This window comes from Ictidomys tridecemlineatus, chromosome 1 (assembly GCF_052094955.1).
Source record: "Ictidomys tridecemlineatus isolate mIctTri1 chromosome 1, mIctTri1.hap1, whole genome shotgun sequence".
Lineage (NCBI taxonomy): Eukaryota > Metazoa > Chordata > Mammalia > Rodentia > Sciuridae > Ictidomys > Ictidomys tridecemlineatus.
Window position 1 is genome coordinate 127,540,023 of NC_135477.1, and position 72,089 is coordinate 127,612,111.

The 72,089-nt window shown below is 38.1% G+C and overlaps 2 protein-coding genes across 2 annotated transcripts; one reads left to right on the plus strand and one right to left on the minus strand.

The window, feature by feature from the left end:
- Window positions 1-16,875: 16,875 nt before the first annotated feature.
- Window positions 16,876-20,066, plus strand: Scgb3a2 (secretoglobin family 3A member 2). The gene is made up of 3 exons (XM_005324197.4): window positions 16,876-16,930; window positions 19,326-19,528; window positions 19,912-20,066. Exons 1-3 carry the CDS (start codon window positions 16,876-16,878, stop codon window positions 19,933-19,935), a joined length of 282 nt encoding a protein of 93 aa, XP_005324254.2. The 3' UTR covers window positions 19,936-20,066.
- Window positions 20,067-29,477: 9,411 nt separating this feature from the next.
- C1H5orf46 (chromosome 1 C5orf46 homolog) lies at window positions 29,478-43,247 on the minus strand. Its single transcript, XM_005324286.3, has 4 exons — window positions 43,175-43,247; window positions 38,628-38,778; window positions 33,432-33,488; window positions 29,478-30,078 (listed from the first exon to the last, which is right to left on the minus strand). The coding sequence occupies exons 1-3, from the start codon at window positions 43,245-43,247 to the stop codon at window positions 33,440-33,442; spliced, it is 273 nt and encodes a 90-aa protein (XP_005324343.3). The 3' UTR covers window positions 29,478-30,078; window positions 33,432-33,439.
- Window positions 43,248-72,089: the final 28,842 nt, after the last annotated feature.

A 72,089-nucleotide genomic window follows, 5' to 3' on the forward strand; every position in this document is an offset into this window, starting at 1 on the left:
ATCTAATGGACTGAGACCTCTGAAACTATGAGACCCAAATAAACTTTTCCTCCTCTGAAATTGTTCTTGTTTGTTCTTTTGTCACAGCAATGAAAAAGCTGACTAAAACAGAGATCATGTTTATATTCCCAATTTATTTATAATTTAGTGCTTCAAACTATTTGATAATTCCCAAGTTTCATACTAGCTATGCATGGGACCTAAGCTTATCTTACATGTGTGAAATCAAAGACTCAAAGAGGCTACTTTCATGCAGCTTACTGCACTAGGGAGTAACAGAGTTGGGTTTTCAACTAAGACCTTCCAAGGCTAAACCGTATCCTTTCCTCCCTCACTCTGATGTTATAGGGAAAAGGCCTTGAAAAGCTGAAGTCCTGAAGGAGCTGGGGTCCCTCCCAATGACCCTCCAAGCTCTCTTAATGGCAGATATTCATGTTGGATGCACTTAAGCACCAAATCTAAGCCACATTAATCTCAAATCCTTAGAAATTTTTGTTTCCTCAGTTTCCATGGGAAACCCTGTGGCTTCTGCTTCACATGGTTGGTATTGCTGTGAGTTTCTCTTCTGTTTCCCTGAGTCGATTTTTAAGTCTCTTAAAAAAGTGAGGCCAGTCTTCAATCCTCCTTAATGCCTCCATGATTTTGCATGGGCTGTCAAAGAATGCCTCCCTCTGTACCTTCCTATCAGAGAGTTCCTGGACAAACACATTCCAGCATGTTGAGCTGCTTCTTCCTCTGACTGCTCTAGCACTTCTTTAATTCCAGCAGTAGCTCCTAGGTTGGACACTACCATACTGTATACGGTACCATATGCTGTTATTGTGCTCATGACACCTGTCTCAGGAGTCACATCTTATTTTACTTCTACCGCTACGTCTTAGTCAAGAGGCTTATTATCTCTGAACTCTAGATTCCTCATCTTCAAAGTGGATAAATACATTAATAAATACTCAGAGGGTTGTTATGAAGACCCAAGGAGATAGTTTTATGAAATGTTTAGAAATATATCTGACACATAAAAATCACTCAACATGTTCATTATTTTTGTTGATCTTTTTATTATTACATCCTACCAAACATTCCATAAACATTTATTTATTTATTATAGTACTGGTAAAGGACCAAGGTTCAATGAGACAACACATGTGAGGATAAATTATAGAATCTGAAGGGTTATACAATCAGAGTGCTTCTTCCACTGGCACCAATTCCTTTTTATCTGCTCATTTATTTAGGTGGGGCCTTCTCTCTCTCTCTCTCTCTCTCTCTCTCTCTCTCTCATATATATATATATATATATTATATTATATTTTTAGTTGTAGTTGGACACAACACCTTTATTTTATTTATTTATTTTTATGTGGTACTGAGGATTGAACCCAGGGCCTTTTGCACATGCTAGGTGAGCATTCTACCACTGAATCACAATCCCAGGCCTGAGTCTTCTCTTTTTGTATAGTTCCTACTCAACTTTCCACACTGCAACTCCCTCCAGTGGTCACCCTATGTAACTGGTGAACTCTCTTATGCCTCTTTCAGTAATAGAGCCCCACATGCTCAGGTTGAGCCTGCAACCAAGAGCCCTCTGGGCTCAGAAGCAATCCCTTGTCCTCTGCTCCCTCTTTGCTGGGGCTCTGCTTCCCTCCTGAGGTTTTGTGCAGCCAAATCCTTCCTGGGAGTTTTTAGAAGCAAGGGATTCTGAAGGCATCTCTCTCTGTTGCCCGATTGGAGAAGGCTCCATGTTGAGGAACTAAATAATACAATTGAAAAGAAGAACTTGGGGACATGTGTTAAAGATAATCTAAAAACAAAAATTGCTTTCCAATGAGAGCTCAGGGCAACAACATTTCCTCATCAGGAACTTGAAGAATGTTGATCATGTTTGCAGATAACTGAAACTACAGGAAATTGAACTTTATCCTTGATGGAATTTATGTCTCCAATGTTTAAACAAACATTAAAAATTTAAAAGTACATAAGCCTAGTAAAACTTGAGGTTAATTAAAAAATCAAGAGCTAATATTTCTGAAATGCTTATTATAAGGCAGATTTACCCCTCCACTGTGCTGGATTTTGACATCAGAAGAGTGTGATGACAGAATTCAGAAAGACCACATAAGGAATGTCCAGTGGAGATGGAAGGGTTAGTTATTTAGTGACAGATAGGATTAGGACCCTTGTTGTTTGTAGATTAATTTTTACTCTGAACTGTGAGACAAGGTTGCAAAATGAGCTTAACTAATTGAAACATAGCTACAATATTGGTATAGATCCTTTTGAAAGTTAAACCCAGTTAATGAATATATTTTGACAGCCAGAAAGCATAACATCCATGTGTGAATTGTCATTTGGTTTAAGTACTTAAACATTTAAGGGTGTTATACATTCTATTCCATTGGTCTTCCCTTCTATTTTCATGCCAATACCACACTGGTTTTATTACTATAGCTCTAGTATAGTTTGAGATCAGGTATTATGATGCCTCTAACAACACTCTTCTTGTTCTGTATTGCTTTGGCTCTTCTGGGTCTTTTATTCCTCCTTATGAATTTTAGGACTGCCTTTTCTAGGCCTGTGAATAATGTCTTTGGTCTTTTGATGGGAATTGCATTGAGTCTGTATAGTGTTTGATCATATGGCCATTTTGACAATATTAATTCTGCCTATCCAAGAACATGGGAGGTCTTTGGAACTTGAAGTTCAATGGAATAGAGTAAAAGAGAAAGGCACAAACCCTCTTTGATACAATAATTTTATACTTAATAAATGTTCCAAAAACATGCTGGAGAAAAAATAGCCTTTTAAAATACATGGTGCTGGGAAAACTGGATATCTATATGTAGGAGAATGAAACTAGATGCCTTTCATTCACCGTGTGAAAAGGTCAATTTGAAGTGGCTCAGAGACCTAGAAATTAGACAAGAAACTTTGCAACTGCTAGAAGAAAACAAAGGGCTGGGGTTATGGCTCAGTGATAGAGCACTTGCCTCACACGTGTAAGTACTAGGTTCCATCCTCAGCACCACCTAAAAATAAATAAAGAGATTGTATCTATCTACAACTAAAAAAATATAAAACAAAACAACAACAATAAAACCTAGGCCAACACTTTAACATATTTGCACCGGCACTGTCTTCCTTAAAAAGACCCCTAAAACTCAGTAAATAAAACCATCAATAAATGGAATAGCATCAAATTAAAAAGCTTCCACACAGTAAAGAAAACAACTAAGATTGTGAAGAGAGAGCTTAAAAATCTTTGTCAACTACACCTCTAATAGAGGTTTAATATCCAGAACACATGGAGAACTAAGAGAACTCAATAGTGAAGAAACAAATAACCCAATCAATGGGCAAAATAACTAAACAGACATTTCTCAGAAGAAGAAATACAAATGGCTAGAAAATATGTGAAAAATATTCAACATCCTCAGCAATCAGGGAAATGCTAGTCAAAAATACATTAAGGTTTCATCTCACTCCGGTTAGATTGTCAGTTGTCAAAAATATGAAGAATAGTTAATTCTGATAAGAATTTTTGGGGAAAGGTACACTCACATATTGTCATTGGCATTGAAATTTAACATAACCACTTTGGAAAGCAGTATAGAGATTAGGAATGGAAACTTCATATGACTCAATCATCCCAATCCTTGGTGTTTATCCAAAAGGACTAAAATCAGCATGCTATAGTGATCCAGCTACATCAATATTTATAGCAATTCACATTAACCAAGTTGTGGAACTAGAACTGATGTCCATCAATAGGTGAATGGATAAAGAAAATGTGGTGTACATACATGATATAGTTTTACTCAGCCATAAAAAAGAATAAAATTATGGCATTCGCTGGTAAAAAGATGGAACTATGCTATTCAAACAAGTTAGACTCAGAAAGTCAAGGCTTGAATGTTTTCTTTCATATGCAGAAGCTAGAGAGAATTAAGGAAATAAAATATGAGGGGGAGCCCCATGAAAATAGAAGGGATATCAGCAGAGTAGTATATTTTGACATCAGGTATTAAGGGAATTGAGGAGGAGGAGGAGGAGGAGAAGGAATGGGAAAAGGGAAGCACAGTGTAATAAAATTGAGCAAATTATGCTATGTACTATATGAATATACCATTCCATTTTATATGCATCTATAAAGTACCAATTTAAAAAACAAAAATTAACATTGAAAGACCAGAAGAGCTCTACTCTTCTCTTCCTCTAGAAGGGAAACAGAAGGAGGGAGAAAAAAACGTAAAGAGGAAGTATTGGGAATTGAAATGGAGAAAATTATATTCCTTGAATATATGAATATGTCAAATGAACCCCACTATTACAATGCACAAATAAACACATTTTTAGAAAAGATGTAATGTCAGTGTTTGGAAAGGCCATCCTCATGGTATACTAGTGCAGAAGAGAAAACTGAGGCTTATTCATTGTATTGTGGGAAGCTAGGGGTCTCCCCTGTGCACAAAAAGTCACAACTGGATACCTCCTCAAAGATGAGACACTAACTTTGTGAAAAAACAAATGATGTTTTAAAATTGTAAGAGGGGCTGGGGTTATGGCTCAGAGGTAGGGTGCTTGCCTAGCATGCATGAGGCACTGGGTTCAATCCTCAGCACCACAAAAAAATAAAATAAAGGTATTGTGCCCACCTACAACTAAAAAATATTAAAAAATTGGAAGAGTGTGGATAATGAGATGTTGAAGGTAAAAGTAGGCTGTAAGTGCATGTAGACTGTAAGTGAACTTCAAGGATTGAATTTAAATATATTAATATAACTTATGAATTCAAATCTGGCACACTCCTATTGCAATAGCTCAGAACAACCTAGAGTACACAAAGTCTTTTGCATTGCAGCGTCACACATGGCCATAACCATACTCCCAAAGAGTCAAACATTTTTCTTTAATTGAACTCTGATACAAAAATCCAAGACATAATACTTTGGTGAATACTTAGATACCCATTGACTTTCCTTCTACTCTAACCATCAAAAATGGAGAAACTTTTAAGGAAGAGGTTTACAAGAGGGAGCAGTGTCAGTAGATGTTAGTCAGGTTTAGTAAAGATGTAGAGTGAAACCAACTTGGGGTCAAATAAATGGTGTTCAGCTGTTAGGCCAGTGCAAGGCTTGTCAGATGAATATCTGCCTGCTAATGCAGTTTTACTACTTTTTTGAGACTTTATTCTTTAGCCTAAGATTTAAACATGACTTTTGAGTTTTCAGAACTTGATTCTGGCAGCCAATTAAATGGACTATAAAAGCCTAATGAAACCTGGCTGCTGTTCATAGACTGCCGCAGTCCGGCTGCAGCAAAATAACCGGGGGTGGGGGGGGTGGGGGGGTGGGGGGGGTGGGGGGGTGGGGGGGTGGGGGGGGTGGGGGGGTGGGGGGGTGGGGGGTGGGGGGGTGGGGGGGGTGACAAGCAACTTGTGTACATTGATACAGCAGTAGTGGAAGCCGTTTATTGTAGGACAGGAGTGGTATTTATACATTCCACACAGCTTATCTTAATTAGCATAAACTAGATACATCAGTCAACCAATAAGGAATCTCCACACTTAATGGCTCGCTGGCGTTATTTCACAGACCACTCCCTCTGGCATTTTGCCAGGCGCCATCCAGACTTGTTTACAGACTCTAACATTCCCCCTTTTGTTTAATTTAAATAATGACCATAGAGGTTTTTACACAAACACCATAAATAATTGGCTACATGCAGAAGGGGAGTATACAAAATGCCTCAATACCAAGCCACTTGATGGCTCCATGCAAGAAGCCCTTGGAAAAATTATACCAGCAATGACACCGTTAGCAAACATACCAAGTTACAATTTGCTGTAAATTACAGTTTGTTGTCTCAGTCCAGGTAAAGCAGTGTCTCAATAGATTAACTCACAGTCCAGGTAAATCACAGTCCAGGTAAGTTCTGAAGGCAGCTAGCTTAAATCACAGTCCAGGTAAATTCTGCAGGCACCTAGCCTAATCTGTAGCAGCAGAAACAGCAACAGCTCCGAAGTCTCATCCGTTTCTCAGCCAAAGTTTCGTCCGGTTTTCAGCAACACTGGAAATTCTTCCACCCTCGTTTTCACCTGGGACAAGGTAGGAACTCCAGCAATGATGTTAAAGAAAATCCTGTAGTATTCCAGCAGGCACTAAGAAAACAAACCTCTGGAAAATTTAGTACATTATCTCAAGGTTTTTTTACATTTGAAATAAGCCTTCCCGCTCCCCAGGCGGGGGGGGGGGGGGGGTGGCGGGGAAGAGCCAGCTGCCTCTGCTTGGAAGGTCCTTGCTAATAGCCTTTTGCTGCAACTTTTTTCCTGATAATCCTTCTTCTTCTGAACTTTCTTTTTCTTTCTGACTAGAGTTCCTGGGCTCTTATCAACACATGCCCTAACTGCTCTTGGTTCCACTGGGGTGCCTTCTTCCCTTATCAATTTACTTCTCACCCCTTCCATATTTTCATCATAAAGACAATACAATACACTGAGACAAAACAAGACACAAACATACTGTATCAATCTTCTCCATCTTCTTAAAATGGTCATTCTTTTTCTTGCCCTATCTGTCTAGGCACGAGCAGATTTGCTCCCGTCCTATCTATGGACGGGCAGCTTTTTTTCGTCACTTACCCCCGAGTGTCCCACGGCTCCCCGTAATGGGCCACCATCTGCCGCAGTCCAGCTGCAGCAAAATAACCAGGGGGGGGGGCAGGGAGGTGACGAACAACTTGAGTACATTGATACAGCAGGAGTAGAAGCCGTTTATTGTAGCACAGGATCGGGAGTAGAAGCCGTTTATTGTAGCACAGGATCGGTATTTATACATTCCACACAGCTTATCTTAATTAACATAAACTAGATACAGCAGTCAACCAACAAGGAATCTCCACACTTAATGGCTCCCTGGCATTACTTCACAAACCACTCCCTCTGGTATTTTGCCAGGCACCATCCTGACTTGTTTACAGACTCTAACAATAGACTACTGTCTATTGACATCCCTGCTTGGTTCTGGGCTGGACAAGATCTACTGAAGCATGGCCTTGTATGGGGGTATTTGTTGAGAGCCACAGCCAAAGGGGCCCCAGCAAACTTCCAGCTACCAGCAAACTTCCAGCTGCCGGCTGATGATTGGCTCACAGCGGCCCCAGCAACATCTAGCTGATTGGCTCCTCCACGGAGCTGCTCATTGGGGAACTTCTTTGGCTCTGCCCACACGACCCAGCCAATTGGCCTCAAGAGCAGGAGGATTGTGGGAGGTGGTGAGGCTTGTGTGGGTGAGAGGCTTATGGAAGCCGGTGGTGACAGTTGGGCTCTGAGGGTTTTTTCCTGAGGAGCTGTTTTGTTTGGCGTTTGTAGTTCTAAAAATAAAATTAGTTTCTTTTGACAAGTGGCTCCTGAATTGTGCCCAGCCAGACTGCGGCATTTGGTGGCTTGATGGGGAGTGACTGAAGGTAAGTAAACTGCTCGCCCCTGAGGGCAGGGCAAGAGGATGGGTAGCCATTCTAAGTTTCCTCTTTTGTTTTGCTTCATTTTTGTTTTAAGTTGCCTGTCCCTGGAGATGAGTGAGACGGAAGAAAAACCGCTCACATCTGAGGAAAAACTATTTGCGTCTGAGGAACAGATAGGGAGAAAGGACGGATGCACACGTCAGGAGGATAGAAAGGCTATAATGAATTTTTGTTGTTCCATTTTTATTGGATTCTGTCTCGGTGTTGTTTGGTGTTATCTTGTTATTCTTTGGGGGTACTTTGGATCATCACTGGTAGGGTTGAGGGGAGAATAATAATGATTTTAGGGATTCTGATATGATTGGTGCCCCCTATTATTAGTGCTGCATTCTAAGTGCCAGGGCTTGTATTTTGTTCTGTCTTTCCTAAACACTTTCAACAATTGTTGATGATATCTTGAAGTTCTGTAGTTGGCACTCATGAATTGGGGAACATAGGGAGGACTGAAGGTTAGTGTGGCCTAGGCGCACCAGAATGTATGTCTGTTTCCTAAGGGGTCTGGCCTGACAGGATGATTGCGATGGTGCCCCATGGTACTACTAAATATTTAGGGGATGCTGTTAACATCTCTGAGGATTAGAGTCTTCAAGGTCTTCCAGATCCACCAGCCAAGGTGACTACTCTGTCCTCACTTTGCATGGCTCATCCCCCAATATCACAAAATTCTGAATACAAGTTTCTAATACATTTGAGATAGTGTTTCTCTTTGCTGACTTATCACCTCAGAGGTAAAACACAAAATTAGAAAACAGTCTGCCTTTACCATCTCCCCTCCTTTTAAAAAACTTTGAAATTCATTATTTTTCTCTAGCATAAGACCTGAAACACAGAAGATAACCACTCATCTATTGCTAGATTTTTGTCCTTTGTTTTGTTCTGTAGACAAACTGTAGTGCAATATCTGATCTGGTCACAAGAGGGAGCATTTGCACCACTTTTAACAGTGATTCTTGTAGAAGAAGTTTCACAAACCCTCATAGTTTCCCATAGTTTAGACTTCTTATTATACTCCAAAAGAAATAAAATGAAGCTGGAGCCATGTCGGGCTTAATCTAATCCCGGTTTTCAATCCTAAAGTTCCAGACAGCAGAACGTGTAACAATGTCACTCTAAAATATTGGTGAGGCATTGTGAATTATTTTAAGTATTCAAAATGAGATGCATTATATTTTAAATATTTTAGTTGGTGGTGAAGATTGAGTAACTTTGCTTTGGGTATAAATTATTATGGTTTCACTTATTTGATAGTCAAGACCTTAAAAAATCAAGACCCAAAAGGGAAACTAATTTGTGTGTCAACATTAATGAACTGGAGACTTGTTTGTTGGTAAAGTCCTAGAAATGGTAAGTAAGGAACTTTATTTACTTTAAAGTACTTCGTTGCAACATTGAGTGCTTTTTCTTGAATTAATTCTCAGACTTAGAAGGCCTTTGGAGTCACACCATGACACAATTTGGAAAGGGTAATGAAATGCCCATCCTCTCTCTACTACTTCACGAACATTTTCTGTAGTAAATCTGAAATTGCTAACTTTTGTTTGTGGGCTTCAATGTGGAATAACTAAATATACTCTGTTATCACTTCTGATCACATTTCAAAAACTTGTCAAATCCTGGTCTGTTCTTAATTTTATTGTGATTACTCTCCAAATATTTGAACATTATCTTAAGGGTTCCTTATTCATTTTATCTGCAAGCCAATGTTTCCAAGTTTATTAACTGTGTCTCATATGATCTTACAAAAACCTGGACACCCTTCTTGATATGGGTTTGTGTGGATTAAATGTGTCTGTCTACACACTCTTTGTAATTCCTCCCACTAAGGAGTGGAGTCTACTTCTTCTCCTCTCAGATCTGGGTTGGTCTTATGGCTTTATTTGAGTAATTGAATGTGGCAGATGACGTGCTGTGTGTCACGAGGCTAAGCTTTAGGGGATCCACAGTTTGAATTTTAATATCTTGGAATGTAATTTCTTATAATTCATGGGCTACCGAGGCTCCTTGCAGACAGCTCCGGCCAAGTGTCTGCCAAAGCCAACTACAGATGCCAGTGTTTTGATTTTCCAGTTTTTTTGGTACCCCAGTTAGCATCAATCAATAAAGCAGTTGAGGCATATAGTCATTTTAAAGAATCAGGAGAAATAATAAGCTGTTCTTGTTTCAAGCCTTTAAATTTTAGAGGATTTCAAAATTCAGCATTTAGAGAGGTCCAGTTTGCAAATAGTTTAGAAGTGTTGGGTTCATTTCAAAGTAGGATGCATTGACTATAATTAATGTGTAAAATGAGATTTCTGAAATTTTAATGCTAGATTCACATAATTACAGTAGAGTTTTACAAGTGTTGTGTGTGTGTGTGTGTGTGTGTGCATGTATGAGATTGAATTTTTAGATTTTTAAAAAAATTTAAAAAAAAATTTTTTTTAAATCTAAAATTTAAAAATGCACATTATTTACACAGAATGATTGGTTTCATTGTTACATATTTGTTTTCTCAATTAATTAATTAATTAATTTAGGTATTTATGACAGGAGAATGCATTTTGATTCACTGTTCAAAAATTGCAGCACAACTTTTCATTTCTCTGGTTGTACATAATGTGTCAACACACCATATGTACAGTCATACATATGTAGTAATGATTTCCATCTCATTCCACCATCTTTCCTGCCACCATGCACCCTTCCCAGCCCTCCCTCCCCTTTGCCCCATCAAAGCTCCTCCATTTTTCCCATGCCCCCACCCCCCGCCATTATGGATCAGCATCCACTTAAAAGAGAGAACATTTGGCCTTTGTTTTGGGAGGATTGGCTTACTTCACTTAGCATGATATTCTCTAAATCCATCCATTTACCTGCAAATGCCATAATTTTATTATCTTTTAATAGGGAGTAATATTCCATTGTGCATATATATCACATTTTCTTTATCCATTTATCTATTGAAGGGCATCTAGGTTGGTTCCACAGTTTAACTATTGTGAATTGAGCTGATATAAACATTGATGTGGCTGTATCACTATAGTATGCTGATTTTAAGTCCATTGGGTATAGACCAAGGAGTGGAATAGCTAGATCAAATGGTGGTTCCATTCCAAGTTCTTCAAGGAATCTCCATAATGCTGTCTAGATTGGTAGCACCAATTTGCAGTCCCACCAGCAATGCAGGAGTGTGCCTTTCCCCCAATATTCTCATCAACATTTGTTAATACATTTTCTTATTTGTTCATAAAAAACATAATTTGATCAATTCCCTCCCTAAAACCTCCTGTACCCTTTTTTTCTCCCTCTCTCTCTGATTACCTTCCACTACCTATCTGGTCTCCCTTAACTCTGTGTTTTTATAACCTGTGGTATTTGAAATGATTGTGAGACTGGAATTGTATTTTTTTTATGTTGCCTTTAAAAGAAAGACTATAAAAATTAGGTTTGTGTTCCTCAGTTTTATGTTCTGGCAATCAAGAAATAAATCCTGACATTTTCTAGACGTGATGGAATGACAATCATGATTTTATTAGTATAATAACCATAAAATGAGGTTTTTGTACATATCTCATGTCAATTAAACCACACAATAGTAGGCATTAAGGATCCTTTAGTACACACTAACCTACTTGTGATTGATAGCTCAGTAATCTGCAATTTATTCTCCAATTATTCTGGAGGAAAATGCTCTTTGTACTATGAATTTTTCTGTAAGTCTGAAATTGTTTCAAATTAAAAGCCTCATACAAAATGATTTGTGCACTGGATATAGTGATTATCCATTCTCTCCTTCAATTCTGTGTGTAAGCCAAAGAAATATAAAATCATTTTTTAAAAAGTTAGAAATTAAACTTCCCCAAAATCAGTCAAAATTGAATAACTGAAAAGTAGTGTTCATGAACTTGCTGGTGATGGTAGCTGCTGAGGTTGAGGTTATGGTTGGGAAACTAGAAGTGGACACAGAGAAGGGGGTAATAACAACAACATCTGATGTGCTGAGAGTCTGTTCTGAGGTACTAATTTTTGTAAGCATCTGTGGATGTGAACTCACTTCCTCATGGCTGAAATAGTTGTATAAAATAGGAGTATAAAATATCCTGACTGTAAAATAGTTGGTGAAACTAAGACCCAGAGAGGTAGAGGAACTTCTCCAGTGGATGACCCAGCCACACATTCAGACAGGCTGGCTCCAGGACCTCTGCCCTCAACCCATGGACTAAGAACAGGCCCTCAAGGCTTGAAGAGCAGCCTTAGTGCTGGCCAGCTTAGGGAAGCTAAGAGAGATGAGCAAATGTCAGGATTGCCAGAAACCCAGAGCCAACCTTGACCCTGTTCCTGGTGTCAAAAACAACAACAATAAAAAAAAAAAATCATAGTGAGTGTAAACATTTAGAAAGGGGAAGTGATTTATGGCCAAGGCAGTAATTGAGGTCCTATAACTTGGCAAAGTGCACATGAACTTTTGATGTTCTTTGAGTGGCACCTGTATGATGAATGTGCAGTTTGTTGTTGAGGGGCGTAGAGCTCACACATCCAAGAAAGACTGGGCCAAGGCCAAAGCTTGTTTCTAAAGATAAATTTTATGATTCTCTCCTCCCTCTTAGATAGGCTTATATTGGGGCCATTTTAGACCATTACAATAGCAGCAAATAGAAGGGAAAAGAGAATAAAGGCTTCTTTGACAATTCCAGTGTGACTGACCAAAGACTGTCTCCTTTTCAGCCAGAAGAAAAGTGTCAGATGAACTCTCAGGCCCATTCTTTTCTCTTTCCTGTCCAGTGTCTTATATATGTATTCAGTTGGCATTTTTATAAATGTTATTTTCTTCAGAGAGAGATAAAAAATGACACATTGACTTGGTTCTAACACTTTTCTTTGATATATTTAAAGGAGGCAATAGTAAGGCCCATTTGTGTTACTGCTATAATCCCAGAATCAACTGAGCTGGGAAAACCAGAGATTCCCAGTAAGTACTTGTTGACCAGTTAGGTGAATTTCCATTCTGATTATAGATTTAATTTCTACAAAGGTTGCATGTGGAAAGCACATCCAAATTAATTGGAAAACACTGACATTCGTTTCCTTTGGTTCCCATTTGTCTTCAATGAATTAATTATTTAACAAGTGCTTGTTGGAAATGCATCTCAATTAATTAGAGGTAGTAAGTTCGAATCAGAAAAGAAAGAAGTCAAATTCTGGCTGCAATATTTATTACCTATGTGACTTTTACAATGAACTCAGGGCTTCCAGGATCAGGTTTCTCATTATTAAAATGGGATGAAAATTCTTATCATCAGAGGTTTTGTAAGACTAAAGTAATAACATACACAATGTGTAGCACCTGGCTCTGAGGAATGATTCCTAACAATATGGTCAATGGTGTGGAGCTGTGTTAGGATCCAGACAAGCCCCTCAAGATGTTTGCAAATCAATGCTTGGAAAGAAGATGCTGACGTGGATAATTATGCTGCAAAGAAAGGCTTAGCAATATTGCAACCAAGACACACACCAAAAGATTAGATGGCTGTTTTTAAAATATACATTGTATAATGATTCTTGCCAACAGATCAGGAGACGGCAGCCATTGTAAAGATGTTCAACACAGGCACCAATCCTCACACAGTGAGCACACCACACCACAGGGAGGGTTCAGCCAGGAGGCAGAGAGATTGGAGAAGATGTGGGCAGGAGTCCTGATGGTGGTTTCCAAGAGAAGGAACAGAGGAGATAGGGTAAGGAGGTTAAAGACTGATGATTTTGAAAAATTTCAGTGGGCTTTGAGTTCTAGGGTCACCTCTGTTAATTCCTCTTCTTGGGGTGAGTAAAGCAGAGAGGAATAGAGGCCGAGAGTACTATAGAGCATAGTAACGGTTCTGGGGCTGGGCTCTGGGCTGGTTGGTTTGTACATGAAAGGCACACTCATGGGTGGGTTGTTGCCATCTTTAGGAATTTTTATTTAATCACTTGGTGTGATTTTGACTTTCTAGCTGGAATCTGAACTGATTCGGCACCATAAAATATTATAAAGCTTTCAATTAAGTAGATCTTTCAGTTTTTAAATATGGACCTCTAAGTGTCAAATGAAGTATCTTTGAGGAGCAAGGCCAAGACCCATCCAGAAGAAATACAGCATCACACACAGAGAAAGTTTCTCCCTTCTAACCTCTGAAAACTTTGGTACTTTCTGGCTAGAAATTACCCTGGGAGGGGCATTCTCCTCAGGGCCAGCAAGGATCCAAGAGGTCTAAGTATAAAAAATATGGAGCAAAAAGACATGATTCAGGTAATGGTCTGGAACATAGGAGACGCAGAAGTGGCCAAGTCCAAGTCTTCTCAGGTCCAAAGGTGCTCAACCCACAGGTCCTACCACTGCACCGTAACACCTACCACGGGTTATTCAGTGTGCTTGTTTACTTGCTTATTGTCTGTTTATGTCATTAAATTACCAGCTCCAAGAAGGCAGCAAATTTGCATGTCCGATATGGTGCTCTAGTTCTAACTCCTGGCATAGTGTTCGGCACACACAGACATTCAGTCAGTACACATTTGTTGAATAACTGAGTACCAACAACAGTGCTGGATGGATGTTTGTGTGATCTGAGGGTGTCCATACTCACCTTTGTTCACACATGTGTAAGTGTGTGGATACCTGTGGGTATTTTGAGTGTGTGTGCATTTTGAGTGAAGTAACCACCAGCAGTCTATTTGCATAGAGGTCTATGGAGCCTCCTGGGAAAGAACTCGCCCTCCAGGAGCAACAGAGAAACTTGAGACCGTGTAAACTGCTCAGAGGTCAGAAGGGAGAAGCAATTCTCTGTGTGTAATGCTGTATTTCTCTTGGTCCTTCTCCTCATGGATTCACAATTTAGCACTCATGAGACAGAAATCTATGTTCAAAAACTGAAAGATCTACTTTAATTGAAAGTGGTATTATATTTTGTGATGCTGAATCAGTTCGGAGTCCAGCCAGAAAGTCAAAACCATTCCAAGTAACCAAAGAGAAAGAAGATAATATGGAAGAGAATTTACAGGGTGTTAAGAGTACAGTTAAAGTGACCAAAGGGGAGAGAAGTTGGCCCCAAGAAATGTGGAAAGATTCTACTGCTTCCAGACCAGTATAGCATTTAACTCCTGCTCCTCTTGCAGGAGGAGGGCACCCAGGAGCTGGGGTTCTGCAGTAGAAACTGAATAATTGTAGTCTGCTGTCTGCTGGCATAGAGGAAACACAGAGGAAGGTGCTGGAGGCTTGGAGAAAGTGCAGTAATTCCCCAGGATGTTTCCTGAGTGACAGAGAGAGAGAGAGAGAGAGAGAGAGAGAGAGAGAGAGAGAGAGAGAGAGAGAGAGAGAGAGAGAGAGATACACCTGGCCTTTCCCTTTCTCTTTGCCTCCAATCTTCTACCAGTCGACCAGTGCCTTCCACCAGCTGAAGTTCATTCCAGCAGGGAAGCTGGGAATTACAATTTGGAAAATGCTGCTTTCTTTTCCTTTCCTTTCCTCCCTCCCTCCTATCCTTTCTTCCTTCCTTTGTTCTATTTATTTCCTCTTTTGATAAGGTCATGCTAAGTTTGCCTAAGCTGGTCTCAAATTTGTGAGCTCAAGTGATCCTTCTACCTCAGACTCAAAGGTGCTGGCATTAGTCATTCACCATCGGGCCCAGTAGGAAAACTCCACTTTCTGTGATACAGAGGAGGGTAGGGAAGTCCAGGGGGAAAGCGAATGAGCAGATGGCAGCCCTGACAAGGGCAGTGCTGGTTTAGTGTACCAGAGTCAGGGATGGCATCAAGTTTTCTACCATTTCACCACATGACCTGGGCCTTTGGAGAGCTGGCACATCTACCTCACTGACATAGCTGGGATAGGCCAGAGAGAGCAGTATCTGGCAGAGAAAATCAGTGGGTATTTCAGGATTGAGTATGCATCACAGTAATCCATGGTCTCTTTCATGCAATGTATAAAGCATCATAAAGTTAAATAAATGGCAGTTTCAATTTATAACTCATAGGAATTAATAACAGGTGACATTAAACATTAACCTTGGTTTGGTGCAGCTACATGCTCATCTGTATAATTTTATTAAATCCTAATAATAATATATGCCCTCAGATGGGGGTAAGTTAGATTCCAACTTCTAAGCTTATACATTAAGAGACTAACACTATAGTGTGCCTCCTCAAAATTTTCTGGGTTCCTCTCTATTTTGGGGGATGGCTGGAGCCAACAGGGCCACTTAGCCAAGGGGTTCTGAACTGGTGCTTGGGACCACCTGAGCTCTGTTTTCTGTTTTTTCCTTTAACATATCGTCTTCCCCTCTTCCTTGTGTTTAAGCTCAACAAGATTCCCAAAGAAGTACATGTGCTTACTTACAGATGAAGTCATCCTGGGATCCCATGCAGTACCTAGTTCCAGAGGTCAGAAGGGAGAAGCAATTCTCTGTGTGTAATTAGGAAACAGACTACTCCCACAGCCACTGGTGTAAATATGTCTGTGTACACACACACACACACACACACACACACACACACACACACATGTATGATTGCATAGGATTAGACTGCCTGAATGCTCCCAAAATGCATATCTTGGGTGACTCATATAATTTGTTTAGGCAGGGTCTAGCCCAAACCCATTTTTTTCCAGGTTCGTACATCTCAGATTTTAAATGTCTAATCCAGTGTGATACAAATGACAAAAACAGAGTCCTAGGTTTGCAAAAAGGCAGTTTGATTTTTAGATCCCAAGCCTATTGTTCTGTGTGAGCACATTGAGAAGAAACACCCTGAAGATTCCCCAGCTAATCAGAGGATACTAGAAAGATCAGGGATCTGGTGATGTTGGTATAGTAGATGTGTGATGTGGATGAACTGATGAATTCCAGAGAAACAACAAAAATGTCATTAAGCTGACTTTGTAATGGGGCCAAGGTGGCCTCCTGATTGCTTCCACAGCAAGGAAGCAGGTAATGGGATTCTCTAAACTTTAAATGCCTAGAAAAAATGGAGGAATATGTAGAGATCTGGAAGAAAACACTTCTTTCACGTTCTTCCTGTAGAAGGAGCCTCAGGGTTCTTTGCTTTCCATTATGACCTCTGCACAAGGGCTCTCGAAAGAGGTACTTGAGTACTTTCATTTAGGGCTTTGTTTCTCGTGGGAACAGGAGGGAGAGGGGAAACCATGCAATTTGTTTAGTGAGGAAACATGACCTTCCTGCTCTTCTTTGGTGGAGTGGGTCAAATGGCAGTGACTGAAATTCAGGTCTTCAGTGGATGCATAAATACATGTGTGTGCAAAAGCAGGCATCCCACTGTGTATGGAAAGGAAAATCACTCTTGATTAGTGGAATTCTGAACTCCAGGAGATCATCATAGATAGCTGCCATGAAGCTGGTAACCATCTTTCTGCTGGTGACCATCAGCCTTTGTAGTTACCCTGGTAAGTAGTCTGGAACATAGGATATGTCTGTACTAATCTGTTAATTAGAACACAACTAGTAAGCCTGGATCACTGAGAGTGGAATGTGGTGGAAGGAGTTTTAGAATCACAGAAAATGGTCATGTTGGAAGATTTCACAGTTCCTCCATCATTCAAGCTCTAACCCAATATAGGCATTACCCCTAGTGCATCCTGCATAGGAAATTAGCCAACTCCCACTGAGCACCAACATAGCACTTTTCACCATGGAACACTAGTCACCATTAGTTTTCCTTAATATTGAGTCAATATCTTAATATTGAATCAACTTTTTTTTCCCTATCTGCTTTTAAAACTATGTGAAATCATTCTTGCTGTCATCTTAATTAGCTATTTGCAAGGATGGCTCTCCTGAACAGCTTCATTTATCTGCTCACCCATTCAACACATATTTATTGAGGGACAACAAAATTTTGGCACTGAATAAGCACTGGAAGACTCAAGCATGAACTAGACATGAAGATTATTCTAAAGGTTCTGATAGTCTGGCAGGGTATACAGACCTTTTACAGAAGTTACAAAAATACTGCACTACTGTGAATGCTAAATGAGAGAGATGGATGGAGGTGGGTGTACTGAGAAGTGAATATTTTAGTTTCCAAGTATGGGTACAAAATCTGACTTCCTGGAGGACAATAGGAACTGATCCATTCATTCTGGAAGGAATCATTTTTACTCTCAGGAAGATATATGTAGGTGTATCAGAAAAGGCTTCATGATGGTCAATTTTTATTGAGAGAATAGAAAGCTTTGAAGATGTTCCCCTGGGAAGATGTAAACACATACAGAAAAATAATTCACCAAAATGTCTAAAATAAGAAGTGTGATGATTAATCATGAGATACCAGGGGCGGTGTCCACTTATGCTGGCAATTTTATTGAATTTTTAGAGGAATTTATTACTTTACCAGTTTCAAATATTTTGTTGTTCTTTCATGTCCAAGGGCAAATATTATGGGCAAGTGTAGCATCAGAAAGGGGAATGGGGGAAATAAATAGCTCTCATTGGGGAGAATTTGGGAAGGAAAATATATGATAGAAGATGAAGGCAGAGTGTATGCACAGCCTCCCTTTTTATAATTTTAATGAAGAAATAAATTTAGCCAGCAGGAAGATGCATATTCTTATTTGTATGCTCATGCACATGAGTACATTTATAAATGTGCATATTTTTGTAAAAAAATATACATGGTGCTTATTTTTACGGTCTCTATTCTTTTCCTCTCATTCATCTTCTTTGCAAAAGTTGTCTTCCTAAAGTCAAAGATGTAGAGTGCAGTCATCCCAGGTGAAAGTCTTGATAGTCCTTTGTTGTTATTTAAAAAAATCTGACTTCACTCAAGTTTTGCAGTCCCGCTCCTTTATCTTCCACCGCAGCCCACTGGAGTTCTGCACCCCAGCCTCTCTGGGCAGAAGGCTCACCATTCTGTGTGTGGACTTTCATCTTACCATCTCAGTGCATTTGTTGACCTTGTTCCTAAAATACCTCTCCTTTTCTTTACCTTGTTGTCCTCAAGACATGGCTCTAACACTTCTTCTGATAAGTTTTCTGCAACATTCTTCCACATTAGAATTATTCCCTTGCTTTATGTTTCCAGAGCATTGTCCATAGTGTTAGCATACCACATGCCACCTTATGGCATGCATAGATCCTGATGCTCCATTAGACTGTGTTAGCTTTCTGAGTGGATCATCTCTGTCCTATTTGTTGATGTGTCTGCCCCAGCTGTTATGTTGTAGCATTGAGTTGAATTGGGTGGAAGAACTTTTGGGGCTGTGATTTGCTCCTCTTTTCCTTGAGTGGAGATTCATTATGCCATCTCCTCTTTGGCCTGAAACCTGTGAACTATGGACACAGCCACGTACAGAAATACCTTGCTGTCCACTTACGGACCAGTATCTACTGAGTGCTTGCTGCATTCCAAGGTCAGGTCTAGGCCTGGGATATAGTAATAAACAAAACATTAGTTCTTGTTCTCATGGAGCCTACATTCTAATAAAGATTCTATAAAGCCTATACAAATGACAAATAAAGATTTAATAGTTCAAGTAACAATTAGAAAAAGCAAAGGAGGATGGTAGGTGGTGCTGTTTTAGATAAAGTGGCCATTCCAGGCTTCTCTGAGGAGGTAACATTTGAAAAGAATCCAAATAGCATGAAGAAGAAAGACTTGCATTTATCAGGGGAAAGAATATTCTGAGGAAATGGAACAGCAAGCATAGAGATCCAGAGAGACTTTTCCCTGGGAAATCAAGATGAGTGTCTCTGAGACGAGCTATTGATGGGCGGATGGAAGCAGTGAGGTCATAGCTGGGGGCTGATGTGCCTGCTTCACCTGTTTCTTTTGCTCTGCAGCTGCTGCCTTTCTCATCAACAGTGTGCCCCTTCCTGTTGACAAAGTGTTACCTTTGCCTCTGGACAATGTTCTTTCCTTCATGGATCCATTAAAGATGCTTCTGAAAACTCTGGGCATTTCTGTGGAGCACCTTGTAGAAGGGCTGAGGAAGTGTGTGAATGAACTGGGACCGGAAGCTTCTGAAGCTGTGAAGAAACTGCTGGTAACTGCAACTAGGGGGGCAGCTGCACTTGCCATGGGGAGGGCTTGGGCTCTCTCAATGCCCACCCCACCCTGTTCTCAACTGTAGATGTGCACTTCTCCCTTACTGATTATATTTGTGAAATTTGTATTTCCTGGAATCTCAAGGAAGGTGTAATTTCTACAAGTATAGATAGGGTTTTTGAGTGGCAGAGAACTGTTTTCCAGTTGTGGAGTCATTGTTCACCCCCTCTGGGATTTGGAATGGGATGTAACCACGCTGAGCCTTTGTTTCCACATCAGAAAAATGGTGGCCAAACGGGAGAGTGAATGTGGCAATTTTTATAAATGGGCTAATTACATGTAAGCTGCTCTTATTTTTATTGTTGTTCTTCTGCCTTTCAGGAGGCCCTATCTCACTTGGTGTGATATCAGGATAAAGAGAGAGAAGATAGAAGTGGAAGGAGTTTGGCGTGCCCATCCTCCCTAGATGAAACACATTCTACCCTGTTAAAAGCTAAATGTCCTAATGTGTAGTGACTGTTGAAAAGAATGAATAAAGCAATGAATAGATTTTCAGTTTGTCCTACTTTTATTTTGGGTACCTAGCTGGTAATTTCCCCCTTATACCACAGACTGTAGGCAGTCTATTTTTACACAGCCCTCCATGATCTAGCTCTTGCTCACATGTGCCATCAATAATCCTTTCTCTATATGTGTTCCCAGCTCTAGCCACCCTGAATTCAGAGCTAAGTTCATTTTTTACTAAAACCCTTCAATCTTAATGAAAACTAAAGTTTCTTTCTACCTAAAGTATTTGCCGCTTTCTGCCTTCAGACCTTGGTCTGTGCCAATCTTGGGACCGTTTGCCCTCAGATCCATCCCATGTCCTTGTGTTGGGGAAGTAAGGGGTTATGTTGTCCATCACTGTAAGTTGTGTTTCTTATGCTCACAGGTAAGCTGATTGATGATTTACATCTTTGTAGTAGTATAAAGGTAATACATATTTAGTAGAAACAATACTTTGATTTTTTATTTTTAATCATTTCCTGGGCTAGTGATAACGTGGAACGAAACTCTTTAGAGGCACGGAGCTGTGGGAGAAAACCACTGTCCCCAGTCACACAATCACAAGTTAAATAACCAACATTCAGTGTACTGGGCATTTCTGTGGAGACTGGGAAGTCTAGTGGGGAATGAGAAACCACTGTGTGACCCCCTCTGCCTTTCTTCTGGGGAAGTGTCTAGAAGTGGCTACACCCTTTCTGACTCCAGGTTCTGATGGATAGCTCTGCAGTGGGTCTAACTTTTGCCAGGTAGCTCCACCTTTGAGCTCTGGTTACACTGCATCTTTTCTTTCTCACTTTCTCCAACCAGGGTTGGTAGTGGCTTCCTGTAGTTGTCCATTTCTGGCTACTTCACATTCACCTAGTTGATTCTTTAGATCTTCTAACATTTATTCAATCAACTCTTTGCAATACATTCCTTTTGTTCTAAGTACTTACAATAATTCTGTTTTGTGGTTGGATCCTGACCAATACAACATTAGATCCTATCTTCTCTGTGAATGTTATCTTGATTTCCTGACATTTCTTGACCCCTATTTATTTAAGTTAAGATAACAGATATTCATCAACTTATAAAGAATGCATCTTGATAAACCCATCATAAATTGAAAATGCCCTATGTTAAAAATTCACTTAATGTACACAACCTACCCAACACCATAGCTTAGCAACCTAGTACACTGAATGTTGGTTATGGTTATTTAACTTGTGATTGTGTGACTGGGGACAGTGGTTTTCTCCCACAGCTCCGTGCCTCTAAAGAGTTTCGTTTCACGTTATCACTAGCCCAGGAAATGATTAAAAATAAAAAATCAAAGTATTGTTTCTACTAAATATTATTACCTTTATATTATTACAAAGGTGTAAATCATCAAAACCTAGCAAGGGTCTGTTGTACCTTTGTTTATTTTCTCATTCTTTCTGCATCTATAATCATATATTTATTAGGTTGCCCAGAAGTAATGATTCCTAAGCCCAAATCTCAATGGCATATCTTCATACTTTAGTTTTTCCTCATACTGTATGGTCATCATTGGTTAGCTATAACTTTGCTCCATGGTGTCTGAACTCTGTAACTAAAACTCATAGAATAATTTTATCTCTAGAGTTTCTGATTATCCTGGTCACAGGGAAACAGAACTTGGGGAAATGGAGGCTTAAACTCTTAGAGCTTCTTCTTGGAAGTGATGTACATCACTCCCGGTGCTGCTTTCATGGACCAAAGCAAGTCATATGGCCATATATGCCTGATTTAGGAAGTGGATGTATGATTCTCCTAAAGGAATTAAACATATAAAATATGCATTATGTGCTTTGCCACATTAATTGACCCCTTCAAAGTAATTGTCACCTGAGATGACTCCATTCTACTTAGGGTTTTCTGTTCTGGTGAATTATGTGTCATCCTTTCTCCCACATCAACTTTTCTTCTGTTTTACTATGACTTTTCAATTTCTTTAAATGTCCCTTATCCTGACTTCCCCTGAATGTTTTTGCCTCCAAAGATTCTAAACTTTACTATTTTTTCTTTTTATTTTATATTTAACCTTTGTTGGGAGATCTTCCATGGGTGCCAATATAATCTCCATGTTAAAAACTCCAGAATCTATAGCTAGTCTACATCTCCGTTTGGAGGAGGAGAGATTTACTTACCTATGAGACAACCCTAAGGGATGCCCTTTTTAATCTTTAATTCAAGATATCTTTACGTAAACTCATTGTCTTTCTTTCAAAATATGCTTCAATGTTTAGTTTCCTTTCTCAATTTATATAGCACAATCATTCTCAAGGTTTCCTGATAAACCTGGGAATTACCCTAAGTAATTTCTCCTAAGAACCTTCCCTTCTAATTGGTAAATAAACTGCTAATTATGAACCATTTTCACATCTATTTTATACATCTTTCATTATCACTACTATGATTGCTCCTCTTAAACCCTTGTCACAGCTCACTGGACCACTGTATTAATCTTCCAATGATCTCTGTGTTCCCAAAGAGTCCCTTCCAAACTAGGATCTTCATAGCACCAGAAGTGTTTTCCTTAGACATAAGAATCATCCTTCAAATTCTTCAGTAGTTTTTCAATGTTGATTGAGAAGGAAAAATCAGAAACTCTTTAATCAACAGACATAGTCATAACTGAGATTTAGACGCACTTGCATATTTATTTTCACATTTTTTTTGCTATACCAGTGGTTAGTTTTATATTTTTATCAAGAAGTTGTTTCCCAACTAGATAATAGTAATGACGACAGTTATATAATTTAATGCCTATTTATGTATAAAATAAATTTAAAAAGTAAAAGACTGAATTTTGATTGCAGCATTTCTGCTAATCATTGAGCTCATAGTGATAAACGGTGGACATAATCCATATTCCCACAGATTTTACTATGTATCATCTCAGCCAAATAAAATTCTGGATTGAAGGTACTGAATGGGTGAATATACTCACAATGAGAAGAACTTGGATTCTTCAAAGAATTAAAGCCTCATCGTTGGCTGAAGTCCTGTGAGCAGGAGCAGAGGGACATGAGCTGAGGTAGGACAGGTAGGGAGGTGAAACCATGTACTGGATGTCACGGTCATGGATCCTGATTTTATCCTAGGAGCCCAGGAAAGCTGTGAGCAGTTTTGATCCCCATCTCCCTGAATGTAACTACCAGGCATCTTCTTGCATGAGTCAGCCTTCTAGGAGTCATTGTTAATAATTCCCTCTCTCTGACATGTCATACCTAACTCACCACCATATCTCACCAAGCTGGCCTTCTGAGTCTCTTGATTCCTCCTGCATCACACCATTGCCCTGACACCCCTTCATCCAAGTCTCTCTCATCTCTTGCAGGAACTTCCAAGTCAGCTCTCTGCTTTACCCTGGTCTCTTTAGTCTGATTGGCACAGCAGGCAAATCCTCTGTTCAAAATGCAACAATGATCATGTTCATTCTATTGCTTAGCACACGTTGGTGACTTTCCACTATTCCTGGGTTTAAGAATAAAATCCTAAACATGACCTCTGATGTCCTGTAAGATTCATTTTCCTCCCTGACTCTCATTTGTCCTTGCTTACCTCCCAGCTATCTTGTCCCCCTTTCATTGTTAGAGCACAGGATATCTGGCATAATACTTTTGTAAATGCCACTCAACTATAAATGCCTCATCTTCTTCATTTTCTTCTTCTGAACTTTTCCCTATTTATTCTTCTTGTCATTTTCCCCCCAAATCTCAAGTATCTCCTATCCAAGTGAGATACATTTGTAATAGGTTCTAAGAGAGCCTTCTTTTTTTCATTCTGAACATCTCTCAAAACATAATTACATGTTTATGTATAATTATTTGATTATTATTTTTGTCTCCCACTTTTTCACTTTACTAGAACAATAAGCTTAGTTCCCATGTATATTTTTGTCTCCCTATCTACTTTTTCCATGTCTGACCACCACTATGGCTGATCATAACATTCCATACCTACTTAAAACCAAGCAAAGGGTGGAGTTTTAACTTTAAAAACTACACAGGCATTTTGGACAACACATTCTTGGCAATGGAACCTGGACAACATCTATTAAACATAGTAGGGAAAATTCTCACTTTGCATTATAAAAAGGATGGCCAGATATCAATTGCAAAAAAACGAGTGCAACTTTTTTTAATTTTAATTTGTTATGTATGACAGCAGAAATCATTACAATTCATATTACACATACAGAGCACATTTTTTCATATCTCTGTACACAAAGTAGAATCACACCATTCATATCTTCATACATGTCATGTATGGTCATGATGGCCATTCCATTTGACCAAATGCCAAATATTTTCTCTAATTTAAGGATGCTGATTCATAATGGGGGATGGATGAGGGGGAAATGGGAGGATTGGATGAACTCTAGATAAGACTGCAATTTTTAACAAACCATTTAAACTATTTTCTTAAAGAGATTTTTCTCCAGTGTCACAGATCTTGAATTAGTCATCTGGAATCAGAGTTCCTGGTCAGTTATCTGAAAGCAATTCTTCTCATAATTGATGAACTCGGCTTCCACTTTGGGAAGAACCTTGGTGTTGGTGGTTTTGAGTCTTTTCCATTCTGTTTTGATTTTTATGCAGTTTTGGCTGGAGTATCTTGTATAGAATTCTTCACTGGAGCATGTTCTCAGGTTCCTTATTATCAAAATCATCATCTTCCTCATTACCATTTTTTTTTTTACTTTTGAACACACAATATCTTTATTCACTTATTTTTATGTGATGCTGAGGATCAAACCCAGTGCCTCACACATGCAAGGCAATTGCTTTATCACTGAGACCCAGCCCCAGCCCCTCGTCACCATCTTTATCAGCAGCAAGTTTTCCTTTTTTTCTGGGGAATCCTGCTACCACTTCCAGAGGCAGATGACTTTCCAGATACACTTAAGGGTTTTACATCCACCTCCTCTTCATCTTCTGATCTGCATCTCCTCCATAGCTACTAATTGCTATCCATTAAAATGCACAGGCCTGAACTACATGTCAACCTTGAGATCACATTTCAAAGCTTCCAAAGGAAACTATTGTCTGTGCAGACAGTTTCAAAATTGCCATTGTTTCTTTAATTGGACTGCCTTCATAATTCATTACCTCTGCTTAATGGTGTATAAATTGTTCTTTGCACCAACCCCTAAACTGACTGCTCTTAGTGATAGCTGATGCTCATTTTCATCATTATTCACCTTAAAGTGATAATGTTTGTGGGCCTTTAGCTCACACTTAAACAAATTTGTTTGTGAACTCCAAAAAGGCAGAATACAGTACCTAGCAAAATATAAGGGATATGTTAATATTAAGTATTTTGCAGATTAATGACTAATATAACCTAACATACACTATTTGAATGAACCATCTTCTAGATACTTTGGGAGCTTCCTTTATTTAAGGAAAGGATAGAAGACTGCATTATCCTTAATTTAGATTTCTAGAGCTACATTCCTAACCCATATTGGTAAGCAGATTGCATGGACATTATGAAAAGCCAGAGGTATCCCTGACCTCTCTCCCACTTTGCCTAGAGCTTGAGGTGGATCTGTGATATATTTAGCTTTCTTAAGGTCCTCGGGACCCACATAAGCCAAGGAGACACGTGATATTGTCAAGTGTGAGACAGAGTTGAATTCGGGGTAAGAGACAACACAGTAAGTACTTTAAAATCAGTCTTGTAATTCTAGAAAATGCAGGCTATGATGTCAGAAAGCAAATCAGTTAGTTGTTAACTGTGGATAGAGCAGGGGTTGGTGAGAGGTAGGGATGGACCTCAAGTGGCAAGAGAAATTATTTTTTGTGTTGGGTGGTACTGGGGGTTGAATTTATGTGGCTCAAACACTGAGCCATGTCCCCCAGCCCTTCCTTTTATTTTATTTAGAAAAAGGATCTCACTAAGTTGCTTAGTGCCTCAGTGTTGCTAAGGCTGGTTTTGAACTCCTGATCCTCCTGTCTCAGCATCCTGAGCTGTGCGGATTACCGCATGTGCTACCACTCCCGGCGGCAAGAGAACTTTTGAGGGAATTAATATGTCCATTACCTTGATTGTGAATGGTTTTGTGAGTATATACACATGTCAAAATTCTTAAAATGTATACTTTAAATATATTCAGTTTATTATACCTACCTTTTGTTTTTAATAAAGTTATAATATTACTAATATACTATGACATATAGCTCTAATCCACATTTCCAAGAATTTTTCACAATATTTATGAACATTTTAAAATATGCCCTTTAATCTAGCAATTAAATTTTGAAACTTTTATAAAGTAATAAGAGTGTCAGTGTGTGAGTTTACATGTGGTAAGGATGCTTGTTGCAGTATCCTTTGAAGAGCCGAAAAATAAAAATAATTATGAATTTTCATTAATAGGGAAATGATGAGATCTTAGATTATAGACTATGAGGTAGCTTTTTACCTAAAATGAACACCAGGAGATATTATTAAATATGAAAGGCAAGCTGCAGAGTAAATGACACACTCAATTCCTCTGTACATGTGGGTGTATGTTTGAAAAAATAGTGAGGAGGTTTGAAGGTAGTGTGTTAGACTGGGAGAATGCTAACTTTAAAATCTATCCATGTATTGTCCATGATCTTCATTTTCCCTCCCATTCGATAAGCATATAGGACTTTAATAATTTTTGAAGAGAAATTTTGAAAACTTTATTAGCACATGTTAGAAAGCAGTTCCTCTCCTCTGTAAAACAAATCCAAAAATGTCAAAAAGGAAATTATGCTCCAGGATTGAAAAGTAGTGAACTTAAAACCAAGTGCTTTAGAGTCACACAACCTTGTGTTCAAGTTCAGTGTCCACCATTAGTGAAGCTGGGCGACTTCAGGCAGATTCCTTAAACTTCCATGTTCTTAACTCTTGTTTCGAAAGTGAATTACAATATATAACCCTCTCCCTTGGTGTTGGATTAAATGAGATAACCTTTATGAAGGAAGAAGTGCAAGAAGTGTTCCAGTGATATCCACTCTTCCACATGGTAGGTAGGTTTCCAGGATTGTGGGGACATTGTTGAATGCCCAGCATTGCCATAGTCTGAGCTTTTACATGAATTGCCCTTCTTCCTCCTTCTCCTTGTCTCCAAATCCTTTGTTATCTATCACGTCATGGCTCTAATATTATCTCTAAAAAGTCTTCCCAGATCTGCCAAGCTAACGTGAGTGGCTTTTTGACCTGGTTCTCATCGTGCTATGTCTGTTCCTCTGAGGTACCATATCATGCCTAGTGTCTCACATTGTCTGCATGAAAATTCTGAGCTGCTTGAATTCAAAACCATGGGATATTCAATTTTGCACCTCTGCAACCCTGACATTGATGTCAGGAGGAATAGACAAGGCTGGGGGGATAGGGTAACAGGACACTGGGTATCTTCCTGGGCAGGACACCACAAATAGCATCCATAGATATTTGCTGAAAAACTTAAAAAAGGGCTACTTTTAAATGAGGACCTATGTAACTGGGGTCCATGCCTCTCAAGGAGGAAAAATGCTTGATGGATATTTTGATTGGACTAAAGGCTGCATGAAGAGTTTGTGGGCACCGAATGCCTTAGCCAGGGTTGGGCAGGGGGCTGACTTCCTTAAACTTATTTATCTATATAAACCTCTCGGCAATAGCTACTCTTGCATAAACCTTTCTCTTTGGAAGCTCTGTTTTGTTTCTATTACTCTAATAAATCCTGTTACTTTGTGCTTACCCTTGTGTCCATTACTTTATTTTTCAAATTAATAAGACAAAGAACCCAACCCCATGTTCTGTGCTACAATATTATGTAGGCATTCTATAATTTTCATTACTTCACTTAATGCAGAATATTAAAAAATATTTATTGGAAAGCTACTCCCGGGTAGGCACTGTTCTCATTATTCATTATTGTGCCAGGAATGCCAAGTAAAAGAGTTAAAATTCTTGTTTTCTGTGCCTCATATTCAAGCAATGTAGACAGAAAAAGGAACAAAATAAATCAAATTTTAACACTGTGTTGAAAGATAAAGCCTTCACCAAGAAGGTAATATTTGAGAAAAGACTTACAGAAGTGAGGCGGAAAGCTATAAACAGTTTTCTGGAAAGGAATATTTTAAGTACAGGGAAGAGTTAATTCAAAGCCCTATGGAAAAAAACATGCTTGGGACTTTTAATGATCAGGATCCCAATGTGTCTGGTGTGGAGGGAGTAAAGGAATTGGTAGTAGGAGAAGGGATGGAAAATGGGTAGTCAAGTAGGATCTTGTCAGCACTGTAAGGTAATTTAAAAAAAAACAACAACAACAACTCTTGCTAAGATGAGATGGAAAACAAAAGAAGGAGTTGATACAATTTGAGTTTTATTTAAATAGAATTACTCTTTCTGCTTAGTATTTTCATAGAAAGCACAGTGAAAATTCCCCCACGTACATGGTGGCCATGGTGGGGACTTTGGAAGTGAGGACAGATAGGAATGATGTGAATTGTGTCTTCTGAGCATCACAGGAAATTGCTGTGTTGGGAGTTGGATAAACCTGGTTGGAGTTCTCACTCAGCTTCTCTGAGCTCTGGTTGTCTTAGGTATGGTACCAGTTAGCCTCGCTGAGCATCAGCCTCTTCACTTGTCATATGAGGAAAACCATGCCTAGTAGCTCATTCAGTCTCATTGCAATTATGAGATTTTGATAGGATTGGTATTTCATTAAAAAAACTATGCAGATGGAAGGTTCTTGATGTATAAAACAGGTGGTGTACCTGCTAGCTGTAGACATGGATCTTATTGGAGGGTGGAAAAGAAGGCAATGGAGGATAGGAAGAGGAAACATACATGTTAAAGCAATTGGGAAGCCTTCGAAATCTCTGAGGTCACTGGGTATCAGAGAGCTATTTCTTAGTAGATCACTAAATCCAGTTACTGATTTGTAACCTGGTGCTTCCCTCACCAACCTGAAAGAGTGACATCAAAAGGCAAAACTGGCAGGAAATAAAGGCAGAGACTTTCTTGTAGAGTGCATTTCTCACACAAAGCTGTACATTGATGAATGTAGTTGTAGCATGTCCAATTTATTATCCAGGTACACATTTGTAAATCAAGATCTTAAAACAGATTTTGGAACCACATTTGTTGGGGAATAGCAGCCCATATGTCAGATGCTGAATATAATAGACATCTGAGGTAATTTGATTGTTATGACATTTGAAATTGGCGAAATTCCTAAAAAATGCAATGTGTGGGTTATTTGAATTTATTGTTAAATGTAACAAAAATTTTTCAATATTTAGTATGCAATTATTCTTGTTTTACCCATCATTGTTATTAAAGGTTCATTGTGCTACATGCAAACCTACTGTGGCCAAGTGAAAACAGAAAGGCAAACTAAAGATTTATTGAAAATACAATTGAGTTGCTTTCAGAATTAAATGACAAACAGGTCATTTTTTTGTTTACTGGCACAGGAAAGTGGGCTCAAATATTTTTGGAAGACTTTCCAAATTAGAAGTGTAAAACTTTAAAAACTTCATATATTTTCAGGCTTTAAGAGCTTATTATTTGAAGTGAGTTTCAACTCCTCTTTCTGTCACTTCCTGCCTCTATGACCTTGAACTTGCTAATTTATTTGGGTTTTAGTTTTCTCACTGCAACCCATTCTTTGATTATACTGGCTAATGAAGTATGGAATATAAATATACATTTCCCATATTATGTACATACATATATTCCATATTTTTTGCATCACTAAAAACTTTAAACATGTCCAGGAAATATTATTTCAATAAATAAAATTCTTCCCTGTGAGCTAAGGTATGTGACTCCAAAGGGGACACATTTATTCTGATTTTTCTAGAAGCGAAAATGTGAAATCAAAGTGTTCAGATTTTAATGTTTGGTTGAAACTCGGGCCTGAATCCTGGGAACTTGCTGGAAGCTGCCTTGGAGGACTTATGAAGCAGAACTGGAAAAGCAGGATTTGGCTGCCCTTAGATTGTCCAGGAGCCAGATAGGTGTGTCCTTAGAAACACAAACCAGAGAGAGAGGAAAACAATTACCACCGAGAGAGGATTGAAGACTTAAAAATAACGAAGAACTTCATTAATTATTTTTGCATCTGCAGTTTAAAACATGAGAGGATTTAAAATGAAATAAAATAGAATATGTATATAAGAAAAAAAACAGGCAACAACAACAACAAAAAACAAAAAACAAACAAACAAACAAAAAACAATTCAGGCTTTGTAAGGAAAGAGCCAGGAACAAGGATGAAGAGAGAATGGAAACATAAGGACAAGTTGACCCATGAGTTTCAGTGTGTTTCTGGACAGATTGGAGATGGAAAAGAAATGGACCAAGTCGTGTAAATCTAATAATAAGAAAAGAGAAAGTAGATCTTAGGGGAAACAAATTTTTTTCTTTCTCTGAATTACAAAATAAGAATTTCCGTAAGACTACACAGAGGGGATATGAAGAAATTTTGTACCCAAGGGCATCTTGGCTCATCAAATACATCGGAATTTTCTGTTCAATTTACTTATACCTGGGTCCTTCCCTAGGAATTTCTGACTTGATAAGCCTAATCGTGAGATCTTGAATGTCCACAGGAAATATTTCTTGTGTATTTTAAATGTGTATAGAAATTAAGAGTTCATAAAGCACTTTGCCATCTATTACTCCTTTTGATAATCTTAATAATCTAGTGAGGGTCATTACATTTTTTATGTCTTTAAGTCTTTGGAAGGACTTAAAATGAGTTAGAAATCATTCCAATGTGGTAGAACAAAAGTTAAGAGGGTCCCAGATTAATCAGGTGTCTGATGTTTATTTTTCTAGATACTGTACCTCTCTCTACTTAGCACTAGAGATGATGCCCAGAATCATGCACAATTCACCTTCTTTTAAAGTCTTTCTCTTGCTCGCCCCTTCCTCCAGGTGTTCCCTCTAACCAGTTGTTTTTTCTGCAAGGAATTTCTGAGGCCCTTTCATAGATAAGGTCATTTTCCTTGCAGCTATAGGAATGTGGTGGTAAATGATCGCCCACACTATGGCTTCTCAGCAACTGGTTAATATTATTCATTTTGGTAGGCATGGATTAAACAACCATTAAATGAATGGGTAAATAAGGATAGATACATGTTGCTATGAGAAACACTGAGCATTTACCTATCTTAATTTAGGAAATACATAGAATATGTGTAAAATTTTCTAAACAGAAAAAACAGGTATTGTTTTGAATTTTTTATCCTAGATTGATGACTTCTTTTTGATTAGATAAAACAACTGTTATGCAAATGCAACTTTTATAACTACCTATTAAAAGCACAAATCATGGGCATTTAAAGAGATATTCCTGACCAAACCACACAAGAACAATTGAATCTCACTTTAGAAGCTTCCTTTCCTCTAGCCCCAATTTTGTACACCTCCATAGTGAACCATTCCTCTCTGGTCATTAGAGCATCTAGAGTTACTTTAGGAATCTAGTCAAAGCTTTTTCTGTGTAGTTAAAAATTCTGGCACTAAGATCTGGGACAGTTAAATTCCTCACATTTTCAAAATTCCAATGTAGGAAAATGAGACTTGAAGAGGTGAAGTGACCTGGTCATGGTCATTTAACTGTTTAGTGGTCCCATTAGAGTTTGAACTTGGATCATCTTGATGTCGCTGCTCTTTCTATTCTTCCACATTGCCTTTACCGCAGGATTGCCTCATATCTGAACCTCTGGGATTTAGGGTGTGGGTGCTAATGGTTACAGGTGTACACCAGCAGCCCTAATGAAGGCAAAGTGTTGGGACAGCTGCAACAAAATGAGGCCTCTTCCCTGAGAGGATAAGGATGTAAATATAAATGAGTGTTGTTAGAAACTTAGCTGGCTTGGGGTGAGAGTCAGGAGCATGTGGGTTGAGCACGTCTCAATGCCAATGCCAAAGCCCCATTTTAGGAGCTTTGAGGGAAGGGTAGGCTAAGTTTCAGAGTAATATGATAGTAGCAATCTGAGCTTACACTAATCACACCCAAATTATGAAATGGAGCTGGGAAAGGAAAGGAACATTCTTAGGCTTGATAACAAATAGAAGTTGGGAAAGACAGTACTTATTGGAGATGCTTATAAGGCAGCTCAACTTACCAAAAGAGTAGTGTTTTATTTCAATGTACGTTTAAACTCCAAAGCCTGTGTAAGATCACATAGTCTAATAATTATTCTCTACTACCTCCCCCCATACTACCTATTGTTCTTCTCTGTTCTCCAGAAGCTCTGTGACTTAGAGTCCACAAATTCTGGAATCAGGCTACATGAGTCCAAACCTGCCCTTCTCCCTTATTAACATGACCATGTTGACAAATTTTCCTAAGCCTTGATTTTCTTATATGTGAAACTCAAGAATAGTGATACCTATTTTCATATGGACTATGAGTTAAATTATGTACTGTGTATCTAGCATTTAATGTCTAAAAGATAGTAATTACTCAGTGCATGCCAGCAACTGATATTACTTTTCTAGATCTAACATTTTTTGTTTAACGATTTCAATGTCCATACCCAGGAGAGAACAGAGTAAGGGAAAATCAGGTTTTTCTGAGTTCTCAAATCACATTGTTTAACGTTTCGTAGAATAGAGAGGCCACTCCTTTCTCCTTGAATTAACCTCAGCGAATTTCACCCTTCTCATGATTGACTAACTGCATAATGATGTAGATTCTTACATTTGTAGTGTGTACTATCTCCTCATTTCACAGCTGGGCTCATATAAAGCAAAAGCTACAATTTGGATCTGAAATAACCCCAAAAGCCCATGTGTTAAAGGCTTGGTTCTCAGATGGGTGCTATTTGGAGGTGTTGGAGTCTTTTAGACATGGGGCCTAGAGGGTGGGATTCTGGGACCCCAGTTTATTCCACTTTTGCTTTCTGACTATAAGCTCAGTGGTCGGTCCTATACAACACATGCTTCTACCATGATGTGCTGCTTTGCCACAGGCCCGAAGCAATGCAGCCCACCAAAGGCAAATTGAAATGTCCAGAACTGGGAGCCCAAATTAACCTTTATCTTTGTCAATTGATCATCTCAGGAGTTTGTTATGGGACAGAATTGTATCAGGAACCAGGTCTCTTAACAATTAATGATTATTTATCTTATTCAACAAGTTTGCCTCCTCCCTAAGAAATCCTTGAGTTATCAACACCAACTTAATGCATATCCATTTATAATTAGTTTTAAAAAATAAACCATAGGGACAAATAGAGAACAAAACAATTATTTTGTTTGTAGTTATGCATGGGTATCCCCAGTCATTAAATGAAATTAGTCAATCCCTTTTTATCTTTGTCTAATATACTCTTATTTTAGTTGTAAATTATAAATTAAATCACCTGAGAGTTCACTTTGGTGGCTGTTCTCCTGGGTTTTCACCAACTTCAAAGAATCCACTAAAAGGAAAAATAGAGAAAAATACAATACTGAGTTATGACTTAGACTTAATGCTAGAATCATCACTACACTGTCTTATAATGATTGAGTTACAGTTTTTTCCTCAAGATTTTTCTGAGAGAAGAAAATATGAATAAAGATTTCCATAACAATTTGTAGTCAACAAGCAATTTATGCATAATCATCTCTTTGAACTTGCCAAAACATATTAGTTAGGTGTCATTTCACATAGGAAGGCATATCCATAAAGGCAGGTATTTTGGTGTATTTATTCAGAATTCTATCTCCAGCACCTAGAACAATGCCTGGCACATAACTAAATTAATAAATATTTGTTGAATGAATTCTTATTTTATCTTTTTACATGTGAAAAAAATCCGTGAAGCTCAAAAAGTTCAAACTATGTTTTCAAATCACATGGCTGATAGATTGCAAAGCAAAGTTTAAAATGTACATCATCAGAGTCATTACTAATGCCAGAAATCCTCTACTTCTCAAAGACTGGGTACCTGTGTAGCTTCTGAGAAGGTAAAAGATGACTAAAATGTGGTTTGTGAAGAGCTTGCAGTCTAGTGGAGGAAACCGACACACTCAGATGCAAGTAATTTAAAATAATGTGAGAAAATGCAGCCATAAAGATCCTTTCAGTGCATTTTGGGGATCTTAGAATGTGAAAAACTAAGTTTTGTAATTGTAGGGTCTTCTGACTTCTTCTGAGACCTTGTTTTTGAATTGGACTTTAGAAAATGATGGAAACATAGTAGTGTTGGGGCTTGGGGGCAACACATTGCTGGAAGAAGAAAAATAGCATGTGTAAAGACACTGGAGTTTACACCAACATCATCTGCTCTGAAAACACAAATCATCTGTTGCTGGGCTGTTGGGTGTGTGGTTGCAGGGGTGAGAGATGTGACTGAAAATAGACACATCAGGGAAAGGATTTTACCATCAGCCTAATGTATTACTTCTTTTTGAAAGCAGCAGAAATTCAAGGAAAGTTTCAAACATGGCAGAAATGTGGCCAAATTTGCATTTTTTATAAAAAGCTCTGGTGGTAGGTAGAGGATAGATTGGAGTGAAGAGTGACCAAAAAATGGTAAAACTAACAGAAATCTGATGAAAAGAACTCACGAAAGAGACCATGGCAGAATCAAGGGAGCCTGGCTTTGAGAGAGAAGCCAGGTTTATGTTTACAGGTGTTGGTGGAAAAACTAGGTGGAGTTTTATAGCAAGAAATTGGTCATTTCAGTCTGGAGCGAAGAAAACTAAATATAATAGAATTGTGAATTAGAAACTCCTTAGTTACAGGGAAATTCCCAGTGTGCAAGCTGCAAAGTGAAAAATTAGGACCATTTGGAGCCTCGAGGAGCTTAAATTTAAGGTGAGGGTGTGTGACAAAAGTCAAACAAAGAGTGATAAGAAATGGCTTGAGATAGGGAGAGAATGAGAAATCATGTCATGGAATCCCCAGGGGATATATTCACAAAAATCTAAGGCTCTTCAAAGAATAAGGGGAGTTAGGATTAGGTACATTGCTGAGAAGGATGATGCGTGGGAGGCAGCCTGCATAGATCCCAGGTAGTGCAGAGGCAAGCAGGGGAGACACCTGGACTGTCCTGAGTCTCAAAATCATGCAGCTCACATTTATTATGTGCCTGATACCCTACTCGGGCATCAGATATGTTGGAGTAAACAAAGCAAAATTCCCATTTTTATGGAACTTCACACTACCTCTTGTTCTCTGTTTTGAATCAAATCTCACTCAATCCTTCAAAGGCCTAATTATATCTCATGTCTGCCATAAACACTTCCCTCATCACATTGGTTTCTTTTTCTGGAAATGGCCTGTGATATGTAACAGATATTTATCTTGCTAGGCATGTGTAGGTGTCATTGCCTTGAGCAATGCCACTTATCATAAGGACTGAAAATTCATTTAGGAAAAGGGATTTACAGTGCAGATTTTTTACAGTTTAGGTGTTTCATTCACAACTCCTGTTTCTTCTTTGCACATATTAAGTATAGCGACATTATTTGACATCATTTGATGGCATCTTCCCATCCACCATCCCCATTATATTTGTAGCCTTCCTTGCACAGGGAGTCCTGCGTATGTCTTAGGTCCTCACCGCCGTCAACTAGATTTGTGTTTTGAGCTAGTGTTGTGTTTTGAGCAAAGATCCTTCATATTTTCCAAATCAAGTTGGTAAATGGGTTTTAGGTCTGATCTCTAAGATCTCTTTCCTTAATTAGCTAATTAATCAATTGATAGCTATTAATTAAATGTCTGACATCATAGTGAACTAGACAGATCTACCTGATTTCTACTTTCATTTAGCTACACAGTTAAAAATAAATCAATTATTTCTGAAGAGACTAAAGTTCTAAGGGCATGATGACGAGGTAAAGTGTTAGAGACTAACAGAGAATATGAATGTAAGGGGAGGGAATTAACAGGAGGGTCATAGGATACTTTTCTGAGGTGGTGACTTTTAGATGAGCTCTAGGATCAGCTACCATGAAAAGGAAAGAGCATTTCAGATAGAAGAGAGTAAGAGGGCAGAGAACGTATCATGATTTTAAGTTTCAGCAACAGAAAGAATGCCGTTTGATCAGAATATATCAAGGGAAAGAGAAAGTATAGAAAATGAAGTGGAATTCCTGAGCCTGGACTGGACAGAAACTCCTTAATGGATCAGTAAACTTTCAGGCTAAACACAATGAAAAATGTGCCATTTTATATCCAGAAAAAATCTAAGGGAAGAAATAAAAAGAAGTATCATTGTTCAACTTCCTGTTTTGATAATGTAATAATATTAACTCAATTGCAGTTGAATCTGTACTTTGCATGCAATGAATGATGCTCATTGTTTTCTTATTACTTTCCTTCTAGTTTACATTAACAACCATGGGAAGGCAACAATTGCAAAAGCAATGACAATAGGATTTGTAACAATAAAAACAACAATAAATGTTGGCAAGGATGTGGGGGGGGAAGGTACTCTCATATGTTGCTGGTGGGAATGCAATTTGGTGCAACCGTTATGGAAAGCAGTATCGAGATTCCACAGAAAACTTGGAATGGAACCACCATTTTACTCAACTATCCCTCCCTCAGTGTATACCCAAAGGACTTAAAATCAGTATATTACAGTGATACAGTCACGTCAATGTTTATAGCAGCTCAATTCACAATAGCTAAACTATGGAACCAACCTAAGTGCCCTTCAATAGATGAATGGATATTAAAAATGTGGATGAATGGATATTAAAAATAGATGAATGGATATTAAAAATCCACACACAATGGAATATTAGCCTTAAAGAATAATGAAATTATGGAATTTTCTGGTAAATTGATAGAGCTAAAGAATATCAAGCTAAGTGAAATAAGCCAAACCAAAAGAAAAAAGAAAAAAAACAAAAGCCTAATATTTTCTCTGATATGTGGATGATAATTCACAATGGTGGGGTGGGGGGTATTAGGGAAGAATAGACTTAATTTAGATTAGGTAGAAGGAAGTAAAGGGAAGAGAGGGTGTCTGGGGGAAGGATAGTAGAATGAATCAGACATTATTATCCTCTGTACATATATAACTATATGACCAGTGGGATTCTACATCATATACAACCAGAAGAATGAGAAATTATACTCCATCTGTATTTGTTGTATCAAAGTGTATTCTACTGTCATGCATAACTAATTAGAAAAAAGAAAAAAATACCTGTGAGTTTTAGCAATTTCTGGAGCAGGATCATATGCAAAATGCTGTCCAGTCAAATATATTGATTTAAGCAGATCAGAGATTACAAAATTGCCCACAAGGTGGTTCTTTGTTTGTATTTGCTGTTGGTTATCTTTGAGAATATAATAAAATCCATTAACCTTTTCTCCAGGTAAATGCAAGGATTTGCATATACATAAAATATGAATAAAAATGTAAAGGCTATGTGGAACTTTAAGGCACAACAGTGCATACCAGAGCATCTGGTGGCGCCTGGCTTCCATCTCAGTATCCTGTGGAAAGCTCGTCAAAGAAGCAAGGGAGATGCCTTCAGGTAGATGCAAGATGGAATAAAGGAACCTCAGTTTTTTTTAAAAAAAATAAATTATCTGATAGATCCTGAAGCAGGTGGGTAATAGATCAAAGTTTGTCAAACTCTGTTCAGGGGTCTATGCTGGAGAGAATCAGAAGAGGCTGAGAGGAGGAGATGGAAACCACCTGGAAGTTGGTCTTGGATAGCTGAAATTGGGGGCATTAGCTTGAGGAGAATGAAGAGTGAGGTGAAGTAATGGTGTAAAATCAGAGCTATGTAGGTGGAAGGGAGCTGTATTGGGAGCTAGGCACAGGAACCAGGAAGCAGGCTGAGAACATTGGGAAGACAGTGGGAGGTGTGACTGTTCACTAAGGCCATCCAGCATGACAAAAACACCCCACATGGGGAGCTTCTCCAGATGCTCTCTGAGAGGTTATCAGCTGCCTCTCTTGGCTCTCTTAAGCTACTCAAGTTAGCAAATAAACATAGGAACTCTCATCGTCCACCACTAATGAGCCTACCACCACCCCTTGCCTTCACCCCATTCACAGCATTAGTGGGTCACTCAACTTTACAGATGAACCAAGGAAGGCACTCAGAGAGGGAGAGGCTTGTCCACCACCACCTGGTACAACAGTCAGGACCAGACCTTGGCCTTCTGTCCCCTGGTTCAGTGCTCTCTTTCCTTCTATCTGGTCTTGAAAGTAAAACAAATATCTTGTGGAATCACTTCATGGGAATGAATTTACCCCAAAAGGGTTAAGGGCAATTCATTGAGATGCCAAATACATCTTAAAGTAGAGCAAGGTTTTTCGATGGAAAACAATTTATTGGCTTGTGACTTAAACTTTGTTTTTTATTCATTTCAATGCAAGCTTTTAAAATTTATTTTATTGTTTTTTTTTTAAATTTTTTTGAGATGGGTTCTCTCTAAGTTGCTGAGGGCCTTGCTAAATTGCTGAGGCTGATTTTAAACTTGTGATCCTCCTGCCTCAGTCTCCAGAGCTGCTGGGATTACAGGTGTGTGCTACCATACCTGGCTGCAATGGGGTCTCAATATACAGAGAACTGGACCAAGCAAGGCTGATATCAATGCTTACGTTCCCCGGGCCATCATGGAACGGAGGATGAACTCGAATGCATTCTCAATGATCTCTGTGCCCAATTGGTTCAGAAATTTGGGGAAATCTGGCTCTGGATTCTTGCCTGAATCCTCTGGCTTGCTCTCAGAGTTTTCTTCTGCTTTGTCATCTGAAAAACAGAACAGAATATCAGAGGTGATTCAGAGCAACAAGAAAGGAAAGTCTCTTTGCCATGTAGGGGATCCTAAGAGCCCTTTGTGCCTCTCTCAGTAATTTTGTTGAACTTTTCATTCCTGCTTAGTTGATGTCTTCACAAGCACCATCTCATCTATTCCTAAAAGCAAATAAACAGACACACATGAATACTGAGATAGACAATGGCTCCCTTTTGTAGATGAGAAAACAGAGGCTCACAGAAATTAAGTGCCTTTCCTAGAGTTAAGCAGTTAGCAGGAGCAGTGCCCAGGTTGAAACACAGAATGTCTGGCTTTCCATATATCCCCCACGCCTATGGTAGGAATAACAATGATGAAGGTGGAGTACCAATGGGTAGCACTCCATGACCCCGACCTTGTACCAGAGGTGGGTGATGGACCATCTCATATTATCATATTATCATCACAACAACTCTGTGAGGTAGGAAAAATTTATTATCCCAATTTAAAGATAAGGAAATGGAACTAGAGAGAGGTATAGAAACCTATTAAAAGTCAGACCTAGTAAGAGGCAGAAATATAATTCAAGCCCATGTTTGGCTGGCATTAAAAGTCTAGATTTTAAAGCACTCTGTAATGAATTGTACAATCTTCTTTTATAAGAGTGAAAGTAGTATAATAATAGTGACAAATTCTATCACTTGTATTGTTGTATATAATGGTTTTGTAAGTGTTGCATGATTTTGTCCATGGTCAATCTTGTGAGGTGTGTATTTTTCCTCTTGGGGCTGTAAAACCAAAAAGATTGGGGATTCACAGAAGACCTCACAAAGATTAAAAGAAGTTGAGACTGCAATGGTAGTCCACTTGCCCTGAGTCCTTTACTTAAGTTCCCTTTAGAGGGAGGGCCAAAGACCCAGAGAGTGGGGCTGGTGTTATGCAGGTTCCTTGGGATCTTTGGGCTTTGCTTAGTGGTTTTTACTTTCAGACAAGAAGGGATGGAAGAGTGACAATAGCTACAATATGTACAATGAGCCTAGGAACAGAATAAAGTAGGACTTTTGTATTTTAATTTTATTATAGCTTGACAAGTGCTGTGACCAGACATGGCACATAAATATATATGGTGTGTAGTTCAATTTAAATTTCTGATAAACCACAACCATTTTTTATTATGAGAATGATTGATGCAATATTCAGTACATATTTGTATTAAATATTATCTATCACTTATCTAAAATTAAAATATAACTGTATCTTGCATTTTTTATGGAAACCCAACCACAAGTTTTGAATCATAAAGCCCCACCTTCTAGATAATGTATCCATCCCCATGACTTCAGATGGAAAGACATGTAACTAACTTTTTGTTACCATCCTTGCATCCATATTATATCCTAAAATATAAACTACTATTAAAAACTTATTGGCATTCAATTCTGCAAACTAAAATTGATAAACTTAATTGTCATGCTCTCATTTATCCAGTTGTTGTTTCTTTCATTCAAAAGAATCCTTATGGGCACAGCTTTTATCCAAGAATTATGATTAAAAAAAAAAAGGACAAATACAGACATTACATGACCCTTACATAAAGTGCAGGGTGCTCACAGTGCCCAGAGTTTATTTGTTTTCCTCAAGAGAAAAAGGGGCCAGACCTCCTTGTGTGGATGCCTATTCTATAGGTTCTGGGTTGGGGCTTTCTTCACTTGCTCTATCTTCAGTCTGCTCAGGGATAGCATTGCAGTTTGACAGAACAGAACACAGCTGCTCAGGGAAATAAAATAAAATTACTCATCTAGAAAGTGGTTGAGCTGGGGTTTGAACCTGAATGTTTTATCTCCACAGAGAATATTATTCACATGATAAATTTCTCTCTCCATGAAATTTCTTTTCTGAAAACATTGTCAGGTGCAAAGTAGTAATTCCTTCTGTGAAAGTTGAGTTTTTTCTATGTTTCTATCTATTTGCATAATAATTTAATTTTATTGACTTTTTATTTTAATATTTCACTAAATACTAGCTTTTCAATATGTAAGAAACCTGGGATTGGAGTGTATAAAGATGGAAATCTTAGCCTCAGTCTGTGAACCACACACATATTGAGAAATTAGAATGTGGTTCATTACATGGGTTAGAGTCCTATAGCTTGAGGTTTTTTTTCCTGTCTTCAATAAAACATTAGACATGTGGCTTTGCACACAAGCCTCAAATATTATCTCTCAATTTCCTTCTTGTGCTATTGTCAGGATTGAAAATATTTTATAGATCTTTCATCTATCTATCTGTCCATTCATCCATCTGTAACATTTACCACAGTACCGGGTCCATGATAACCTCACATAAATGTTTGCTGCATTATTATTTCTATTATTAATAATGTAACAACATGATTTGTAACTCATTTTCTCCTCTAATACTTGAGGAGATTGTGAAAATTTAAAATATGTCATCAAAATATCAACAGATTGTTATTTCCTAAAAATGAATCATCAAATCATACAAAATAGTTAATTTACATTAACTACCTGGTTGAATTTCTTAGTCAAGGTGATTATAAAGACCTGAACAAATATAGTATTGCTGATGTTTGTATATTTTGTATGGTTTTCTTTTTTCTTTACATTTGTAATTTTTATTGACATTTAAAAAAAAAGGACAGTGGGATGCATTACAATTCTTATTACACATATACAGCACAGTTTTTTATATCTCTGGTTGCATATAAAGTATGTTGACACCAATTCATGTCTTCATACATTTACTTTGGATGATGATGTCTATCACATTCCACCATCCTTGCTAATCCCTTGCCCCCTCCCTCTCCCTCCCACCCCTCCTCCCTATCTAAAATTAATCTAATACTCCCATGTTCCCCCTCCCTACCCTACTATGAGTCAGCCCCCTTATATCAGAGAAAACATTCAGCATTTGTTTTTTTGGGATTGGCTAACTTCACTTAGCATTATCTTCTCCAACGCCATCCATTTACCTTCGAAGTGATTATAAAAGCATGTTCATTTGGCTGGGCATGTTGGCATGTGCCAGGAAATCCAGCCACTCAGGAAGTTGAGGCAAGAAGATCATGAATTTAAACCAGTGTGGACAACTTAAGGAGAAGAGAGCTATTGGGCTGGGGATGTACCTCTGAGACAGAACACCCCTGGGCTCAGTTCAATCCCCAATAACACACACACACACACACACACACACACACACACACACACACATACACACAGCATGCCCATTCTATCTGGTAAAATTGATAATTGTCTCATTTTATAGATGAGGAAACCAAGGCTCAAACCAATGAACTGGTTTACCCATAGTTTCAGAGTTCATACGAAATAGAACCTGGATTTTTTCACTATGATATGAATATCACCTTTCACCATGTTGATTACTTTTGGTGTTGAAGGAACTGTAATGTCTCTATGTCCCCCTCTAGAGTCATTCTGTCCTAGCATCTGCCTGTGTGTGATGCTGATGAACAGTGAGGGGCCTGGAGGTGTGAATGCTGCTGACTTGCATTCAGAGGACTCTATTGCTAATCATTTGTACTATCTGTGTTTTCTAGCCATTTGTGAATTGAGTGAAGTCAGGAACTCACAGTCTTCTGCAAACAAAATAATTAGCTATTGAGAATGCTGCATAATGCCTTGTTTGGGTCAGATATGAAAGAAGTAGGTGCTATTTAGTTATAATGAAAAGAATCTAGACACCCAGGTGTCATTATCAGATACCACTTACACTTGTGTCTATGCTCAAGTAATTTTCCCTCTGCAAACTCAGTTTATTATCCTGTAAGATGGAAAATGATAAAACCATGCATATTTACTTCACAGACATATTATGAGGCTCTTTTAAGATTATATTTGATAACAATAACAGTTAATATTTATTGAGTACTTGTTATGAACAAATACTATTCCAATTTTTTCCTGTATTTAATTTTCATAATAACTTTATGGGAAAATTAACTATCAATGTTTCCTGGCATGTATGATGCCAAGAGATATTAAATAGCATGTTAAAGTCAGGTTAGTGGTGGACCCAGCTAAGAAGTCTTATTCCAGAGTGTATATTCTTCACCATCAAAAATTATTTGTTATTATCATTAGGAAAACATACCCCAGGTCTCAAGGAACTTATAATACAATAGTGTCACTATATGATATGACACACAAGAAAATATCATTCCAAATTTCATATATTCATTGAAGATAGAGGCTTTAGTTGACACTGACTTTAATAAAAATCCTTTATTTGTTAGAAAATGTGCCTCTTGTCTCCCAGACCTGTGTTCTCAAGTGCCCAAAACCCTCCCTATCTATATTCTGAATCAGTGCCAACTTCCGCCCATCCTTCTAACTGCTGCACAGTTCATGGGCTGTGAACAGAAACACTTACCTGCAGCGTGGCAGGTCAGGATTAAGACAAGGATTCCCAGAAAAATTGTCAGCCGAAGGACTGAGACAGCCATTCTTGTAATACTGGGGATTGATGCAGATAAATTGCTCAGATGCACCTGAAGCTTTGCTTCATTTATAGGGCACATAAGTGACATATCTACTCTGGAATCTAGGTTGCTCAAGATGTCCGCACAGCTTGCTCTGGGATCTGTGCTAATGAGCCCTGCCCTATTTTTCAAAACCAATTAATATATATATTTTTTTCAAATAGGGAAAGAAAAACTCTCTTGATTTTTCTCAGGTGTATCTATAAAGTGCACGAGAGTACAGCTTCTGAGGGAGTTTCCATGGCCAGCATGGATGCTCAGATGCATATCAGGCAGAATCACTAGTGTTGAGGAGCAAGTGACAAGATTGGCAAGGTCTTTTTCTACACCCTCTGTGTGCTGGGCTCTCCCCATGCTCTGACCCAATCCCCCTTCCATACATGGGCATGCCCTGCAGCACCCCAGAACCCTTCCTTTGCCTCTGCTCTTCTTCCTGTGATACCTTCCTCATCATCTCCCTTGGAGCTTTTCTATTTATTCCGCTGTCTTAGGTTCAGATTCTGTCTTTTCTATGAAACCTTCATGGTAACCATTCCGCCCTAGATCAGAAAAAGCTGCATTCTCCATCACCTGCTCTTTGAAACCCTGGACCCATTCTTTGAACTGTTTTATTAGCTCTCCTCTCATTCAGCCTCTTGATCCATTCCCTTATCTACCTACAAATACAAGTTATCAATAAAATAAATATATAGATATATGTTTAAGGCACATATTATGATATTTTAGAGTATGTATAATGGTTAATGGCTAAATCAAAAATATTCATTATCTCACACACTTTCCTTTTATGTATGGTGAGAACACTACTCTCAGCCATTTTCATATATACAATTCATTGTTATTAAATATATTCACCATATTATATAATGGATCTCTAGAATTTATTCCTCCTAATGGGTATTTTATATGCTTTGACACATGTCTTTCTAATTTCCCTTCCCAGCCTCTGGTAACTGTCATTCTACTCTCTGCTTTTATGGTTTTACCTTTTTTAGATTTCATAAAGAAGTAAGATGATATTTGATTTTCTAACTCTGCCTTATTTCACTTAACATAATATTCTCCAACTTCACCCATGCTGTTATAAATGACAAGCTTGCCTTTCTTTTTAAAGCAAAATAGTATTCCCTCATATATATAGACCATAAAAAAATATGGTCTTCATCCATTCCTCTGTAATGGAATTTAGGTTGCTTCTTATCCTGTGGATCTCTTAGGGGCAAAGTGTTATATTTCTGAATCCTCAAGGAGTCTAGTGATTAGCACTGGTTTTAGCTTTGACTGTACTTGCTCACAGCTTCTCTGGATCTTCCAAGCAGAGATAAATGATACTGTGACTTGCAGGATATATATCCATTTAAATGTCTCCCCCTGTAGGCTGTAGACTTCTTGTGTGAACATTTTTAAAAAAAGCAGATTGAGAATTGAGTTCAATCTTTCTTTTGCACTGCAGGTTCCCACTGAAGTGGTCCCTTTATCTATTACAATGGTCCTCTTTAAATTAAGTCTGCCTTACGATCTTTCAAATAGGAACAAAAAGAAAACATAGTCAACTGAATTAAATTCATTGGCATTTGGTGGAACTCAATATTAGGTTTGAGATGCTGCTATGTCTCCCAGAGGTAAAATGCCCTTCTTTCTGGATGTAAATACTCCAGAAGGTAAAGTGTGGCTTTGGTCTAGATAAAACTGGGCATCCTGAGGAATGCCTTAAGTTTAGTTGGTAAGGACAAGGAGTTGGAGATATTAAAACTTACAGACTGACCAAAATCAAGCTGTGCAGTGCCAGATGGCCATTTAGAAATGGAGATATTAACTGGGGTATGGGAAACTGAGATTTGTCCAGGTTTCAGAGTCAGGGTTAGGGAGAGACCCATTCCCGCCCACTTTATAAGGTACTGCCTTGACAGCAATCAGCAGCTCTGCTTGCACCTTGAGTGGAACGACCTTCCCAGGCCTCTCCAACCAGGCCCCTCAAGAGGACTCTGGCCAGACTCTCCTATACAAAAGCCTGTGATCTAGAAATAGTACCACCTTAGGAAACTTCCAGAAAGTTATATTTGTGCCGTCAGGTACACTCTTTATGATCGAGCACTGCACTTGTCCAGTGGACTAGTGGAGGAATGAAGTTCAAGTGCCCATGTTGTGAATTCTGACTGTGGCTGTTTGTTTGGGAAAGGGTAGTGCCCGAAGGCATTTCTCTAATAAACCACAAGAGCACAGTACAAGGAAGCAAAAGCTCCAGATATTGCAACGTAGGATAGGATTCTGCTGGCCTCCCAGGGAGGTCACCTGGGCAGGGCCTGCAAAGTTCAAGGCCGATGCTGTTGGTGTTCTGGAATCAAGAAAATAGTACTGTCCTGAGGCTCAGGGTCAGTGATTCCCTGCCTACCAGTACCATGACCTCCTCCCATGGCCCTGTAGTGCCGCCCAGGATCCATCCTCCCTTCTCTGCTTGTATGTTCATTTCTAGTTTCTTCTCCTGGCTTGTTCCTCTCAGCTTCAGGTTTCACCATATATTTTTGGTGAAAATTTCTTGTGACTTATATCCTTATAACAAGGATAAAATGTTTGGATTAACATCGTTTACAAACTAGATCATTTCTTCTTAGACCTTAAATATTTTTATTTGATGATTTAATGGGTCCCTCTCCAAGAGATGTTAAAATCCAGTAGCGAAAAGTTCTGGCCTATTTTGTTCACTGAGAGAGGTTTGATTTCTAACATAGTGCCTTGTATATAGAAGCTATCTAACAATCCTGTATTGAAAAAAATAATTAAATAATATTTTGAGGAAAGAAGCCTGGACTTCCATAATTGCTCTGCTGGTTAGCATGTGTGTGACTGCCAAATGACATACCACTCTGAGCATCAGTTTCTTCATCTGTAAACTTGAGACATAATGCAATTTCCTGCCTATTTATTTGTACTATTTTAAGGATATATGTGATAACATATATCAAACATATGTTTGATAAGCTGTAAAGAACCTTTCATCTGGGCCATATTAATAACAGTTAAGGAGCATAAACAAATGGATTTGACTTTAGGTAGAGGAGAAAGAGGTTATGAAAGAGGGTTTTACCTGGGCTGGGGCTCTAGCTCAGTGGCAGAGCACTTGCCTAGCTCTTGTGAGGCACTGAGTTCAATCTTTAGCACCACATATAAATAAATAAAATAAAGGTATGTTGTCCATCTACAATTACAAAAAAAAAATTAAAAAGAGAAGATTTAACCCAAGCTAGGCAAAGAAACCTGGGAATCTTCATTCAAAACACTACTGTAACTTTTTTAAAGAAGGTATGCAAATGAAAAGAATAAGGTATCCTTTAATTCCCAAGGATATTTTCATGCTTAATTGAAAATCATCAGATTTTTTTCTTAGGCTAAGAAAGAATTGTGTTTGGGTAGCAATCTCATGGGAAGATTTTAATGAATGTTAAGAACATGGGTTTCGGTTCAGACAGAATTGCATTTGATTTTCAGATTTTCCACTGCCAAACTGTGGTGATGCTTTGGCTTAAGATTGCCTAGTTTCTCTGAACCTTGGATCCAATGTCTATAAAGTAGGAATAATGAATAATGATATCTCTTGGGGTTGTTATATGGATTGAATGAGGAAATCTGTGGAAGCAGTTAGCAGAGAACCTGGCACATATTAAGGGAAAAATGAATAATAGTCTTGTTATTCTATTCTATTTCGTTGTATTCTACTTTGAGCTGTTCCAGAGAGGGTAATGACACTTAACCATGCAAACAGCATTAATTAGCTAATATTAATAATGAGCTGCCTACGCTGGTCAGGTGTCAACTGCATACAACATATTAATAAAACTGATAGGAGGCTGCCAACATTACCCTCATTTTATGTAATAAAATTCAAGCCTGGATTCATGAGCCAGAGCAAGGAATCAGAGGTAAGAACATGGGACTCCAGAGTTCCTGCTCGTAACTATTACACTCTGTTGCCCTGGTACATGTAGAGTGGTAGCTACTAACAAAAACCTGGGTCAAGCAAGGAGCACTGCAGCTATCAGCCTGTTTGTCCACAGATTCATCTATATCAGTTATTTTTCTCATTGGCCTCTGAATTTCCTATTGGCCTCTGAATGAAGGTCTCATTCACTTCATTTACCTATGTTTCAGTGCAATTTGTTATATCAAACATGTAGGGTACACCATGCTTTCCTAATTCTTGGCAGAAAGCAAACTGGATTTGGGTTGCAGGACAAAATCATGATGTCTAATTAGATTGGAATTTCAGATAAATAATGAGAGATATTTTATTACATCGAAAATGTTTCATAGGATATAGTTATACAAAAATGATTTGGTTTTGAGTAGATATTTCTGTTTTCTTTAGCTGAAATTTTAATTTAACCATGCATCCTATATTTTTATTTGTTGAATTGGGCAACTTTACCTGGAGAAGCCTTCACAGCTGTTTTCTTACGTGATACATCATATCAACTGAAGTAGAGGACTGAGGGGAGACAAAACATGATTAGTGCAAGGCATATGAGAACCTCAAATCATATGTAGAAACTGCAAGTTATTAAAGGGCTCAGTTCCTCTTTTCTTAACCTTTATTTAATTTATTTATTTTTATGTGGTGCTGAGGATCAAACCCAGAGCCTCGCACATGCTAGGCGAGTGCTCTACCACTGAGCCACAACTCCAACCCCTCAGTTCCTCTTTAATATGACACCTGGAATATATTTGTCCCATGTGTGCCTCATAAAGAAATTAAAAGCCTCTCCCTTATTCTTAGTTCACTCCAGATGAAGTTTCAAACCAGTTCTGGAAGGGATACATATGGGTTCAGGGCAGGGCTCCCATTCCCACGGTGTCTACCTGCTGAGGACTAGTCACACTGCCACTTTAAAACTTGTCTATATGTGGCTTATAACTTAGCTAATCATGTCACAGATCCATTTATTAATTATTTATTCAACAAATGTGATTTGAGTTCGTATGACTTGCCAGGTGCTGTTTTAGACATTGGGAACAAGAAAATGCAAAACTCCAGTCCTTGCCCTCACCTTTGTTATGGGGGTGAACCTGTAGCCATGTAATTGCAATTTAAATAAAAGAAATGCTAATGAAGTTGTGAACAGGTTCTGATGGAGACTAGCAGGGAGTGGTTGACATGACCTGGGGACTTGGGGTCATTTGTTTGGGCCTTGATTGGTAATCATGTAGGTGTTCACTATGCTGGCAAGGTGTAGAGACGACACTTCAGGTAGGAAGGATGACAAATGCTTCCACCAATAAACAAGGTATGGAATAGCATAGCATGCTTCCAAGAATGAGATCTCAGATGCTTCATAGTTCATATGAAGTGGAATAAAGTGAATTAAATAAGGTTTGTTTTGATTAATGTCCGAATCAGTAAGTGATAAGGACTGGGAGAGGGGAAAATGAAAGGAAACACAGAACATTTTGAGGAGGGAGTATTATGTACTGAAATACATATCTAGCAATTTTTCCTCTGTTCTTTCTTTCCTAATCAGACTTTCAGGTGAGGACATCCCCATTCTCCGAATTGCCAGTTAGAAATGCCAATGTTTTCTTAACCCCTTATCACCAACAGAACCAAATTTCTCACAAAGTCTTACCAATTCTCTCATAATCCTTAAAGCCCACCAACTTCACCTCTGCCATAGGTGTCCTGGTAAGGAACTTTGTCTGGACCTCTGCAATAGCAGTCTCAGGTTTGAGGATGTCTAAGGTGTGAAGTCTGCCTCTCCAACATTCCAGGCCATCTCTCACTTGGCTGCTATTTCTGTCTTTCTAAAACATAATTATGTTTACATCCTGTGTCATTTCCTTTACCTATAGAATTTCTAAAGACAAGGCCTTTTGTATTTCATTCAAGGTCAGTGTCTCCAGCTTTATCTCCAGAGTAGAATAGAATTATTCTATTTAGTTATTAAAGCACGGGTTAGATGGCCTACCTTAGTTCTTTCTCCCTTTGCCTGGCATGTACTGGGATGCATACCCTGGTTGTTTATATCCAGACCCCCATACCAGGTCTGTGTCTGTCGCCTAGTTGTTAAATAAATTAATATCCTCTCAGTTACCAAGTTCTTTATTTGACAAGTTGTGTATACTCAGTAAACTTCAGTTTTCCCTTCTCAATATGAAGACAACCTCATGAAGTTTGTATGGGTGTAAATGAATTTATGCTATAAAACGCTTAGCACTGTGCATTTTACATAAATGTTGACTCTGCATGAAAACTTCCCACCAATCTCTAACCATGTCATTTCCCCTCTTACCTTCCCAGGTATACCCCTAGACCTTTACTTGTTTTAACATCTGGTTTGTTCTGTTTGGAATGTTAAAACCCAACTACTCATTCTTGAAATATTATGTTCTTTAGAAAGACATTGTGACCACATCATTGATCTAATTCATGGCAGAATTAATTACTTCTCCTGGCTCACTCTGCTCACACCTCTATTATAGCCTGTATTGTACTGAATCATAAGTTATTGTTTATGTATCTGCCATAGCCATTAGGCTACAGGCTCCTCAAGAATGAGCCATGCCTATTTATCCTCAAATACCTTTTGCTGACAACCATGACTGGCAGGTGGAGAGTGTTGAATAAATGCAGTTAGTGTTCCACAGATGCTTGTTGAATGTGTGAATGGAGAATTGGAGCCAGCAGTAGAGGTGATTCCAGAGCCCCACTGGAATGAGAGCCAGAGCTCAAGGCAAGGGCTCAGGTGTAAACAAGGAAGGCAGTGAAGAGTCCAGAGGCTTTTGTTCTTCTAGCAGCTGGAACTATGGCTGAGGGTGGAGTAACATTGCAGAAGAAGTATTTTGCCTTGCCTCACTTTGACACAGAGGATGGAGTGAGGGGGATTTATTTTTATTCTTAATCATTCATTTGTTTTTATGATGGTCTAGATCAGACTCAAGATCTCATGCTACATGAGCTTCATTACTGAGGTACATGTTCAACCCCCTCCCTAGGTGTTTTATTTATTTATTATTTGTTTTATTTATTTATTTATTTATTTATTTTGGTGAGGAGAATACTTTAACAAGCAAGAACAAATGAATCACATAAAAATAGTGTCTTTCCCCTAGATTATGAAGTCTACATATGATATGATATGGTAAATATAAGTAAATATAAGTAAATATAATATGATATGGTAAATTATAAGTCTACATATGATTATGATAGGGTAAATATTTCTGTGCTGGCCATAATTTATCTCTGCCAGAAAAGGGTATGATAATATCTAAAGCAAAAAATTTACCAAATGAGGTAATGGAACAAAACTGATTTTAAAACTATAAGCTATCCAACTGTAAATAGAGAACTATAAGGTGAGGGCAAATTGTGGTTAAATAAAGGAGATTTGTCTATCAAGTCAATAATGAGATAAAAAAGTATCCATAAAAATAGTTGGTTCAAAAATGGGCAAAAAAATGAGAAACAAAGAACATTTAACAACACTGAAGATGTTATCACAACCATATTAATAATTGCACTAAATAATCTAAATGTATTAATTATAAAAAAGATCATTAAATTTTGTTGTATATAAAGAATTCAATTGATGGTGGCACTGTGACAGTATTAAAAAAAGGATACTGTCAATCTCCATCAAAATACCAATACTGTTCTTCTAAGAACTGGAAAAATAGTCCTCAAATTCATTTGGAAAATTAAAAGACCCAGAAACCACCCAAATTCTGAGCAATAAGAGTAAGACTACAGAATCATAATACCCAATTTCAAATTAACTACAGATATAGTTTAAAAAAAACAGCATGGTACTGGCATCAAAACAGACATGAAGACCAAAGAAACAGAATTGAAGACAGAGACAAACTCACATGGATACAGTCATCTGCTGCTTTACAAAGGTGCCAAGAACATGTTGGAGGAAAGAACCATTTTAACAAGTGGTGCTGGGAAAACTGGATATACGTATGTGGGAGAATGAAGCTATATCCCTTTCTTCACTCTGTGCAAAAGTCACCTCAAAGTGGATTAGAGACATTGGAATTAGACCAGAAACTTTCAGCTGCTGAAAGAAAACAGGGTCAACACTTCAACATACTGGTACAGGCACTGACTTCCTTAGCAAGACCCCCAAAACTCAATAAATAAAACCAAGAATCAATAAGTGGGATAACATCAAATTAAAAAGCTTCTGCTCAGAAAGCACAAAGAATCTATAGAATGGGAGAAAATTTTTGCCAGCTACTCCTCAGGCAGGGGATTAATATTCAGAATATATAAAGAACTCAAAAACTTAGTATCAAAACAAAACAAACAAACAAAAACAAACCCTCAGTGAATAAATGGACAAAATAACTAAGTAGATATTTCTCAAAAGAAGAAGAAATACAAATGGCCAACAAAAGTATGAAAATTGTCCAACATTCTTAGCAATCAGCAAAGTAAAATTACATTGAAATTCCATCTCACTCCAGTTAGAATGGCAATTATGAAGAATACAAATAATGAGGATGTGGGGGAAAACGTACATTCATACATTTTTGGAGGGTCTGAAAATTAGTAAAACCACTTTGGAAAGCAATATGGAGATTTTTCAAAAGACTCGGATGGAACCATTACATGGCCCAACTATTCCACTCCTTGGTATTTATCCAAAAGAACTAAAATTAGCATATTGTATTTCCTTATTGATACAATATTACAGCAGCACAATTCACAACAGCAAGTGATGGAACCATTCCAGCTGTCCATCAACATATGAATGGATAAAGAAATGTGGTATACATATATACAGTAGAGTTTTATTCAGCCATAAAGAAGAATGAAATTATGGTATTTGCTGGTAAATGGATAGAACTGGAAAACATCATGCTCAGTAAAATAAACCAGACTCAGAAAATCGAAGGATGAATATTTTCTCTTATATACAGAAGCTAGAGAAAAATAGGAGGAAAATGTGGGAGGGTTAGCTCTGAAAACAGAAGGGATATTAAAGGAATAGAGGAAAGGGACTGAGGGGAAGGGAGGAGGGACAGGAAAAGGGAGAAAATGTGGAATTAAATTGATGAAATTATGCTGTGTTCATACTTGAATATACCACAGTGGATTCCACTTTTATGAATCCCTATAAAGTACCAATTTAAAAAATATATAAAGACAAGGAAAGACCACTGAGAATAGAGGAAAAGGATCAGGGGGAAGTAGAAGGGAAGAAAAACAGAAAGTACTGTGACCTGAAATGGAGTAAATTGCATTTCATGCACATTTAATTACATCAAATGAACCCTACCATAATGTCTAACAATAATGCACTAATCGAAACATTAAAAATTTACTTTAATATAAAGTCATAAATAAAAGTAAATGAATATAAAAGATGTATTTTCAAACACTAATTAAAGGAAATTTGGATTGTTCATATTAGTATTAGAACAAATAGTATTCAGAACAAGAAATATTATAAGAGCTAGGCATAGTGGCACACAACTATAATCCCTGGGCTTGGGAGGCTGAAGTAGGAGAATCATAAGTTCAAAGCCAGCCTCAGAAATTTAGTGAGGGTCTAAAGCAACTTATAGAGACTGTGAACCTAAATAAAAATTTAAAAAGGGCTGGGAATCTGTGAATGTGACTCAGTAGCTCAGTAGTTAAGTGCCCCTAGATTAAATTCCTGGTACAAAAAAAATTATATATATATAATTTTATATATATATAAAAATTATCTCTGGATATATATATATATATATATATATATATCCAGAGATAAAGACAGATATTGTATAATCATAAAGGCTCAACTAAGAAAACATAAAAATGATAAATCATATATGTGTATGGAATTAACAATGAATTCCCAAAACCTGACAGACAAGAGAAACATATAAATTGACCTTATAGTTAGAGACTCTCAGTGATGGAGCATACAGACAAAGAAACTGAAAATTTTATACAGTAGCTGTATTTTACCTGCAGGATATGTTATAATATCTCCACTGGAGGCATGAAACTTCAGGATAACAATGTGTATATATACATACATACATAGATGTGTTGTTTGTATTGTGTAAATACCTATGATGAAGTTTAATTTATAAATTAGTCCCAGAAAGAAAGTGACTACAGTAATTAATAATAAAATAGACCATTTATAACAATATTAAGGAATATAATGACCTTTTTCTTTTCTTATTAAATCTAAATTGAGAACTTTCACCTTTTTACTTAAAGGAAGTACTTTATGGCTTCTGTTTGGAATGTTTGAATGGCCAACATGACTATGGTTGCACTTTGGGGCCATTATTAAGTAAAATAAAAAGTTACTTAAAAGCAAGCACTGTGATACAGTAATAGCTGCTCTAATAACAGAGATGACTAGTAAATGACTAAAAGGTGGGTAACATCTCTATCGTTCTGGTGTGGATAAGCTAAACAAAGAGATGATTCACGTACCAGGTGGAAGGGAGAAAGATGATGTGAGATTTCACCCTGAACATGGTGCACAATTTGAAACTTATCAGTGTTAATTCCTGGAAATTTCCATATAATATTTTTAGATCACAACTGACTGCAGGTAGCTGAAGTGAAAAGCAAAACCATGGATTGGGGGGTGGACAGAGGTTACTGTGCCACAATTAACAAAATTGACCTAATTAACATGAAGAAGGAGGAGGAGGAGGAGGAGGAGGAGGAGGAGGAGGAGGAGGAGGAGGAACTCCAACCAAACCCAAATAGTCAAATACTTTTTTTTTTTCATTTTCAGAGAGAAGACTAATCAAGATAGACTTTATTGAGTCACTAAATAAACCTTAACAAACTTAACAGAATTGAAATAAGAAAAACTTCATATTTTTTTCTGTAATGGAATAAAAACTATAAAGCAAATAATTATCTATATAAAATGTCTTAACATATTCAGAAATTAAATTTAAAAATCCTAAATAACACTGGGTTAAATAAATAGCTCCCAAGAGACACTAAACCATATTTTAGATTAAATACAGATATGCTATATGAAAATTTGTGGGAGGAAGCTAAAGCAATGCATTTAAGTAAATTTTTAGCAGTAAGTACCAGTATTAAATTAAAGGAAAATCAATGAACTTTCCTTCCATCCAAGAAATTAGATAAAAAACAAATTAACCCAAAAAATAAATAGGAGAAATAGTATAATAAACATGAAGATTATGTATCACTTACATTAAGAATAGAAAAAAATATAGAAAAAGAAGCAGGGAAATCAGAATCTGACCCTTCACAAAAGAAAAAAATCAATAAACATCTAGACAAATTTATTAAGGAGACAGATGGGGAAAAGAGATTGAAGACAAATTACCACTAACAGAACTGAGGAAGAGATATTACTATATACTCTAGAGATATGAAAATAATTATGAGAAATAATGTGGAACAACTCTATTCCATAGATATAACAACTTAGGTAAAATAGACAGTTTCCTTGAAATACAAACTGATTTAGGTCACTCAAGAATAGTTCTATATCTATACAATATATACTATATGTGGCTTCTTTGTGTTTAGCTTCTTTGACTTCTCATAGCTATTGTTCAGGTCCTTCTATGTTGCAATAAGTATCAATACTTCATTGCTTTTGATTGCTGAGTGCATAGATATACCACATTATGTATTATTTCCGCTATTTGACTACTATAGATAATGCTGCTATGAACATTCCTGTATGGGTATTTGCATGGACAGGTGTTTCCATTTCTCATGGGTATACACATAGGAGTGGAAGTGCTAGGTCATGTGGTAACTCATTTTAATCCTGTGAGGACTGCCAGACTCTTCCAAAATAGTTGCACTGTTTTATATCCTCAGTAGAAATGTAAAACTGTTCTGGTTTCTCCATACTAAAACCTACCCTTGTTATTATGTTATTTTTATTGTAGTCATTCCAATATGTGTGAAAGGGTGTATAAAATCTTATTTTGATTTGCAATTTCCTAGTGATTAATATTACTGAGCATACTTCATTGTGTTCCCTGATATAATAATTTTTTAAGGTCAACCTTATGCTGATATCAACATTACTTGCATATATATTATCTATGTAAAATACATAATAGTATGTATGTGTGTATATACATCTCTCAGTGAACTAATAATAGATGGAAAAGCCCTCAACCTGATAAGAAACACCTGTAAAACATCCATGACTATCATTGTGCTTAATGTTAAGAGATGAAAACCTTTCACCTAAGATCAGATAAATGATACAGATGTCATCTCTCACTCTCCCTTTTAGATGTTGCATTGGAGGTCCTTCCACTTCAATACAGCAAGAAAAATAAGTAAAAGATTTGGAAAGAAAGAAGTAACACTGGGATCTATTCATGGAAGACCTGACTGGCTGCATAGACTATATCAAAGAATCAACAAAATGACACTGTAACTAGTAAGCGTATAAACAAGGTTACAGGATATAAGGTTAACATATACATCAGTTGCATTTCTGTGTATGTATTTTTGCAAAACAACTGGAAACTGAAATTTAACTGTACTGTTTTTAAAAACAACAAAACCATAAAACATTTAGATAAGTGTTTAAGAAGACATTGTTAAGGAAAACAACAACAACAATATAAACCACAGACTAGGAAAAACTTCACATACTTGCTGAAGAATTTATAGTCAGAATATATAAATTCTTTTCAAAGCTAAATAAAAGGAAAACAACCCAACTTTTAAATCAGATCAAAAGATTCAAACATATTCCTTTGAAGTAGATATATGGGTGACAAATAAGTACGTGGAAAGATGCTCTGTACCCTTCATCACCAGAAAAGTGAAAATCAAAACAAGACATTCCTATTTACCTATCAGAATGACTAAAATGAAAAGAAATACAAACAATTAAAAAAAGCAAGTAGAGAAATCAAAACTTTCATACATTATTGATGGGAATATAAAATAGGAAAACAATTGGGAAGTGTTTATTATAAATTAAATATATACTTAACCATGTGAACCATATATATATATATATATATATATATATATATATATATATATATAAAATCAATATCTCATCTCATGCAGAAACAATATGTGAATATTTATAGTGAATTCACTGGCAATAGCCCCAAATTCAAAATAATCCAAACGTCCCTCAGTTGGTGAATAGATAAATCACCTATGGTGTATCCACCTAGTACTGTTCAGACAATTAAAAGCAAGCTGATACGCACAGCACAATGGATGAGCTCCAAAGAGTGTCTCTGATGTGAGCCAGACCACAAAGCTGTAATTATAATTTTCATGTTCTGAAAAATGCAAGCTCACTAGTTGCTAGGATGTGAGCTGGAAGCGATGAGCTTATAATATTCTTATTATATTGTGTTTTTATAGGATAGTGAGTATGTCATGAGTATAGTTGTGGATACAACATCTTGTGTTTGGCAACCCACAGAGTTTCATACTTAAGTGGCATCTTTAAACCATGTGCAGAACATACATTAATGTCTAACTATGTGTAAATTATACACTAAGAGAGGAAAAGTGAAAGTATTTGCACCAGCCTTGTGGCTGATGGTGGTGGTGGTGGTGGGAGTGTTTGGTGGCTTATGTTTGTGTGCCAGTTCTGCAGCTAACTGGTTGAATGACTTTGAACACTTCTTTTACCCCTTCCTGAGCCCAAGTTTCTACATTTTTCCTGTGAGAAGTCTGGATGGGGTAATGACTAGAGTGCCTTCCTGGCCCTGACATGCTATGATAGAAAAACAGTTGATTTCTTTAATTGCTTTTATACCCCTCAGTCTTTGAGACTTGGTGCTTTTGCTGAGATCTAGACTGGGCTCAAGGTCTGACATATTTCCACACCTCACAGGTATATGTGCTAGGCACCACGAGGGCTAGATATTGTCCTTTGTCCTTCACATGCACCATTCTTCAAGACTTATGACTGAGTTGTCAACCACTGTCATCAACAGCAACTGGAGCCTGGGGAAGAACTTAAAAACAAAACAAAGCAAATCGCAAACATTTGTTTTGTACACGAGACACTGTTTTCTCTGTTCCTCTTGATTGAACAACTCAATGGAATTTAGTGAGAATAATTTCCATGCTTAAGGCTCACACCCATATGGGAACTCATGCATTCCTCACAATTACCCTACCCTGATATGTAGGTCACAACGTATATAATTATCCTCATTTTAAAATGCATTAAAAGGAAAGAAAACTAATAGCAACAATGGCAAAATAAACTAAGGTGTGGACATTTTAAATCAATTAATCTAGTGTCGATATATCATTAAAGGGCAGATGTGGGATTTATACCTTTATTTCTATCTGATGTTAAAACTCATAGTAAGAGTGGATCTAACTGGGTTCCAATATGAAATGTGGGACTATTCTTTCATTTATTCACTTATTCTGAGGTACTTTCTAACCTATGAGTTGCCAGGAACTACACTATGCTCACGAGATACAGCAATGGACTGGACAGCTGTGCTCACTGCCACCATTGAACCTGCAGTCTCCTGGGGATGTGAACTAACCAATCAGGAATCAGCCTATCATTTCAGCATCATTGCTGTGCTAGGACATGATAGCACACAAAGGAAGGCTGGGGACATTCTCAAGGGCAGTGTTATCTATGCTGAATGTAAAAGAAAAGTAGGAGTTAGAGATTGAGGAAAAAGCAAATAGACAATAAATAGAAGCACTCAAGGAGTTCAGGATCTTGCAGTAAATCATCACTTAGTTGTGCCAGGAGAGCACTCTACCGCTGAGCCACAACCCCAGCCCCACATCACTTAGTTGTATGAGGAGAGGCTTCGAAATATCCAGGGGTGACTCATTCAGAATTCTGCAAGCTATCATAAGTAACTGGGACTTTTTTCTAAGAGCAACGTGGAAGGGTTTTAAGTACAGTAGTGACATAAGCAGATTTTATTCATCAGCTTCTTTGATCTTAGTAGAAAATAAGAGTAAACCAAGACTATTTAGCAGATTATTATCATCCTAGCACTCCTTGCTGTCATAACAATGCCCTCAATGACAGTGGCTAAAAGCTGGCTTAGAGCCAATGTGATGTAAGTGAGCAGACAGACAGGAACAGTACTTTTTGAACTTTTTCAGCCCAATTGTTGCATTTTGACACACATTTTATATTAGGCATAATATAAAATTAGTAGACTGTGTATCCTACTAACACATAATTTTTTTTAATTCTGTAAAATTTCTTAACTGTAATGTAAATAAGAATTAACTAATATAATATGTATTTTAATATGATTATGATGACACTAAAAAAGCAAATTCTCTCTAAAGTTACAAAGTCCCTCTGTGAAGCATTTTCATTTTCACTGGGAATGACCAGATCAGATTGACATTTTGGGAGAGGGACTTTTAGCGGAGAAAAGGGATAGATAGCATTGCCAAAACAATCACGCTCAGCAAGAGACCAAGCACCACTTCTTGGGTGGAGAACTCAGGTTTATTTGTGCTGGTGAACCCAGATGAGTAGTGCTTTGGAGTCCTGGGCCTTGGGCTGAGGTTACATGGGCTTTTGTAGGAAATTTGACATCTTTTCTTAACCATTACAACATTGGTGTGTTTGAATTCTTGACCTATGTGACTAAAGACCATGAACAGGAAATTTAGGATAAGTAATTCACAGGTGTAGAACAAAGGCAGTAAAATGTTATCATGAAGTAGCCTTCACCACAGGCAGCAGGAAGTCAAGATGACTTGAGTTTATCTCCCTAAGAGCTCTATTTCTAAGAAATAAGACAAGGAGGTTATAGTTAAGACAGCAGTTAATTGGCATAATAACCTACAATTTATACTAGCAATTAAGTCATGTAACTACATTCCTTACAGTGTTCAGAAAATTACAAAGTGTAAGAAGAAAGGACTTTTCACCTGCACCTGTTGAATCTCTGGCCTTGAAAGTCCTGCACAAGGGTGTTTACATTTCTAGAGGGAGTCCTCAGACTTGAGAGACAGCTATTTACAATCCAATAGATAGGGACCCAGGGTTAATTAGGTTCCCTGAAGAGAGGCTGACCAGAGGTGGGGGGGGGGAATTAACCCTTTCCCCAGGCATTGGTTCTTCATCATAATGTTTTTATAATTTCATTTTATAATCAAGTCTGGTATCTCCATCATAGTATTGGATATTGAAATGGAGCAAACTATGTTATAAGGCATTTATGAATATGTCAAAGTGAACCTCATTATTAGTTATAATTATAATGCACTCAAAATTTAAAAATATACATAAAAAAGTGGAATGACATTTAGGATGCCATGTTGTAAAATCTTGGTGGGTTTGACTTGAGTGGAGCAAGGGAGAAGTCGAATATGTCCCCTCTGTTTCTGTTGTGGGTGACAGTGGGTGGTGCATTCTACAGCACTGCAAATATGACATGAAGAGGGTTGGGGCAAGGGAAGGATTACAGGCTCCATATTGGACACTGAATTTAAAATTCTCCTAAGGCATTTACACTGGAGATGATTAGTAACAGTCATTTTATAAGACTGAAAATAGCCTAAAGCTCAAAAGAGAGGACTTTCCTGGATATGGAAATTTGGAATCATCCTGGTTCAGATGGAAAGCAAAGCCTTGGAGCAGATGGGACTATTCAAGGGCAGTGAGTAGAATTAGAAGAGAAAGGCACTTAGGGAAGCACTTGAGGACCAAATGAAGTGAGAAGGTCTCACAGGGAAATTCACAAGAAGTTATCCAAAAGTAAAAGATGAAAAAAGAAAAGGACGTTTAAATGCCAGAGAAACCAAAGGAAGAGAGGGTTTACAGAAAGGGAACTACTGGCTGCTTTGGATACTGCTTAGAGACAGAGGAAGCTGAGAATCAGCCACCAGGAGGTCCCCTGCAGGAAGAGTGTCAGGGTGGTGGGATGAGAGCCACCCACACACAGCAGGTGGTGTGAGGGGAGTGGGGCATGGAAGTAAATTTCATCAGGATAAACATCTCTCTGAGGGCTGGTTTCCATGTCTGTGAAACCTGGGTGTTGAGGGTCCCTTTCCATTTTAGAAGTGTAAGAAATGTAAAGAATTTAATATGGAGCACAATATGATGAATGTATAATATTGCCATACAGAGGAGAAATGGCAAAATCATCCTTTATTCTCACCAATCCTGCTGCTTCTTGTCCTGTTGAACTCATCTCTGCATATTCTTAAACTATTCACAATGTACAGTCCCTTGTGATTGGGAAGGTGAAAAATCTCAGGGTTGCCACTGTGGTCAGAGGTGTGTTCACCCCATTGCTCATAGCTCTCTAGAGGCTTGCTCTACTGCCCCTGAAGCGTGCATCCAGACCACGGCTTTTGTTCTGCCCAGAGGCCCATTCACTGGGCAGCACAGAAGGTTCTGTGTATGCCACAGACTCCTACGTCAGATGAAAGGTCTTGATACTGCTTCTGCCAAGTTGTGAGCTATGATATCTCAATTTTCTTATCTGTAAAATGGGGATCATAACACCTAGATCTGAGAATTGTCAACAGTCTCAAATATGACCAGAAGCATGCAAAGCAAAGCACAGTCTTTTGACAAAAAATGTGTTAAAAATAATAAATTTTAAAAATTATATTATTTTTGAAAACTTTCGCTGGTGAAATATATTTTACTGTTTTGGCTGAATGTATCTTCTCATTCTCAAATGTTGGCCCTAGCTATTGCTCTTCAATTTGGGAAATGAGAATAATCCATTTTTCCACAATAGCACTTCAATCATTCAATATTCTCTCCGTGGCAAGCATTTCAATGTTTTCAAACTTTCCTTAAAGACGTGTTTTTTAAGGCCTATTTCCAGCATTGTCATGTTATCTTTCTAAATTTATTTCAAGGCATTCCTGTTCATCCAGGATGGAGATGTGGCATTGGACCTGATGGTTGAAGGATCATGAAACTTCTTGGGATGTGTTGAGAGATGGTGAAGCGTTAAGGTAAGCTTCAGTGAGCCCGAGGGAGCCACCGTGTTGGAAAGTACCCTTGGGAAGACAGGTCAGGGAGAGGTCTGAAGACATTTTAAAGGAATTAATTCCATTCTGTTGACAATGGAGATGCTTTCGTGTTTTGGGGATGGGTGGAGGCATGATCTGTCAGACATTTTGGCACATTATTCTAGAAGTGGCATGCAGAGTAGATGTAAGGAAAAAAAAGACCTCTGTGTGTGTAAAATAAAAACTGTGTGTGTGTAAAATAAAAACTAGCACTACTGGTGTTGTGATTTATAAGAAAGGATCAGATGTGATATCTATGTTAAAAATAATTGTAAGTGTCCTTCTTTCTTAGAATATTGAATAGGGACATGTTCATCAATTTTTAAAAACTAAATGCTGATTAATATCTGTTTATAGAACAGCACATTATTTATAAATGCCAAAGAATGAAAGAAAGAGAAGGAAAGTCCTGGGGAAGCTCACAGCTCTGGATAGGGTGATAAAAACCCTTCCTACAGCAGGAGACATTTGGACCTGCTTCCATGACCGGCTGTTTCAACAATGTGACAAGCAACAGAAAGGCACTCCTGTGAGCATTTAAATTACATTTAGCCAAATTGAATAAAAAATTTATTTCTGCAGCCTCATTAGGTTATATTTCAAGTGCTTCATCACACTGGGTGAGTGACAAGGGTCCTGGACAGCACAGCTAAGGAGCATTTCTGTCATCACGGGAAGTTCAGTTGGGCAGCGCTGAGCGGCAGAATGGTGATATAGACAGAGAGGAAAAGTAAGACTTATGCAAGGTTTGGGGTTTGATCTTTATTGTCTTGTATCGAGAAAGATATTATTGGCTACCAGAAATAGAAAATCCAACTCAAGCTACTTTAAACTTTAAATGGAGTCACTCAATTATCTGAAATAATCAGTCCAGAAATAACCCTCAGCTACAGCTCTCTCAAGGCAGATACGGTGGAGCACACCTGTAATCTCAGCAATTTGGGAGACTGAGGCAAAAGGATCATAAGTTCAAGGCCCGCCTCAGCAACTTAGCTAGACCCCCTCTCAAAATGAAAACAATAAAAACAAAAAACAACTTAAAATGTAGCTTAGTGATAAAGCATTCCTGGGCTCAATTCCCAGCACCAAATAAATAAAGGAAGGGGAATGGGGGGGGGGCGAGGATAGGCAGAGAGAAAGAAATGCTTCAGGGCTCTCAGTTTCCTTTTGACTTTTTCTTATCTTTTCTATGTGTTGGCAGTTGTTCTATATTTCCAATTGACAAATGACATGATTCCAAAGAAGAGAACTTATCTCCCTTTTGACATTGATCGTTGCAAAGAAAATTCCTGCTCTCTCCTGGACTGACCATTTATATTCCTGCCCTGTACTATTTTACCATGGCTAAGGGAGTGTCATGTGGTGACTGATGCCTGACACAATCAGCGTGGCACAAGAGATAGGGTAATGCCAATGGGTTTTGTTGGTGAGGCTAATCTTTGGGTGGAGTGTGGAGTCAGTCTTGTCCACAAGCTGTCTGACCACCACCCAGTCTGGGTGGGATTAAATGGGGCCATGAAAAAGCAATTCCTTACAAGTTTCAGAATATAAAACCATTGCATGTTTTTTGTTTGTTTGTTTGTTTTAAGAATAACAAATCTTCATCAATGTTACATTTACTAGATTTGAAAGACTTCATCTGTTATAATGAAGATGAAGTAGAACAAATAAAAGAATAACCAGAGTATGTTTTTGAAATTATTTTTGGTTTTATTTTAGGCATGATACACACACACACACACACACACACACATTACTTGTTGATGGAACTTTATTTTTATATGGTGCTGAGAATCAAACCCAGTGCCTCACACATGCTAGGCAAGCATTCTACCACTGAGCTACAACCCTAGCCCTCTTAGGCATGATTTTACAAAAAGTAATAAGTTCAAAATTGCTGGGAGTGATATATGAGTAGCTTAACGTATGAGATACCTACTGTTATACAAGAGTATTAAAACCCATGAATTATGTATGTAAATAGAATTTTTATTGTTCTGTTGCCACTTTCTAAACTGCTTCTGTGACAAAAGTAACAACAACAGCAAAAAATAAATTGAAAAATTTGTTAATAACTCTTCCCAAAGCAGCCAACTGAAAAGTAAAATCCTCAAACTAGAATATTTGGGTCACCTATGAAAATGATCTAGTTGTTGTTACAAAGAAAGCCTGTTCCCTTCATATATTAGAGCAACTTTATCTCAGTTATTATAAAAGTAACCTCAACACATCATGAATGAAAGAAACCATATAAAACCTGCATGAAATCAGTGATGTTTGAATTGATTATATTCAAGACTCATAAGAAAAAGAAAATGGGAAAAATGAAAATTTCAAATATATTTTTATGAAATTTGACAATGGAATCCATAAAAAAGTATACCATATATAATACCAATATTAACAGATTAATAAAGCTTATTTTGCATGATGAAACTATGAGAGTGTTAGAACACATTCTTCCTACAAAATTTGTACATTACTCTCTATTGAAGTAACTGCAAAACCAGTAACTTAAGGAGATCTAGCTTTAGGATGATTTTATTATATCTTTCTCTCTCCCACCCTTAGCATCTTGTCCTTTTCTTCTCAAAGACTTTCTTTATTTTCCACTGTCTTTGTTCTCAATATAGCCACTATAATGTTCATTCTGAAATTCTTCTTTCTTTGAATGAGAGAGCTCAGTGCCCTCTCCTCCCTTTCACAATACTCAGCTTACTTCATCCTGTTCCTCCTCCTCTTTGTCATGTTCTCTGGGTGGACCCGGCTCATCATCCACACTGTTTTCATTACCTTTACTTTTATTCTCTTTACTTTTATTTTATTTTGACGTTTATTGTATTTCTTACCAAATCTCTCTAAGTATGTGTTATGGCAGCAATTAAAAAATAATTTCTCTATGAACTTTTAGGACTGTGAAATTTTAGGATAACTAAACAGTTGAGAGTTGAGTTTTCTTTTTAAATGACTTTCAAAGAATGTCTACTAACCTGAGAGTTTTGATTTTGTTTTCATTCAGATTGAAATAGTTGGAATTTGGTTTTCTTGCCAGGGTTTCTAAGTCCTCAGAAATGGTGTTGTCACTAAGAAGACTGGTCAGTGGGGATAATTCCTCCTCAGCCATGCTTAGAAACCCTGGTTCTTTAAAATGGTCATCATCTCTTCAATTTCCCCACTGGCAACCAACTGGTCACATAGGCTCTCCCTGAATGTCTCCTCTTCTGCCATTAATGTCATTTCCCTTCTCATCCCCCTTGAATTAATGCCAGTTAGAAAGCTTGAAAATATGTGGCAATACATGGAAAAGAAGACAAATTCAACACTCAACACAAAGAAGTGAAGAAAAAAACAGAATAGCCAACAGAGGCCAAAGAGGAGGGATGCTAACTTGGCGCCCCCACCCTTATCTGTACACATCTACAGTTCCTTTCCCTTCAATGGCTGTTCAGATACTTGCATGATTTTCCTTAAAAATGTGTCATGTAATTGGAATATTAATCTAATGTGGCATGTGAATTAGATCTTAGAGGGAACAAAGAAGAAGCAGGAAATTATTTTACTGGTCCAGGCAAGAAACAAAGAAGAGGGATTGCACAATGATCTTCTCAGTAGGAATTAAATGGAGGATTTCAACACTCACGTGTTCTGTGTTCTAGTGCTAGATTTTGTGAGACGTGGCTTAGCACTTGGGTGATTAGTAGGAAAGTGACAGTGACTTTATCATGAGTAGGAAGCAGAGGGGGTAAGATCCGAGGAAAGATACTAAGTTTGAGCTGGGTACTTGCTGGGACTCTCTTCAACATCTAGGTAGAGTTTTCCCATTGGTAGACGGCAAGAGGAACTGGGAAAATGTGTGCAAATGGTGTACCTGGGCCCCAGTGTAAGAGGATTCAAGCATTAAATAGGCAAAAAAAATTTTTTTTTTGGATAGACTATCAATTTAAAAAAGAACTATTGAATGTTTTTAAAAGGTACTTTGTAATAAATCTGAGAAGATAGGATAATTTATAGGAGAATCCTACATCAATTTTCTTGAGGTTGAGAGAGAAGAGGATTTATGCAGGTAAGGAATTGTCTGCTTGGGGAAAGAGAAGAATGAGGAGTTTTCACAATGATGCTAAAAGCACTGGTAACCGGTGCAATCTTCTGAATGAAGAGACATGTTTCTTCTCCACAGAGAGTGAATGTTCAGTTTCAGGAAAAACATAGAGGCAGAAAACAAAAAGTTGCACTCCCTTCTCCACTTCTCCACTTTTTTTTCCTGTGTCAAAGAGGAAATGGAAATCAGCTTGGTCTGATCTCACAGAGTCAGGAGAACATCAGATAGTTTCAGTTTGCTCATCCAGAGTCACCCTCCACCCGTACCTACCCTACTCTTACCTCACTGAGGCTGTACCTCCTGCTTTCCTGTTGGGTTTGGCCAATGGTGAACATGCATGGGAGATAGATCACAAGACATAGGAAGGTGTTGTGTGGTATTCTCCCTCCCAGTTCATGCTCCGTCATTGTGTGTTGACCGTGTCCCTCTGTGGAGTCTTGTCTGTCTGTAACAGGGTGCAATAGGATTTTGACTGGTTTTAGCTCAGAGTAAAGTGGAATAGGAATAAATAAGTGTCCTAAGAGATAGCACTTTGTAATGTCTGATCTTCATATTTCTAATTTAAGCACCCAAGTTTCCCTTAAAACTCTTCCATCATCTGGATATGGATTAGTGCTTTGCTATTCAAAATATAATCTGTGGAACAGGTTCTCTTCCGAAAATGATGAATAATCCTAGGGTCATTATAGGCTTAGTAAGACAATGTGGGATTCTTGTTGTATATCACTTATTCATTAAATAAATACTATTGTTATAGCAAATAAGAAGGAAGCCTTTGTCTGAGGATGTCTTTGTAGCTGGAGTTCCCATGCAAGCAAAGCAAAACCCAATCTGGTATGAATGGTAAAACAAAATTTAAGTTTATCCAATCCGAAACTGCAACTAACTTCTAATTAGGGACTGTCCCTGGAGTGTACACAGATAAGGCAAAGGCCTACCTGTACCCAACTGAGTAATCCCTCCACTTTGTTTTTGTGTTCAGTCTATAAATATTGGTGCTAACACTGCAGAGAATTTTCTGAACCTCTTCTGGTTCTCAGTGTTGTTTGATTCAAGAGGCAAAGTTTTTCTTTTAAGATCACAGATAAGATCAATGAGCCAGACACTGTGCAAGAAGTTCGTAATCAGTAAGACGTATAGTCTCTGGCATCACACAGCTTTAATTGTTTTTGAATCTCAGGGAACAAAATGATACCTGTTCCTTTTCTGGACCACGGCAGCATAGTATGGTAGATAGAATATGGCACTCAAAGGGGAGAAAACATGGACTGAAGGCCTGCTTTTAAAGAAACACTGGAGTACCTTAAATCAGTTGTTATGATGTAGACATTAGCTGTCCCCCAAAAGCTCATGTGTGTGACAATGCAAGAACATTCAGAGGTGAAATGATTGGGTTACAGAGCCTCAACCCAATCAGTGAATTAATCCCCTAATGGGATTAACTGAGTGGTCACTGAAGGTGGGTAGAGTGTGGCTGGAGAAGATGGGCATTGGGTGAATGCTTGGGGGGTATATTGTGAGTTGAGCTTAGTTTTTCTGGGCTTCCTGACTATTGTGTGACTGCTTCCCTCTTCCACACTCCTGTTTCATGATGTTTTACATCACCTGGAGCCCGGAAGAATGAAGCCGATTGTGTAAGGACTGAGACTTCTGAAATTGTTAGCCTTTAAATAAACATTCCCTCCTTAAAATTGCTCTTGTCAGGTCTTTTAGTCACAGCAATGAAAAAGCTGACTGAAACAGAAATTGGTACTGAGGAGTAGAATCATTTCTGTGACTAATCTGACCGTGTAGTTTAGAAGCTTTTGGAGCTTTTTGGAATTTGTGGGAGAAATTTTGGAAAGTTTAACAATGAAAGCTGGGAAAGCTTTAGATTGTCATAAGTAGAGTTTACTGGGCAATTCTAGTGGAAGCTAAGAAAACCAGAACTTCAATAAGTGTGCAAAGTAATGACAGGGTTTGTGAGGTTTTAGAGGAGGACTCGACTGGAAATTGGACTAGAGGCCATTTGTGTTACTTTGTGGCTAAGAAGTTATCTATATTTTGCACATGTTCTGAGACTTTCTGTGAGGCTGATTGTAAATGTGATAATTTTTTTTTTTGATGGGGGGTACCAGGAATTGAACCACTGAGCCACGACCCCAATCCAATTTTGTGTTTTATTAGAGACAGGGTCTCACTGAGTTGTTTAGTGCCTTGCTGTTGCTGAGGCTGGCTTTGAACTCAAGATCCTCCTGTCTCAGCTTTCAGAGCCACTGAGATTACAGGTGTGTGCCATTATGCCTGGCTAAAGTGATAGATTTTTTAATCTGGTGGAAAAAACTTCTAGGGAACATAGCTTTCAGGTGGTGGCATGGTGTAAGGGACCAGTGAAGCATCGGAGAAAGAGACCACCAAGAGACCACTCATGCAATTGGCAGAAGGGGATTTATTGATCCAGCATGCTGGGGCTCCGTGCCCAGTCAAGAAAAGAGAGCCGCCCAGAGCCCAGAGCAGGGGTTGAACAATGCTTAAGTACACTTTTTGGGGAGGGCGGGGACTTTACACACATCACAGTCTCCTTTAACAAATCACCTTACACCATGGGAAAATCAAACAACAATTCTTAGACTTGATTAGTACATTCATTGGCGGGAACAGGTTGGGCGGGGCTGATTGGTCACTCTTAAGCCGGGTACACATTCAAACTGATTGGTTTTGGGTCCTGAATGCCTACGTGCCGGGCTACACAGGATCCTAAGTTATTAAACAACTAAATGGCCAGTAGGGCATTGTCTTAACTGCCTCAGGAATTTAACCCAGGCTTTACAGTTTAGAAGCAGGTTTACAATGCCTGGTCCTTTACATTTTAACTCAGGCTTTGCAGCTTAGAAACTTTACCCTTTCAATGGATATTGCTGGCAACTTTTAGCCAAATTTATTGTGATAATCAGGAATAGAAAGCAGAGCAAAAAAGATGGAAAAATTTTGACTTGAAAGATGAGAGTAAAACAAGCTAAGGAAGTTGCAGTTGTTAAAGACTTTACTGCCACTAAAGAAATGCTAAAGACTGCCCTGAGACAGTAAAAATGATAGTTCAAGGGCATCTCAGTAGCTGGCAAGACCTCACCCATATCAAGCTGAAGGGAGTAAAAATAAAAATTCTTTTGAGACCAGAGAGTCACTCTGCTAGCACAGGTCAGTCTAGGAAGTTTTGTTGTTGTTGTTTTGTTTTTTAATTTAATTTAACTGAATTTAATTTTTTTTATCATTCTCAGTCATCCAGGCATCAAAGGCTGCTGCAGCCATGGTCTGTGGAGGCTTGGCTATTTCTCAAGATGGCGCCAAGCCTTGGAACCAACCATGTGGTACTGGTTCTATAGGATTGCAGGATGCTGGAGTTGGGGCCTAGGCACACCATTTGTACCATTTACACGTGTTTTCACAGTTCCACCAACATTTCAAAGGAAGGCCTGAGAGGCCAGGCAAAGTGCTCAGAATTGGAGGCCCTGCAGGCAGCCCCTGAGAGAGTGATGCCTGTAGGTGTAAGGAGGAAGACGAAGCTGCAGTTGAGACACCCAAGATTAAGAAATGCCAGTCCCATGGCACATCTGCTGAAGAAAGCTGCAGGAATTGAGCAGAGACATGCCAATAGAAAGGTCATGGGTTCTGTAACTAGCAAAGCCATAGGGGTGTCGCTACACAAGCCCTTTGGAGAGAACATCATGATGCTATGTGTTCTAGACACCAGACACAGAACTACAGGATTTGTTTGCCCAGCTGGATTTCAGTCTTACATGGGTCCCATCCCTTCTTTCTATGTCCTTATTTTTCTGAATGGAAATGTTTACTCTGTACCTTTATGCATTGGATACCTGTAAATTGCTTTTGCTTTTTATAGGAACTCATGACGTGAGTTTTCCTTGAGTCTCAGAGGAGACTTTGGATTTGAACTTTTTTTTATTGTTTTTTTTTTCAGTTATATATGACAGTAGAATCCATTTTGACATAATTATAAAAGCATGGAATATAACTGTTCTAATTTAGTCCTCAGTGGGCAATGCTTGAACTGTTGAGACTATGGGGACTCTTTGAAATGGACTAAAGTAAACTTTGCATTGTGAAGAATGAACTTTTAGGGGCCGAGGGTGAAATGTTATGATTTAGATATTAGGTATCTCCCAAAAGCTTATGTGTGAAAAAATGCAAGAACATTCAGAGGTGAAATGATTGGGTTAGGACAACCTTACTCAATTGGTAAATTAATCCCTTAGTGGGGATTAACTGAGTGTTAACTGTAGGTTAGTAGGGTATGGCTGGAGGAAGTCGGCATTAGGTGCTTGATTTGGGATGTATATTTTGTGAGTTGAGCTTAGTCTCTCTGGGCTTTCTGATTATCATGTGAGCCACTTCACTCCATCACACTCTTCTGCCATGATGTACTGCCTCACCTTGGGCCCCAGGGAATGAAGCCGGCTGTCTATGGACTGAAACATCTGAAATGAAAAAGATGACTAAAATACAAGTCATTTCAGCTTTTGATCATGGTCTGCAAATGGGGTCTAGTATATCCCTAGTTGTGTTTCACAGAAGTACTAAACATGCAAGCTTCTTGGAGGGGACAAAAAATGACTCGTAAATTTGGGAACTTATTCCTCTATTAAGGAATCAAAATATATTTTTTATTGTATTAAAGGTTTCGAGAAGTACCAAATAAAACATCTCTTTAACTTTGTATAATTCAGCATTTATTGATAAAGATCTCTTTCCCTCTCTTCCATCCCTCCCCACTTTTCTTCCTCTTTCTTCCTTGATTTCTCTGTCTCTTCTATCAGATCAGTGGTAGACATTAGACTGGGTCTCTAAAGCCATTTATACATATGATCATTCCAGTGTCTTTTAGGAAGGAAGGACATTTTGCCAAGGGCTGACCTCCATAGATACTGGTTTCTCTCAAGGTTGTTGAGTATCCCAAGAGTAAGTACCTAAGTTTAAATAGGAAGTCAGACGATTCAGAGAACAGTCTTTAGGGGTTGACTGACATTGAGCAAGTCTCTGGCCCTCAGTTTATGTGTCTGTAAGAGGGTCTGTGATGGCCCTGGTGACTCAGAGGCCAGGGCTGGTCTGAACTGTACAGAAACCCAGCGTGGAGTGTTCTTCCTTGCCTGTGTGAGGGGAAGCCATATGTTGGTACCCATGAAACGCTGACGGGAACTCTAGCGCTCCTCTTCCTGTTTGACTTGGAGTGGTGTTTTCCCCAGTGAAAATTAGGCTTTCTCTCCCAGTGTCAGGGGTGGAATGGCCTATATTTGGATTGACAAGGGACAGTTGACTTGATTAAGTGCCCAAACCTGTCCCACTTGCTCAGTGGTGTGTTTCAGAAATATGGAAAATATGGAAACAATCTAGAACGAAGCCCAAAGCTTGTCTCCACAGGTATTTTGTGGCTGATTCTTCTTTTATGTAAAGTTCCCAAATTTTTATTATGGAAGAGGAAAAAAAGCACTTCTTATCACATTCTAATTCCTGAACTTTATTTTCCTGAATGCTGATAAATGGAAACCCAATGAACAAAGATGTCTGGCTTTGGTGCAGGGAGAAAGGAAGACAGATTGGGCAACACCAACAATGCAGAACAGGAGGAAAGGGCACCAAGTCACAGCAAAGAGGCTTCCATCACACTCCCAACTTCTGCCCAGCTGGATTAACGATGGAGGCCCAGGTGGAGGAGCATACAAAACCCACAAACCTTGGCAGAGCAAGGAAGTTTTAAAGAACATAGGTTCTGAGGAAGGCAAACCCAGATGCCAGCCCAAGCTCTACAACTCACTCCATAGTGTAGGGAAAATCATTGCTCTCAGATCTTGGTTTGCTATTCTTTAAAAAGGTAGCTCATAGAAGTACCTACCTAGTAATGTTGTTTTCAGGGAGTAAAATATAATACAAGTAAAATATAATACAAATTTTTATATCCTTTTATATGCTTAGCAGTTGATACATAAATAGCACTTAATCACAAATGCAATTTGATTCTTCTTTTATTATTATCACCTTCATATACAATTCTGACTGCATATACCAGGTAAGAATCATACCTCAAAGAATAAAGCCTGATAATCATTCATATTTTGATAATTCAAAGATATTTTGAGGCTATTTGATAATACTGTAAAAAGAGAAGAGAATCTGTCTGATTTGCATTTGAACTCTAGTTGTGCCATTTGATAGTTTACTAAAGTTTTTTTTTTTTTAACTTATCTGAAATCTTGCAAGGCCATGAAGATTTCATGGATGATAGATCTCTGTACCCAGTAGTAGTGCTTGTCTTCAATTCATAAAGGCTATTATCATTACTAATGATAATATGTGAGTTCTAAAATACAAATAGCTGAGGAAGGTGATAATCAGGACCAGAGTGGGAAAATGATGTATCCAAAGTTATAGAAAGAAGGACAGAAACAAGTTCTCCAAACAGTCCAAGTAATGTTTTTGCTTCCACATACACGGAACTGTCTGAGAAGCAGTATTTAAGGCATATTTGAACGGTGGAGCAGTGTGCTGGCCAATGTCATGGATTTGCAGTGAAAGGACAAAGGTCCAGCTCTGCAGCTTCCTGAATGGGACACCTGCACAGGAAGGTAAGATCTGTGACTCTCCTTCCCCTCATCTGGTAAAATAATGACCTTGTTTCCTTTCCTGGAATATTGAGAAGTTCAAATGAGATTAAAGTGATGTAAAAATTGTAAAG

Excerpts from the sequence above, each read along its gene's own strand:
- Scgb3a2 (XM_005324197.4), top strand. The coding sequence starts at position 16,876 with ATGAAGCTGGTAACCATCTTTCTGCTGGTGACCATCAGCCTTTGTAGT. Across the intron at positions 16,931-19,325 it reads CAGCCTTTGTAGTTACCCTG|CTGCTGCCTTTCTCATCAAC; the intron begins GTAAGTAGTCTG and ends TTTGCTCTGCAG. Across the intron at positions 19,529-19,911 it reads AAGCTGTGAAGAAACTGCTG|GAGGCCCTATCTCACTTGGT; the intron begins GTAACTGCAACT and ends TCTGCCTTTCAG.
- C1H5orf46 (XM_005324286.3), bottom strand. The coding sequence starts at position 43,247 with ATGGCTGTCTCAGTCCTTCGGCTGACAATTTTTCTGGGAATCCTTGTC. Across the intron at positions 38,779-43,174 it reads CCTGACCTGCCACGCTGCAG|ATGACAAAGCAGAAGAAAAC; the intron begins GTAAGTGTTTCT and ends TCTGTTTTTCAG. Across the intron at positions 33,489-38,627 it reads TCCATGATGGCCCGGGGAAC|TGGATTCTTTGAAGTTGGTG; the intron begins GTAAGCATTGAT and ends TTTTCCTTTTAG.